Source organism: Prionailurus bengalensis, chromosome A3 (genome assembly GCF_016509475.1).
Source record: "Prionailurus bengalensis isolate Pbe53 chromosome A3, Fcat_Pben_1.1_paternal_pri, whole genome shotgun sequence".
Lineage (NCBI taxonomy): Eukaryota > Metazoa > Chordata > Mammalia > Carnivora > Felidae > Prionailurus > Prionailurus bengalensis.
This window is the reverse complement of record NC_057354.1, coordinates 97,392,121-97,464,209: the sequence shown is the minus strand read 5'-3', so window position 1 is coordinate 97,464,209 and position 72,089 is coordinate 97,392,121.

The following is a 72,089-nucleotide window of genomic DNA, read 5'->3' as shown; positions in this document are numbered from 1 at the left end:
TGGGTGTTGTTTCAAGATTACTAGGCTTTTGCCTCATCAGCCATTAGTGATTAGGCATATTTGACTGGTTATCATTCTCTCTATATTCCCTTTGAAAATATACTGACAGGTGCTATTCAGAGGGTAACCACTTCACTCTTGGTCTTAGGAATTTGTGAATCAACCTAATTAGAAAGCTTGTTAATCTGTGAAATGAGTTTGACAGATATGATCCAAGCAATTGTAAATATTGCCATTTTCTTCACCTGTTTTCTGTATGCTTTTCTCTAGTGGTGGTGGGGTGGACATTAAAATGAACATTAACATTTGACTGAAAGACCCAGAGAGTAAGAGAAGCCAATATTACATTCAACATGATAATTTTCCCAAAGAGAAAACAGAGATTATTCTCCCTGTAAGAACCAGAGAGATTTTCCAAAACCTTAATTATTCAATATGTACTCTCCAGGTCAAAAATTTTTATAAATTCCCACCACAATTAGAAAGAAAATGAAACTCTAATCCTTGGTAGAAACTCCAGTTGATAAGACCCTATACTATATCTGGTCCTTGACTCTTTTTCTGATCTTATTTCCTAACCATTCTTGACCTTTCTTTTGTTTATTTCTTTATTTTTGAGAGAGAGGGAAAGAGGGAGCAGGAGAGGGAGAGGGAGAGACAAAGACAGAGACATAGAGGAGGGGCAGAAAGAAAGGAAGAGAGAGAATCCCAAGCAGGCTCTATGCTGTAGGTGCAGAGCCCTACATGGAGCTCAATCTCATGAATTGTGAGATCATAACCAGAGCTAAAGGGATGATCACTTAACTGACTGAGCCACCCAGATACCCCCATTTGTCACCTTTCTAACTCATTTTTGGCCAAACTGGCTTTCTTGATAATCCTTGAATAAAACAAGCACATTCCAAACTTTGAGGGTTTTGCTTCCACTTTCTAATGTCACATGTTCTTTGCTAGCATGCATCTCTAGGTATTCTCATGGCTGGCTTCCGTATGTATTACTCTGTGGGAGGAATCAATCACCGCTAACAACAACAACAAATAGAGAAATATTTCCTGTCAACAAAACTCTACTGGAAGCGATCCCTGGTTTGAGCCTGCACATCCTCTACTGGACTTCTTATGCCTACCATACCATCTTATATTATATGATTATATTATATTATAAATAAAATTCTAAAATAAAAAAGAAGTCAGTGTTTGTCATTTCAAGGCATTGAGGTTTTGATCCTGTTTGTTAGCAGTAGCTTCCAAGCACATCTTAAATAGGTCAGGGTTAATTTCATTTTTTTTCTTTTTTTAAATATTATTTCTATTAAGAAAATTTTAATGTTTGTTTATTTTTGAGAAAGACAGAGATAGAGCACAAGCAGGGGAGAGGCAGAGAAAGAGGCAGACACAGAATCCAAAGTGGGCTTCAGGATCTGAGCTGTCAGCACAGCACCCAACATGGGACTCGGACCCTCAAACTGAGAGATTATGATCTGAGCCTAAGACAGACCCTTAAACAACAGAGCCATCCAGGTGCTCCTAATTTCATTTTATTGTTTATGGGTGAGTAATGGTCACAGTATAACTTATGAAAATGTTCATCTTTTTCTGTTCTAACAATGCTAGTTCTAAAGTACTAGAACTTTACTCATATCCGTGTGTGGTTGGATTTGTAATCCCCTTTGCTTCTCCTACATACCTAGAAGGTAACAATCTTCCTTACAGTAGATGGCAACACAGAATTTAACACAGATTGAACTTTTACCAAGGTTATCTTGTAAGGGGTAGAACCAAGAATGAAACCAAAACTGAGATTAAGATTCAAACCACTGCTCTTATTTTTACATTATATTCTGGCAAATGTAGATGTCTGCAGGGTTAATAAGGTGCTGTAAAGTGTTATTAGTAAAGTACGCTCTGGTATATTTTAAGATTTTTACTCTCCTCCTCCCATTTCCAACAAGCATGAGGGGATTTTTCTCTGATATTAACTGTGGGAATCTGATCAGGCTCCCAAAAGTAAATCTCACAATACTGTGGGGCTTCCTGATGATTCAGTCCTCCCTAAGTTGGTAACATCTCTGTTTTTCACAGGGAGCCTCTGGCAATTTGTCAATTCTAGTTCAGGATTTCCTACCCTGGCATTGTTTGTCACAGCTATTTCTACTACTGATTCTCTGCTCTGGTAAGCTATTAATCTCTGTATTCACCTGTCTCTCCAGTATCAGGGGTAGCAGTTTGCGCTATGTCTATCCTTCTCTTAGGGATCCAACAAGAGTTGTTGAATTTTCAGTCTGTTCAACTATTTACTTGTTGTTAAATGGAGCGGCAGCTTCCAAGTTCCTTATAGGTAAAACCAAAATCCAGAATTCTGTTCACTTTTTTTTCAGTTTATTTTCTGTTTTCCAGATTGGGTTAATTTTATTTTCTGTCCTTAAATTCACTAATCCTATCCTCTGTCATCTACATTTTATTATTAAACCTGTCCAGAGAGGGTGTTTTTTTCCCTTAAATTATAATCTTTATATCATATTTTTCAGTTCTATAATTTTCAAGTTTCTGTTTATAAATTCTGTTTTATGCTGAGATTTTCTTTATTTAAATCAAAGTTGTATTTAACTGTTGAAGAATTTTTATAACAGTTGCTTTGAAAATCCTTGTCATATAATTCCAGTATCTGGTTCACCTTAGTGTTTCTGTCAGTTGATTATCATTTTGTTCAAGTTGTGATTCTCTTGATTCATGGTATGAAAGGTGACATGAGTGCACCCTGGAGCATAAGAGGTATCCCAAGGCCAGGTGACTTTTGGTAAAGGAAAGGTGTGGCAGGTTCTCCCTACTGGTGGCCTCGGGCTGCCGTCCCTATGGAGGGGAAGATGGTCTCAGCCAGGAGGACTATGAGGCTTGAGGTGGTCTCAACCATAGTAGGACTATGAGGCTTCCCAGATGGGGTCACTTAATGATTTTTATACCATTTTACTGATTCTACACACTGCTTGCTGTGAGTGAATCATTTTTTCTAGTCCTCCCAGCTTGTCCTGATTTCTCTGAGGACAAGAGGAGAATCTTAGATCCATGAGTATGAAGAGCTTTCCTGCACCAGGCCACTTACTAGAGCTGGGTCTCTCCTGGTGCCCAGCCATCTCAGTTCTCAGTTTGTTTGGTAGAAAAGGAGAGTCTCAGGCCTGGCAGAGAATGGGAGTGCTTCCCTATCTGCTTATTTTGGAAAAGGCTCCCAATCTATCTCCCAATGTTTTCAGAGGGATTTCCATTCAATCCAGGGCCAGAATGAATGTGCCTGGGCTATATTCTATTTTTTTTTCCTTGGAAATCAAGAAATAAGAGGGCTGAGGAGCCATCCTCCGTTGGGTGGGGTGGATACAAGACACTGCTACTGCACTATTCCTCCAATGCCAGGTCTCAAACCGATTCTCCTCCTTACCACATGTCAGCTGTCACCATTTTTAGGGTTTATAGTTTTATTTGCTAGGGAGGATTAGGAAAAGGCGGGTGTTCTGCCATCTTGTCTACACTGAAAGCGACCTGTGGAATTCTTCCTGAAATGTAAATATGAAGATTCGTAACAACTGTATCGAGTCACAACCTACAAGCAGAGCTTGCAAATTTAAATATTTAGGAAAATTCTCAGGTGATTCTGATAGGCAATAAATAAACTGCAGATAAATTGCAAATCTGACACACAGAATATCTAAACATGGCATGATTATTCAACCTGAATTGTTTTAACTATTATTTGAATTTTAATAAATATTTGGCTTGCATGTGTAGTTTTCAATACATGTTACAGGTTGTATTTTTGTATTTATTTTTTTTAATTTTTTACTATTTTTTTTTTCTTGAGAGAGAGAGAGAGAGAAAGAGAGCGAGCGAACGGGGGAGGGGCAGAATGAGAGGGAGAGAGAGGATCTGTCAGCACAGAGCCCAACATGGGGCTCGAACCCAGGAACAATGACATCATGAACTGAGCCAAATTCAGATGCTTAACTGACAACCACCCAGATGTCCCTGTCACAGGTTTTAAAGAAAAGATATATGCCAATAGTAATTATGCTATTCCCAGGAATTTATTAATTCTTTAGAGATAAATATTCTAAATACATCTCTATAAATTTCAAAGCAATTAAGGACTGGTGATAAGCCTCCCTCTGAGGCTAGTTTCATTAAATACTGTCTGAAAAGAGAAGAGAATGAATAAAACTTTAGGTTTAAATTACCAAGTTAGCACAAATAGACTTGAGATTTAACTGTGTTCATTATACAACGCTGTGAAGAGATATTCTCTTGATTATGAGAAGTAAATTCACAGACCTATGGTCCTGAGTTCAGTAGAGATAAACAATGAATGTGTAATTTGTCTCCATAAGGAATTTCTATGCTGTGATCTGGTGGGCTTTTACCTAATTTTATGATGCTAAAACTAACATGGAAACATATCTCAACACATTTTGTCCTTGATTAAGAACAATTTTATGTTGCTGTAATTACTCTGAAAGAATTCAGGATTGTGTTCATTATAATTGTGCTTTTATTCTGCATGCCTCTATATTTCATTGGGAATAAAAGGAAAAATCAATTCCCTATTTTCTAACAAAAGGATCTTTTGTAGGAAGTAGCGATGATTGCCCTCTAAAAAAATGAAAGAAAGAAAGAAAGGGGGAAAAAAAAGAAAGGAAAAAAAAGGCTTCAGTCCAAAGGAAGAAATAACAACCTGCTTGCTAATTTTTATTCTATTCCTCAGTGTGGTTTTCTTAATTGGAGAAACACAGAATCACAGCATAAATATTCAGAAGCTAGCACCCCATTTCTCACCTGGGTTGATTTTCTGTTCTTTTCAAAGTTAAGTAATAACAGCTAGAACTTTTACATTAGTAAAATCTACTTCTTATAAAATAATAGATCAATCCGCCTCTTGCTCCCTAAATATTTCAGCTAATATAGATTACAAAGGAAAAATTTTGTTTTAGAAAAAAGAAATATTAACCAAATTCTGGAAAGATGGGTTAAAGTAATTTAAAAGTAAAACAAAGAAGTAAAGCATAATAAAGCAAAGATCAATAGTGTTTAATAAATGAGAGTTTGTAAATAGAAAACAATAAAACTCTTATCCTGAGCTCATATAATATATTGAAACAAAATTCAAACATTGAGCATTGACCTTGATCCAAAAAGCCAAGCTATCTCTTTCCTGATTTAGGTATGGCATCTCACAAATAGTTTTCAAAAATCAGCGTTCCACACAATATATGCTTAGCCAATCAAATTCATATGCACCTCACATGTGACACTTCTCTTCATCTCTACTCTGATTGACACCATCCTGATTGACAATCCATAGCTGTATTGCTTTCATTTGTTTTTTTTTCCATCACACTTGAAACACACACACACACACACACACACACACACACACACATACACACACACACACACACACACACAAGGCACACACCATTTCAATAATCCTTAAGTGGGAAATCATAGAACTGGACAGTATGAGAAAGCCTTGACATGACACTCACTCTCCTCCCCCCTCATCCTAGTTGTACACACAGTACAGCCCCAATTTCATCCCAGGTTGAAAACCACAGATGTGAGCCAAAAGAAAACAAGTCTCCCTCTTGTTCAAAAACATTGATCATTTTTAAAGGGTCTAATTTAGATATGATTCAGACATTACTTTGTAGTTTTGTGTCTCAAAGACAGGACAGCTCATGCTGTTTCTATGTCCTCTAATACCAAACACACATACATAAACAACACACAAACACACACATACACACACAGATGAGAGAGAGAGAAGGGGGCAGTGGGGAGAGAGAAAGAGGGAATCTTTATAAATCCTGGCTTGGATTTGGCTTGTTGGGATTTTAGGATTGGTTAACCTGATTCTGAAGATGAAGAGAAAAAAACTACCCTATAAGAGCTAGTTCTAAACAACTGCATCGGAGATCTGTTTCCTCCATTTTCACAATTCATTCCTTCAATAAATATTTATTGAGAGCTTTATAGACACTAGACATTATTCTCTGTGTTAGCACCCATATAAACAAAGTAGAATTTGATGGTAACTAATTAAGAAGGTGCTAGGAGCTCCATGAAAGCCACAAGTTAGACTGTAGAACAGCTAGTTTACAGAAAGAACAAGGGGAAATACAGCTAAGAAGAGCACTTCTGGTGTCAGAATAAATCTCACATATGAACCTTAAAAATGATCTTCTGAAATTTTAATTGGATCAGACTGTGCAGCAATTTATGCCCCAGGACACTGTCAAAATCAGTAAGCAATCAACCAGCATTTAGCAGAAACTTGGAGCCGGTGTGATAACTAACAGAGTCAAACAGTTTGACACAGAGATCAAGAAAGGGACTCTCAAAAAGTCCTGCTAAAATCACTGTTGTCCCAGGGTGACAGTGAGCATGCTTAAGACTGTACACTCTGTAAGGAGGGACATGAGAGGCTTCACACTGCATAGGAAGTAGACCTCGCTAAAACCATCCAGCCAGGCTGCTAAACAAGAAAAGAACAAACAAAAAACCAATAATGAACCTTGAAGATTAGAGGAAAGTAAACTGGCTATAATATATTGTCTAAAATGTCTAGTTTTCAGCGACAAAAAATAAATGAGAATTTGAAGAACCAGGAAGCATGACTTACACACAGGGGGGAAAAAAAAGTAGGTACTTATAACAAGTCTGTGAGAGAACCTAGATGTTAGACTTAAGGACTTTAACTTATTCATTATCAATATGCTCAGAAAACTAAAAGAACTAAATGATTAAAGAAGTAAAGGAAGGACTGACGAGAATGACTCATCAAAGAGATGATACAGAATATAAATATTGGGACTATTGAAAAAAGGACGGAATGAAAATTCTAGGGATTTTTTAATCCCTAGTATAGTAACTAAAGTGAAAAACTAAAGGGGTCAACAATAGATAGGAACGGCAGAAGAATCAGTGTACTTGAATAAAGATTGATAGAGGTTATACAATCCAATGAAGAGGGGAAAAAATGAAGAATGAAAAGGTCCTGAAGAAAACACAGAACAGCTTTAAGCGTTCAAGCATATGCAGGATGGGCATAAGTAAAAGGAAAAGAGAGAAAAAGAGGCAGAAAAAATTTTCCAAGGAAGAATAGCTGAAAACTTCCCCAATTGAAATAAAAATATTAACCTATGTATCCAAGGAACGCAACAAACTCTAGGAGCATAAACACAAAGAGGTCCATATACAGACACATCTTAGTAGAAACTGTCAAGAAACAAAGAGAAAGTTAAAAGTAGAGAACACACACAAAAAACCCTCCAAAAACTCATCACATAAAAGGAAACTCAATACAATTAGATTCTGATTTTTCACCAGAAACAATGTTGGCTGAAGGGCATACTCAAAGCACTAGAGGACTAAAAGAAAACTGTTGCCCACATTATGCCTGGCAAAAATACTTTTCAAAAATGAAAGTAAAATAAATATTTTTACATGTGAACAAAAACTGAAAGTATTTGTTGCTAGCAGGCCCACCTTGCAAAAAATACTAAAGAAAGTTGAAAGCAAGTGATGTAAGTAATTCAAATCCACAACACAAAACACTGGTAAATTTCTTCTCCATTCTTCTCTTAATTGATTTTAAAGCAATAGGATAAGTCAATATGTGTGTATGCATGTGTATTGTTGGGACTATAATACATAGAAATATATCTGACAATTAAAACACAAAGGAGGTAAACGAGAGCAGAAGTCAGTTGCAATAAGGAATTTACACCAGTTGATAATTCAAATCCACAGAAACAAATGGAAAAAAAAACAGAAATGGTAAACAAGAATGTCAACATAACAAAACATATAAATATATATTGTTCTTTCTCTTCTCATGTTAAAAATATGCTATATTATATACAGTAATAGTTAAAACAATGTACCATTGGTTTTTATCATATATAGATATAATATGCATTACAGTGATAGCACACAAGTGGGGGAGAGGAAACAGAGCTATACAGAAATAACTCTGGGAGGCTGCTGGGCATTGGAGGACCAACACTATAATGTTATTCAGGTTGTTATTTATAACATTATTGTGCTATGAGTATAAAACAAAATCTGGCTCTGACACAAAGACCTCATGTGTACATTCAGGACTGAGTTAACAAAGAAAAATATGAAAAACCTAACATTAGTTGTAGGAGTTCAGAGAACAAGAATCATAGTAAGTGGAGAAATAGAAAACAGGGTTGTACTGTATTCAATTGAACTGTATAGAGGGAAGAAGGCATTAAAGTCCATTAAAGACTATAAACCATTTTGTAAACTTTTTACTTCTTACCAAGAATAATGGGAAAAAAATTTTTAAGTGGCAAAGATTTGTGAGTTTGAGCCCCATGTCGGGCTCTTTGCTGACAGCTCAGAGCCTGGAGCCTGCTTTGGATTCTGTGTCTCCCTCTCTCTCTGCCTCTCCCCTGCTCATGCTCTGTCTCTCTCTGTCTCAAAAATAAATAAAACATTAACTTTTTAAAAAATTATTTAACTGACATAATGAAGATAACCAGGGATGGATACAGGGAGAATGATTAGGAGACTATAATGGGAGTAAAGAAGAAGGAAGAGGAAGAGAAGAAATGCATTCAAATTAATAAAAGTTAAAAACAAAGAAGGTTAACATTCCCAGAACTTTATAATGTATGTGAAATGAGGGTTAAGTATAAGAAGCTTATTCCAGATAACTCCTGGTTTTCTCCTTTGTGTCACTGGACTAAAAATTGTACCAGTCATTAATAAAGAACATCAGAAAAAGATGAACTTTGGAGTCAATGCTTGAAGGTATCTAAGACTAGTCTGCAGCTCAGAGGGGAGGTCTGAATTTGTCATTTATATTTGTATTGTGATGATTTATATTTGTAAACCATCTTTTATTGTTTCAATGTAAAATCTCTCTTGGGATATTTTTATATGCTAAATTTAAGAAAATACTTAAAATGAACTAATTATCCACCAAAGCAATAAAAAAAAATCAACTGGCAAATTGTTAGGACTAGGAAAGACTTCAGCAAATTGTCACATGAAAGATAAAGTTTAAAAATTCAGCAGCATTTACTGAAGCTGACAATAACAAACTAATCATAAAATTAAATATAAGACTCCATTAAGAATAGTAAGAGGGGCACCTAGGTGGCTCAGTCAGGTGAGCTTCCAATTCTTGATTTTGGCTCAGGTCATGATCTCACACTTTGTGAGTTTGAACCCCACATTGGGCTCTACAATGACAGTGCAGAGCTTGCTTGGGATTTTCTGTCTCCTTCTTTCTCTGCCCCTCCCCTGTGCCCTCTCACCCATCCTCTCTCTCTCAGTAATAAACATCAAAAAAAAAAAGTATAGCAAGAACCATAAAGTATATAGTATATTAACTAAGAAAATATAAGACCACTTTGGAGAAAAGTTTAAAATTCTAATTAAGGACATTGAAAATAATCTAAAAAACTGGAACATTCTCTATGGTTTTTCATGGTGACTAACATTGTTGCAAGGTCAATTCTTCTCTGTTTTGTTTGTTAAACTTTAGTATGTATCTGGAAAGTTAAAAAACAGTAAGTACAGTTCTATAACTCAAGTAGGATGGGACAGATTGTTTAATAATGGCATCTCAATGTGATATTGACAGATTGGGAGAAGGTATCTGTAAAATCTAATATGGAATTAATATCTAAGGAGAAACACACAAAAACAGCTATAACCCCCCTAGAAAGCCTATGACCCTAATTGAAAAAATGGGCAATGCAATATCAGAATAATTAGAAGATCTAGATATCCCAAAGGTTAACTAATATATGGAGAAACTGTGAGACTAGTAATTGGATAAATACTCATTAAAACAAGAATGTGATGTCACTTTAGAAACACTGTATTGGCAAATATTTGAAGCTTAGATAATGCCAAAGGTGGGTAGGAATATGTTATAAAAAAAGAAAAAAAGAAAGAAAAACAAAAACAACAACAACAACAACAACAAAAACCGAACAAACAAAACCCCCCACAAAACTTTTCTACACAGGAGCAGAGAATAATGCATCCATTCTGGAGATCAGTTTTGGAACACTTAGTCCAGTTAAGTGTAGGAATACCCTATGACTTGACACTTCTTCTCCCAGTGTATATAAAAAAAGGAAATGCACCCACAGGTACATGGGTGGCCTATGTGAAGATGATCATTGTTGGTCCTATGTAGTTTCCAGGAGACAGAGGCAATCTGGAGCTCATTGTTGGGATAGTCGTTAATGTGAAAAACTAACAAATACACTGGAGGTCAAAGGGTGATGGAGCACCATGATACAGTCAGAGGGAAAGGTCCAGATGTGCATATATAGGGACTGAATACATGCAGACACATCATTTTTACCAAAGGAAAAAAAAATGAGGTCTAAACCCCAATATCATTTGGTTAAAATAAAATACACGGACATATGCCAACACTTTAAAACATACAAACAAAAAAATACACATTAAACACTTCAACGGATGTGTATGAGGAAGGTAGGAAACAGGGGATATGGGATTAAGATGAAGGAAATAAATAAATTGATAAATTGAGAAAAAGGTTCTTCAGGCCATGATAATGATAATGTGCCATGGAAGAGACAGTACGATATAATCTAATCCTCCGCATGTGGAGGGAAGGGAGGAAAAGATAGGTGAACCCAATACTCTGGAAGAATTTTATGTCAAAATTTTTAAGTTCCCTGTCTTACTCTTTTAGAACTTTATCACAGGAATAAATGACTGCTAATATGATAAATTAAAATATTACTACTAAATGTAGCAAAATTACATATTTAAAAATATATAAATCAATGTAAAATTAAAAATATATAAATGCATATATAATAAAATATGCATATTTATAAAATATTTGTAACATATTGCACTTTACATAGCATGTTTTTCATGTGTTGTCTTGCCTGTAATTTTGTCAGTTTTGAGACAAGTTCTCTCCCATCAATGAAAAATGTGGCACTCAGAAAGATTGAGTGACTTCCTTAATAAGGTGCCTCAGCTAGGAGAGGTGGAGCTGAGGCTAAATCTAGGCCTTCTGCCTACATCTTTGAATTATATACCATGGTGGGAATGAGCACTGAGGTTTTAACCTATTATAGCTTCCACTTAACATCAGGCAAGGATCCCTGGGGCTTTACTAAAAGGAAGAAAAGAGTTGGAGAGTGGAGAAGCAATTCTGCTAAGGTTCTGAGATAATACAAAACTTTTTTTTTTATGTCTTAATTTATTTGGTGCCAGAAGGATTTTGGAATAATCAAAGTTGCCTTATTTTTCCTTTTCCTAGAGTTGGTCCTCCTAAAAGTCATCTGCTAAAGCAGGTCTTCACACAAAATCTAGACTAATCAGGTTTCATAACTTGTGTAAGACAAAAGGATGTTTAAAGAGGCAGGACACAATGATCTGGTAATACTTGTTAGAATATAAAATAAATATTGACCAACAGGAAGAATCGTTTGGGAACTGCTTCCCCAAGTCAGTACAAACACAATCAACTGCTGGTCTTTTTCAGTTTCAAAAAGTCACATTGATGTGGCTCTAACACAGTGTTGAAAAAAAGGGAGAAGTGAGCCCCGGGATTTTGCTAGTTACGGTATTCATTTTTGTGGGTACAATGGTGGGCAAAATTAACATGGTTCTTTCCATGATGGGACCTATAGTCTAGAATGAAAAACAAACAAAAGCAATAGGATATGTTAGTTTTTGCTAGGAGTACAAAGTGCTGTGGAGTACGAGAAGGAAATGCTAAATTGATGGATCTTTATAGGTAATATTTTCCATTTCTGATTATGAGGAACCTTGAACATACCTAAAAAGTAGACAGGATAGAATACCCCATCCATACCTCCACCCATTTCTCTTTTCCCTTTATTATTTGAAGCAATTTTTTTTTAATTTCAAAAATTAATGTGTTCCTATATACTTATAAAAATAGGGAATCATTTTTAAATTAACTATCAGTATAAATTTAGGAGGATCCAAAAATTCTGAAAATGTCCAAACTCTCTTGGGTAGCTAGTGGCACATTTTTGCATTAGATAGCTAGACTACCTATTTTTGCCTTGCATTTAATAAACTTGTTAGATTATTCCGTGCATTCAAATATCTATAACTAGATGAAAAAGTCCTAGTTTTCATTGGTGGTTTATTATTTTATTAACTCATTGGTTAGGCATAACTTTCTCCTACTCGAAATATAAATTTAAAAAAAATTCAGTTGAATAAACAGTTACTATAATACTTGCTGGAGGAGAAAAACTTCAGTTGAAAATGGAGGATATATATGCAGAGCCCTATTCAATAAAGAGAATGTAGAGTTGCCTTAGACTATTTGGGCTCTTATAGCAAAAGTATCACAGACTGGGTTATTTAAACAACAAACATTTCTTAATAGTTCTGGATCCTGAGAAATTCAAGATAAGTACACTTGAAGGTTTGGTACCTGGTAGGATCTGTTTCCTGGATCACCAACTGCCATCCTCTTGCTGTGTTCTCTCATAGAAGAAAAGGGCAAGGAAGCTCTCCAGGGCCTCTTTTACAAGGGCACTAGTTCCATTAACTAAAACGCCTCCCAGAGGTCCTACCTCCAAATATCATTATATTGGAGATTAGGTTCAACATATAAATTTGGGAGGGGGGCACAAACAATCTATAGCAAGGGGGTGATGTTACTATGATATATGTATATTATCGAGGATTAGACATTATGACTGCCCCTATCAACTTGTATTTCTTTATTAAAGAGTGTCATTTTTTAATAGTGAAAACTCATACCTAACTTGTATATAGAACTTGTCACTGATCTTCATCCACTTGATGCATGGGTAGTATAAATGGTGTCAACATAGTAGAGGATGCGATGCTCAACTCCATTAGAAATCTTGAAGTCTTACTGTTGATGTAAGTCTATCACAGGCTGCTGAAAATTTGCCAGAAGACAAAAACTACAAAATTAAATTTAGAGTAAATTTATTTTTCCAATATCTCCTGATAATGTTCCTGCTGTTTGTCGTGGCATTACTGGTAAGAGTAGAACATGTAAAAGGATTCTGCAAAATTATTCTGAGGAATGTATTTTGTTGCTTATGTAAGATTTGGTCAAAATGCATCCCTTTGAGTATGTTGAAGGGATCATTAGCCTTATATGGCAGATATAATATTTGGGAAGTCCCCTATGAGCCTATGGCATTTGTATTATATATTTCAGTATAAGACCCAAAGGCTCTTGCTATTGAAGTAGTAGTTCCAGAATTGAGAACAATAGTAACAATAAAATTATAAAGAAGCAAAACAAAAATAACATAACTTGCTCCCATCCTGAGAAATCCAACGTCTCTCACATACCATTTGAGTATTTTTACATAGCAATACAATTTTATTTATAGAACATTATATTCTGTCTTTTGTTACTTTTGGTATTAACAGGAAAACAATGCCACATCGTGTTTTTTTGAAAACTTAGCCACATATTCATTATTTATTGGTTACTACAAACATCTATCCATGGCAAATATTGTGGTTAAACAATAATTATGTTGCTATAACACACTGCATTGTACCTTTCTCACATCATTTCTCTAGTGTTGTCTATCAGGGACTTGCACTATCTGATCTGATCTTACTATTGCTCGCTTTCTTTGTTTTAAACTCCTGACCCAAACCTTCATCCTTTTTATCAAAACTTTCTATGATTCCCTCAACTCACACTGATAACATGATATTCTAAAGTTGTTTTAATATTTATTCTCTTTGATAACTGGATATCACATACTTTTTCAATTTTCATATCTTTTTGTGTTAATATGGTTTACCTTTTTACCTAGACCACAAACTCCTTAAGAGTGAGGTTATAATATAATTATAGAGAATTGATGTTTACCAGAGGAGAGAGGGCTAGGGGAATGGGTGAAATAGGTGGTCGGGAATAAGCAGAGCACTTGTCATGATGAGCACTGGATGATGTATGGAATTGTTGAATCACTATTTTGTACACCTGAAAATAATATAACACTGTATGTTAACTAACTGGAATTAAAAATAAAAAAGAATGAGGTTTATGGATTAGAGTTTTTTGTTGTAGCCTATTATACCTCTGGTACTGAAAATTTCATTCTAGAGCCAGCTAATAAGCATCCCTTAGTACCTTCTTAGAACATGCTATCTCAGGACAGTCCAGAGATCTAATGAGCCAGAATATGCAGGTAACAAAGCCAGGTTATTCATGTGAACATTATAGTCTGAAGCACTGCCCTAACATGTAACAGCCTTCTGAATATGCTAAATGAATGACTGCTTGTTTATTAGTTGTATATTCGTTTCCTAGGACTACCTTAATAAATGACCACAAACTGGGTATCTTAAAACAACAGAAATCTTGTTGTTTTAAGATTCCCTTACAGTATAAGTGGTCAGACACGAAAATAAAGTTGTCTGATGGGTGGTTTCTTTCTGGAAGCTCTGAGCAAGAAGCCATCCCATGCCTCTCTCTTAATGTCTGGTGTTTGTTGGCAATCCATGACAAGCCTAGACTTACAGATGCATCATTCCAAACTTTACCTCCATCTTCACATTGCCTTCTTCTATCTCTATGTTCTCTCTTCTTCTTATAAGAATACCAGTCATTGAATTTAGGTTACACCCTAAATCCTAGGTGATTTTGTCTCAAGATACTGAACAGTTACATCCACACAGACTCTACTTCCAAATAAGGTCACACTCTGAGATTCTAGGTGGACATCAAATTTTGGGAGGGAGTGTAAGAACAGTACTCAACTCGATACAGCCTTGTAAAAGAAAGGTGTAATCCATTACCTTCATCACTATTACGATATTTTTCGTTGTGGATGAGATGATGACACTCTTCTATCCCGGGGATCAGGCATGGCATGAGATCATTGTTGATAGAGATAAACATGTGTTAATGTGCATTGTGGCTACCATTCCCCATTTATAAAATCCAAAGCCTAAAATGAGCATGCTCATGCTCGCTCCTGCTCACTTCCTCTCTCTCCCTTTCTCTCTCTCTCTTGCGCGCACACACACACACACAAGCACACACAGAGGCCTTTCTAACTCTAAAACTTGGTATATGGAATCCCCATATGCCTCTTTTCATATTTATCCTTCCCACTAAATACTATGAAGTCAATAAACTTCCTTATACGCATCTCCTTATAGTCACTTTAAGAAAATGTAATGGTGCCGCTTGCATTCTCTGCACCTACTGTATTCATTTTTCATGGCTATCATAGAAGTAACTGAATATTTATAATGATTTTTTTCTTTCTTAAAGTCCATTTTCCTTACAGCTTAAAGTTAAATGATAAGCCAATGGCATTTACTGTGAGCTGTTTACAGATGTTTCCCCTTAATTTTGTTCAATTAACATCTCTACAACATGCTTTTTCTCTCTTGGAATGTTATTGCATGGTATATGTTAATGAATTCATACTCAGAAGTTTTTAAATTAACAGGAGCAATTGTGTAAAAAAAAAGAAGAAGAACAAGAAGAAGAAGTAGAAGAAATAAACGTATGCAAATAAATAGGCTTTTCTCTATAAGTGATGATCTTGGGATTTTTAAATGTCACTTTTCTTCTCCATTTGCTAAAAATGTCTCATATGTAAACAACTCACAATCATATTGCTGACTCTGTTCAAAATACATTATAGAGTAGTAAGAGAGCTGATTAAACGTTAGGAGGGATTCATTTAATATCTGAGTTGTTCAAAACAATGTTGGGTGTAACAACAAGGTTAGAAACATTTTTGCTTCATCCTCAAAACAGAGCAAAAATTACTTTCAAACATTTTTGTATGTTTGCATTTCTTAAAATACATCTTTTCCATACAAATATTTTTATATTTATTTGACCCCCTGTTAGTCAGCTAAAACCAGGAATGACTTGCTCATTTCAGTATTGTAAAATCAGCAAAATTTGCCTTTAGGCAACTAGCTGGTAGTCTTAATGTCCCCTTGCTGTCAAGAAGTCCTTATCTCGTTATTCTACTTGTAGCTGTTTTATGGACAGCATTGTATATCGTAAAAAGGGAGGGGATAAGTACTCTCCTTAGGTACAAAGTTTAGGGGGTTACAAAACTAAAGTGTGCCAAAAACTGATAATAAAGATGAACAGTATATTGGAGTTGCCCACATAAAACACAAAGTAAGCAGTACAATTTGAATTCTAGATATGCAAATGTTGTTACAGATCATTTTTAAAAAATTTTAAGTATACTTCACATAATAGTTCATCTAATATTCAAATACTGCATGAAGTATACTTCCAGAATTATTTTTCTTATTGTTCTAATATTAAAATTGAAATGTCCAATATATTTATTTGCTAAATCTGGCAATTCTAACTTTAATGCACTATTTTTAAAAAGTCAAAATTAATGTAAAAATTCCATGATGATAACAATATCAATTTTTAAATAGAACCAGTATCAGTCTTACTGATTTTTCCTTTTTTTCTATGGCTCTAATATGGCTCAGTACAGCACAGTGACTGATTCTAAGTTTTCAAAAATCACACTAAAACATAATTTATCTTGGAGCATCTGGGTGGCTCAATCGGTTATGTACTGGACTTCAGCTCAGGTCATGATCTCACAGTTTGTGGGTTCAAGCCCCACGTTGAGCTCTGCACCGATAGCAGGGAGGCTGCTTGGGATTCTCTCTCTCTCTCTCTCTCTCTCTCTTCCTCTCTCTGTGGCCCACCCCCACTCTCTTTCTCTCCCAAAATAAGTAAATAAACTTTAATAAAACAAAACATAATTTATCTTAATTACTGATTAAGGAGTGCCCCCTAATTTTTCCCCCATGGCAAATGTTTCATTTGCTTTTTCACAATCTGAGCACTGCCTGGAATCTTCCTTAGCTCCTTATAATTTGCTCTCACTACAGGCCCTGGTTTTAGTGAGGAACAATGTGGGTAGTGACCAGGTAGTCAGAAAGTTTATAAAGAAAGGATTCCTAAACATTAGCTGATCTGATCATCACATTTGACTGAAGAATAAGTTGAGGTCCTGGAAGGTGATCTGATTTGAATTTTAGTCACAAGGGAAATCATTGGCAAATTTGAAAATAGCAAACAAATCTCCCAACAGTCCAATACTACTGAGCTATTTACACACACAGACACACACACACACACACACAATTTTAGATTAATCTACAAAATGAGGTCATGGGGCACTTGACTGGTTCAGTTAGTAGAGCATGCGACTCTTGACCTCAGGGTTGTAGGTTCACTATACCCCATGGTGAGTATAGTGATCACTTTAAAGTAAAATCTTGAAAAAGTAAAGCACAACAAAATGAGTTCATAACCAGCCTGTTCAGTTCTACCTAAAGTCACAATTACGGGTACTAAGAAAAATAATTGTATCCTTTATTTATTCTTCAAATACATATTGAGCTCCTTGTATGTACTAAGCATTATCCTCAGCATGAAGCATATAGTGATGAAAATGAAATACCAGGTCCCTTTTCTCTTGGACTTTCCATCACAGTGGGGCAAGGATAGTAGTAAACAAATAGAACCAACAAACAATGTAAGACAGATGTTGTAAAGTGCTAGTAACAAAGTAAAGCAGGATTATAATAAATGTGTCCCTCGGTGTGAAGGACTATAGTGGATAGTATGGAAACAAAAGATTTCTTTGAAAAAATGACAATGGAGAAGAGAGATGAATGTTGAAAGAGGCAATCAAGATCTAGATGAAGAACATTCCAGACAAAGGGAACAAAGAGAAAACCTGGAGAAGGGATGCAGTGTGGCCTAAATCAGAGGCAGTAGTCCATAAATTCTGGCATTGTGCAATATCCTTTTGCCTTTAGTTAACAATATATTTTTAAAAGCAGCTGGAAAAACTTTTTCAGGGCTATTTAAATTTTATGCTAGTGTTTGTAGAACCATATATTAGTTCTCAATCTGGAAACTGCAAGTAACAAAAATAAGTGGTAACTAGTCACATATGGCTATTAAAATTTAAGTTAATAAAATTAAATAAAATAAGAAATCCAGTCTCTCAGGGACACTAACCACATTCAAGTGCTCAATTAACCACATATATATATATATATATATATATATATATGTGGTTAATTGAGCACTTGAATGTGCTCAATATATATATAACTTATAGAAGGAATTCAGCCCTTTGTATGCATCCATGTATTCATAATATTGAGTGACTGCCTACTACATGACAGATGACAGGAACTATTATAAGCAATGGATTTAGTAATGAAACCCAGAGGCAAAAATCCCTATACTCATGGAGCTTATATTTTGGTGATGGATAGATAGTGAGTTCATTATTGATAAATGCTGAAGAGGAAAAATAAAGTAGGAAAGAGGAATTGATACACTGGGGGATGTTGTAAGGAGCTGAAATAATAAAACCTCAGTAAGAACATGGTGTGGGGGAAATATGTAAAGGACGTAAAAGGAAGGAGATACCGCTCCTCAGGAAAAAGAGCAGCCAAGTATGGCCAAGAAAAGGAGTTCAGCACAACCAAAGCAAAGTACAGAAAGATTAGCGGAGAAGGAGGAGCTAAGGACAAGGAGTTCTTGGGAACAGACCATTTAAGAACTTGTAGATCAGGGTAAGGAATTTGTATTCTAAGAACTTTTGGACAGGAACTTGTATGTCTATGAAAAAAGCTTAACATTTTCTTTTTGCAAAGTATCAAAAAAAGGAACAAACTATTATTATAGATGCATTATGAAAATTGTTTCAGAGGTACTTGGGTGACTCAGTCAGCACAAACATCTGACTCTTGATTTCAGCTCAGGTCATGATCTCAAAGTTTGTGAGATCAAGGCCCATGATTACAGATCATGGAACCTCTATCCATGGATTCTCTCTTCTTTTCTCTCTCTTCCCCACCCCTGCTCATGCTCTCTCTCTCTCTCAAAATAAATAAATAAACATTTAAAAATAATAAATAGAATATAAATTAAAAAAAAGCATTTCTTGAAATGCTGTATTAATGTAGCATAATGGTAAAACATAAGTCTCTATAAGTGACACCTAGCTTTGAATTGTAGCTTAAAATCTTTCCCAATAACTATATAGAATTGGTCAGGTGACTTCCCCTCTTTAAGAGAGGAAACAGCTGACATGTATGGAATTCAATCATTGTACTGGATATAGGACTTAGGACTTAGAATCATGTCATTTAATCATGACAACAATCCCAAGAGATGGTACTTTATGTATTCTAATCTTACAGATTGAGAAAAGGAATCAGAGTGTGGTTACTTAACACTCCATATAGCTAATATTGACAATCTCATACACTTGATGTGAGATTTAGAGTAATTCACGTAAAGCACTTAGCAAGTATATGTTGCACAATAATTATTATTACTATTATTATTATGCTATAATTATCTGTGTAGCAGGACTATTTCTGAAGCAGACACTGAAACACAAATATTCCGAAGCAAAATCATTGCAGATGGAAGCCTGACATTTACTTCAGTTGAGATCTTTTAAAATGGGCAAAATATAGTACTATTTGACCAGTCATTTCATAGAAATACGTTTTGTTATGTTTCTCATTAATTAATATAGCATTCTATATTCTCAGAAGTATAGAAATACCAATCAAGTGTCAATTCAAGAATTACGTTAACCATCTCCCTCACACTAAGGAAGAGAAAAACCAATGGGAAAATAAAATGATATCCATACCTTATTATCCACAGTTCATGCAACAAACATTTGACTGTTTGAATTTTGAAAAACAAAAATGGACTGCCCACCTTGACACTAATGAAAGGATCCTTTGTCATAGAGTACAGCACCAGATGTAATTTAATCACCATTAGTGTAAAAAAAAAATGCATTCTTATTTTTGTAGCCTCATACTTAGCATAGGGTGTGAGACATAAGAAGTGATCAAGAGTTGTTTTCTTCTCTGAATTAAATTCATGAGCTGCCTGTACCTTATGAAACAATAGGAAACATGTGTACCAGAATGAAACATCTTCATGCATCAAATTAGACTTGTTCCATTTCTTTCACAGAGGTGTAGATAAAATCACAGTGACAGGGTAAGTTTCATTCACATACATAAAATGATAAAAGGTGGAATGTGTCAAATGGAAGCTGAGAGAAACTAACAATAGGTGCTCTAGGACAGTGAGTGACTCTCACATCTCATCACTGAGACATCCACACATATGACACAACAGGAACAGCAATGCTAGACCCAACAGTTGACAGCGGCCTGGGATGAATGCATGATTTTTGATGCCTCTGCTGTAACCTCAATTATTCCCCATTTTGTGCTATTAAAGAAAGAGTTTGGGAAGAAAAGTGACAGGGAGTGACCTGATTACAGTAGCAGGACTAGGGACTATGGTGAGAAAATGAGGCACCCAGGCTACAGAATGTAGGGAAGCACTCATTCCCCTGTGCAGGCACTTGCATGACCGCGAGAGTGAGTGCCCCCCAAGACTTTGTATCCTAGGAGCCTGGCTTGCCTCACATGGTCAATGACCATGTGTTCTGCTTTGCTCAGGGCAGTCTGGGTTTACAATCTATTTTTCTGGCTTAATTAATGTTAGTGCTTCCTTTCACTTTCAAGTTTTCACTGATTTAGATAAATTGTATGTTCATCATACTTATAAGGGTATTTCTAAATCCAGATTAAGGTAAATAATTTGAAAACATTCAATCATGTTTTCCTTTTATAAATGTCTTCTTTACAAATTCAGAACCGATTGAAATATCTATGAAATATCTATGAAATATCTATGCTTTGAAATATCATAGTTGAAAACTGCTCTAGACACATAGCCGAAGGGAAAGACTCACTCTGGGCTAATATAGACCTGAAAACCTTTACAGAAGATATGAGCACTAAATTGATACATGATATAAAATTATATATGATTAAAAAAGTGAATATACTTCCAGGTTGGAAAAATAATTGATAAATACTATGTTGTACAGGAAACCGCTTATGTGTGGGGTTATGTGGGGCAAATATATTCCTATTTTACATTGCTTTCCTTTTTCCCCCCATTTCATAGGACATGTCCATGGGATAATATCCATTTAAGAAATTTGTTACTTAGATTTGGCCTACTTTTAACATACTCCTGACAATAAATAAGAAAATATTTATGTCAATATTTTAACAAAGAGCCTGCCTGATTGTCAGGCAGTTTTTACATTTGACCTCTGACTCCCCCATTTGGTCACAGCATCTTCTTTTGGGAAAACCTTTAAGTTATTTGTGCATAAGCAATTAAATCAATAGATGTTATTGTTAATAGGAGTAAAAAATATTTACTTCTGGGATTTCCCATACATGGATCAATTCTTCAGACACATGGAACGAGGAGTTTGCTCTTGTAACCTTATACTTTGGAGTTAAGGTAAAGAATGGCGGCATAACTGATCTTCCATAGCTCTGTGGGGCTTGCCTTTGTAATTCCTAGAGGCTCAAATAACGGTTGTATCAATCCCCTGGGTGTGCTCCGTTGGATAGCACTGTAATTAGCTGGTACAAGCTGCCTATACTAGCAGTTCTCAGATTAGAAGAAACCAAGCCAAGCACAGTGTCCACAGGTGGTATCTGGGAACAGAATGGGGGTCAGTGTTGACTGATCTCCATGGCATGTTAGGCCCTGTGCACTGACTCCACATCCAATTCTGGCTTTGTAGACCTTCATGGCAATATCTAAACAGAACCCTTGCTATATACTTGTATCCCATACACACACTTATCACTGACTATCAGTTTTGCCTTTTCTTATCTTAATGCCTATGGGGAAACATCTAGAGTCTAGATCAGATGGCAAAATAACAGGTGTGACTGTGTGAACAGGAAAGAGAGAGTAGGACTTTATTATATAAGTTCACATGTACGTTGTCATTGCAGCTATCTGGTGAAAATGGGGAGACACCAAGGCATGCTCTAAGATGTTATTGCTTTTGAAGACAATAATTGGAAATTGTACACAGAAATGTGCTGCTCTTAGGTATATGATTTATAAGGGATCTGAGGTATACTGTATCTGACATGCAATTGAGACATCTATTTTACCTAATGAATACTGCTCACTGGCAGCCAGCCACAGTGCCAGGAATAATTCAATTAACTTTTATAACAGAGTGGATTTTAAACAAGGTAGAAAGCTAAGGCAGCTAGCAGGAATAGAGGAATGTATAGTATAGAGGTTTAGGTTTGTGGAATCAGTTCAGAATTATGACTTTGCCATTCATTCCTTGTATACTATGTTCAGGTCATTTAATACCTTTGAACATGTATCCTCTTATCTGTAAAAAGAGGCAAAAAATGCCTCACTTAAGTTCTTGATTAAATGGGATTAATATCTATAAAGGGCTTAGCCTAGTGCATTGCATAATTTAAATAAATGTTAGCTATTATTATTATTATTAGTTATAGAAAAGTGAAGAGTGAGAGATGTGAGATCCAGATGAAGACTGGCATATGCCTGTATATCATCGTGTGTGGTTAACCAGCTCATCTATCTCAGGGTACTGCCAGTTTTGAGTGAGAAATGGAGAGGGTTCCACATTACTTGGGAATACTGTTACCCTGCAACTTGCTTTGCAGTAAGCCTGTTAAAATCATCCTGAAATGATTTCTGACTTTTAAGCCACTTGGGAATGGACTATATCCAGAATCAGGACCAGAACTCGAAATACTATTCCTGAACTATTTTTGCTACTCCACATTTAAAATATTAATGTAATGGGGCAATTTTCAGCAATTATCAGTAAGAAGCTTTTAGTTCTAAGGCACCAGGTCTCCGACCATCTCCAAGGAATATAAATGAAAGATCTGCATAATTCCCCTTGTCCTTGTACCCTAGGTATGTGAGCTGTTTTACTGAGGACAGTGAAGTAATGTCCACATGAACAATCCTTGGGCTAAATTCTTGGAGGAAACTCTGGCTGTTATACATTTAACAGACTTTTTAAAAATGATTATTTATTTGTTTTTGAGAGAGAGACAGATAGAGAGCAAGCAGGGAAGGGACAGAGAGGGAGGGAGACAGAATCCCAAGCAGGCTCCGTGCCCTCGGCACAGAGCCCAATGTGGGGCTTGAACCCATGAACCATGAGATCATGACCTGAGCTGAAATGAAGAGTTGGATGCTTAACCAACTGAGCCACCTAGGCGCCCCATCTGGGTGTTGTGCATTTTTGCCATACATTGTGTGCTTCCCTAGACTCTAAGAGTAGAGAGTTTTTTTCTTTTTTTAATCTGAAGTATATTTAAACTGACTAAATATTTGTTGTATGTGAATTTCAGACACTTGAGCAACCCCACCATCCCATGTTGCCTCCAGTGCTACAACTATTATGAAGTGAGACACAATTATTTGAAGGCCAACATCTTTAATCAACATTTAGATATTCCTTTATGTGCTGCATTTTATGTGTGGTTATCATAAAATTTTGTATTTTACACTCCTTCCTCATCCAAATTTAAAAAAGAGGGGTGTTGATTGGTTTGCTTGGTTATTTATTATCATATTGTATCACTGTCAGTGAAATCGACCATGAAAATGTGCATTAAATGGTTGATCATAAAATAAAGCATTCTTGGCATGTGGAACAATGACAAAATAATACTGTGTTGAGCTTATTTTAATTAAAATAGCCCCTCTCTGGCTGGTGAACTGAACTGTTCTGAATGCTAGTAAGAAACTAATAAGAACTAAAAAAGTCTGAGTAAGGCGCTCAAGGTATCCAATTAAAAAAAATTTAATGTTTATTTATTTTTGAGAGTGAGAGATCCAGAGCACAAGCAGGGGGAGTGGCAGAAAGGAGAGAGAGACACACAAAACCTGAAGCAGTCTTCAGGCTCCAAGCTGTCAGCACAGAGCCCAATGCAGGGCTCATAATCACGAACTATGAGATCATGACCTGAACTGGTCAACATTCAATTGACTGAGCCACCCAGGTGCCCCAATGATATCCAATTTAATTCATTCCAATTATCTGACCACCTATGTACAAGATCCAGAAGTGAAAATGTTTAGCCTGGCCTTCATAGTGACCAGCATAGAGTAGATTTTGTGACTTTATCTTGGAAAAATTTCTAACAGAAGTGTTTAGATATGGGACACCATGGTTCAGTGCCAATCACTAACCAGCACTGCTACATACTTTCCGTTCTTCCCTTCCCATGGGTCCAAGTAATAGAATTCAAAGTAGAAGTAGTCAGACAGGTAAGGATATTTGTATCTAAATCTATGATTCTAGTGGATGTTGTTTGTGTCCTGTCTTTATCCTCATTACTAGCCAGGTATGTACACCTACCCCAGCTGTCCTGAGTGTGAGATAGTAATTCACAATTGTTCCTTCTCTGAAGAACTGCTTCTGGACAAATGCTACCGAGACTGGTCCTGCCACTACCAAAATGTCTGTAGACATCAGCCAATAGCTGCCTGCAAGAAAGTACAAAAGACCAGTCTCTAAACTCAAGACTAACTCTCTGGAGCACACACACAAAACAACTGTAAACACCCAAGGAAATTTTTGGAGTGATGGATACATTTAATGCCTTGGTTGTGGTATATGCACAAGTCCAAATTCATTAAGGTGTACACATTAAGTCATTATGTTACTTTTTGTATATAAATTGTACCTCAATAAATCTAATTTAAACTAACAAAAAAAATCTCTGACCAGAGGTACCTTGGTGGCTCAGTCAGTTAAGTGTCTGATTCTTGATTTCAGCTCAGGTCATGATCTCATGGTTCATTAGATCGAGTCTTGAATTGGACTTGGAATCCTGCTTGGGATTCTCTCTCTCCCTCTGTCTCTGCCCCTCCCATGCTCTCTCTCTCTCTCTCTCTTTTTTAAATAATATTAAAAAATAAAAATAAAAAATATATATATAACCAGAAAAATAAAAGGACTAACTCTATGGTATAATTTGTGTTTCATAGTTTGTTCAAAGACTCTATGTCTATTTACCTATTTTTTATCTTCTTTATCATGCATATCCTGATTAAAAGAAATCATTTATGTCTTAGGCTATGCTTCCAAAAATTCTTACCTAAATCATAGTAGGCCAGGTAATTTTAAGAGAGGCTGAATCACCCTGAGCATACTATACTATCTTCTTACCTAAGTTTTTCCTGTCCCGCCAAAATATCCTTTATTATTCTATGGAAAAATTTGTATATGTGCATTTGCATGTGTGTGTACCCATCTGTGTATAAGCATATTTAAGTGAAATATCTCAGGATACACAATTCAGAAATTATGGAAATATCTCAATTGCTACTTTCAGCATATTCATAAATATAAAAAACTATCGTAAGTGAGAATAGTTATACCCAAATCTGATAGTATGGGCATTATTCTCTCCTTTATTTACTCAACTTGTTTTATTATTATATTTCCATTAGTTTTTTCTGTTAAAAATAAAAAAAAATTAAATAAGGATGCAACAAATCAATAAAAGAAACATAATAATACAGAGGTGATTCCCTTTATTTTCTTAACATTTTACTAAAGAATTACATCTACATTAAAGGGTGATGATATATATTGACATGGTTGCTTCATAGGCAGGAAGTGAGGGGTGCCTGGGTGGTTCAGTTAAGTATCCAACTCTTGACTTTGGCTTAGGTCACAATCTAACAGTTCATGAGATGGAGCCCCACATCAGGCTCTACACTGATAGCTTGAAGCCTGCTTGGTATTCTCTCTCTCCCTCCCTCTCTCTCTGCCCTGCCCCTGCTTGTGCCCTCTTTCTCTCTCTCTATCTCAAAATAAATAAAGAAACATAAAAAAATATAGGCAGGAAGTACCCCATTAGAATGTAGAACGAAGAAGTAATAGAAATGTGGAAGAACTGTGGTTTTGAGGACGTTGGCTATTTTTTTATTGAGAATAACTTACTTTTTTAAGTAATTAAATCCTGTTCACCAGAGAAACCCCTCATGTATCTTTTTATATAAATGCACACTGTGTTCTCCAGTTTCAATGGGTAACATAGAGAGAGTCACTCTAAGGCGACTGTATGCATAAAACATAATCATTGTACTCCTTCTATGCAGTGAGATTATCACCTCCATCATTGATGTCTTCCAAAGTTACTGTCCATTATGGAGAGTGAAAAGCCTAACATCCAGGCCCATGTAGAATTTTCTTGTCACCACAGGATACTGTTTACTTGCTTACTGGCAATGCCATTTGCCCATATCTGGGATATGATACTAGAATTGTGTGTTGGCAATAAGGCTGCTCTACATTGTAACATACTTTTAAGGACATAAATGGACTGTTTCTGTACTAATCTAAGTTATTAGCCTTTCAAAACTGCACATGGACTTTACGAAGCCTCATATCATCTATACTGATATCACTGACACACCAAAATCATCTCCTATGGTAATATGAAAGAGAGGTAATCAGTGTACATTCTGTCGAATGAGAAAAAAAAAATTAAAGTAAGAGATGCACTTCTTAATGATTTAAAAAATACTTCTGTGACTTGACTGAAACATTTTTAAATATTAAAAGGATAAAGAATAAAGTACAATCAATGTCCATTTTGTGTCATTAATAAGTCCAAAGGAGAAGGCCCAAGGTCTCATCTTTTTTGTATAATAATTCTGATATTCCAATTTTCATCCATGCTGTGATCATAGAATATGTTGAATTTATTTTAATGGCAAAAACTCTGTAGCTTCTACCGTCCCTAGAATGATTGTTTAACACAGTTCATAACACTTTCCTTCCCCAGATACACACATGCACTTATGTCTGGCAGTCACCACCAAGAGGGATCACGTGGGTTCCAGCAACAACCCATGACCAGCAGTCACCAGAGAACACTGTCAGTATTCTTCCTGTCCACCTCAACTTTGGCCACCCTTAATTCCACTTTGGGTCAAGTCTCAGTACTGTCACTGACAGTCATGAGAATTTATTTATAAGGGTATGCCAGAGAAATGCTGGATTCTGTTCAGACTCAGGAAGAATGACCGTCAGCTACACTATCATCTGATCCCAGAATCTGCTGTACTAGATTCACTTGAATTGCAAGCCTCTCAGAAAAAAATGTGACTTTCTGTAAGCCCTCTGGGCAGAAGAATCCTTCCTCACTCTAACAGTCTGAAGCAAGAATAAACACCAAAACACAAATTCCATTCATTGGAAAATCTCAGCAATAACTGTGAGAAGGGGGAATATTTTTACTGGGATCCTGGCATATCAAAATTTAATAAATTCATGAAAATGTAAGCACAGGTCTTATTATCTTGGCATATTTTAGTTGCTCCGCTAATTTAAATTGTGCCCTGTAGCATGCCGCAGTATTTTTTTCCTTATCTTCACTTTCCTCCTCCTCCAGATAGCTCAAATTGGCATCCATTCTATAACCATCTCCCAATATTGTCCCTGGAAAAATTACAAAATTGGTAAGAGTTGGCTTTGGTATTCTCACTCAGTCCCATATTTGCTACCTTCCATTGACCTTTGCTATATCTAGCTTCTACAAAAACTGATCTCATTTGTTGATACATATTTAAATTATTAAAATTAATTAAATAATGTCTAGAATAATTAATTGAAAATGTTTATGGGTGACTCATATCTTCGAATTTTACTAGGCTCAGGAGTAGAAAAATTAGAATGCTATTACCTCTTTTTCAAGGAGTTTATGGCTGCCTGGGGAAAGTGGACAAATACATAAATAAAAAATAGCCAGACAACCTCACATTCATTACTATGCTCGCTATGCTCAGTTTAAGAAATGGATATTATGGATGCAAAATGGAAAGGCATGAAGAAAAACTGTCTATCAATAGGATGGTTTGGAAAATAAGTACAGGTTTTAGAAGAAAAGGGAAGGTACAACTTGATTTTAAGTACAGACAATACTATGTTCAAGGGTGGAGATGTGTAAAACATCACTGGACAGCTATGGCTATCATTCGTTGGGAGGCAGGGGAGAGGGTGGGGTAAGAGAGCAGTTGGCAGGATTTTAGGCGAGAGAAGTAAAAATTTTATGTGCTAACATAAGAGGTTTGATTTTTTTTGAAAGCTACTGAGAACAACAGAAAACTTTTAAGAGTCTATCAACATGATCAGATTTGACAAGATGAGATCTTATCTAAAAACTAAAGCAATAACTTGATAATCAGTTTAAGACTTCCTGGCAATATATGCATTTAACCAAAGACAGGCAATGTCTTTGGTGACATAATCAAAGGCATAATTTTATTGAACAAGTTTTCATATTAGGTCTGCACGATTCAATTTATTAATCCCTACACAAAAATGCTTTTAACAAAGAAAGAAGAAGGTGAATAGTTTTCTAATAAGAGTTCAATACACTCAGTCAACTTTTCAACTACTTCATAGTGTTCCTCCCCTTGAGATTCATCCCCAGGAGATTACGTTGCCTTTCAGCTCCGAAATAAGGAAGAGAGGTGTCAGAGACCACTCTCAGGGGAGAAGGGTGTTGTCAAGATGCTATCTAGATGCACTGTAGAATGAGCATACAGAACAACATGAAAACTCCAGAAGCACACAATTTATTCTCATCCTCTGGGCTACTTAAAACTTCTGATTTTGGTCTAAAATCATATTTGAAAACAAACTTCACCAACGTTAATAAGTTCAATGGCCTAGAGTTCCAAGTTTGTTTGCATTTACACTATCTATAGGCTTTCTCTGATAAGCCTTGTAAATCCCTGTCAACCTACTTTTCTCTAAACATCCATCTCTGTTTCTGTCTCTCTGTCTCTCTGTCTATGTATGTATGTATGTATGTGTGTATTACTCCGATTAGAATCCTTCAATGGCTTCACAGTGGATTGTGGTCTGAAAATCTGACCTCCACACTCTGACTTATCTTATATTTGTAGTTCCCTATCCCATGATTACTTATAAATATTAGGTTAAATTCCAATACAAATTCAAATTACTTTTTTTATGAATGAGTCAGAAGGCAGAAAATGGTACTCATGCACCTAAAAACTGTAAAATTCTGAAAGAATAGAAAATTGCTCAGGCTTGTTCTTTCTTCATTGTTTGTCTATTTTCTCATAGTGAGTTCCCTTAGAATTCTTTAAATAAGTTATACCTCTGTGGTTGACTTTAAATAGAATCAAGTTCCAGAACCTGAGTGCATATTAGAATTATCTAGGGAGATTTTTTAAAAAAAATATTGGTACTTGAGTGCCATCCCCAGAGTCACTGGTCTAGGGTGCAGACTGGCATCAGTATTATTTAACATCCCTGTGGGTGATTCTGTTATAGTCAATGAAGGTAGAAACCCATTGAAGTAGATAGTGGAAGGGTCACTGTAAGTGCATAACTGTGAGTTCTGTGCCCTCTTCCAAAGTTAGTCTTGGTTAGAACCAAAGAGAAGTAACTCAAAAGAGAAAAAGTACCTATTAATTACATCAGAATTGACAATGTGTTCAAAATACCTATAGAGTACTTAATATGTGTGCCTGTCACTAAATATTCACTTAGTATTTAGTTCTAAGACAAGGAATCCACTCTTGGAGAGCATAGAATAAAGATCATGGTTACTAACAATCTGGTATTCTTAGAGATGGAAAGTGAGTACTGTATTTCACTTTATGTAAATTATTCTTCAGTTAAAATTATCAAGTATTGAGAAATAAATCTAATGAAAGTTGTGAAAAATATTTATACATAAATATGTAAAATATTACTAAGTGTGAATTCCATCCCTGGTATGGCAAACAAAGTTGGCAGAAGCTGACTCACCCACACATATAAATTTAAACTCAATACAAATTTAAAAGACACCATGTAAAGGATCTAGAGAATATCTAATTATAGGCATATTTGGAGAAGGGCAGAGTCTTGTAAGAAGGGGCTCATGCAGTTAAATTCTTTGTCCTTATGGTCTGATGGCCTGGAGTTAAGTATGGTGTGGGGTGGCTGAAACTCCAATAGAAACACATGATCTTTCTAGCCTGAGGAAGGTAGGGCATAGGGAAGTCATTGCTGCTAGAAAGTGAGGGGAATTCCAGAAAAAAGAGAGGCCTGGATTCTATGTGAAACCTCTGCCTAAGCCTCTTGCTCTTCCTGAACTATGTCTACCTGGCAGTATTGTGCCCACAACACACAACATCAAAAAGAACCAAACAAACCTAAATAGCTATTTACGCCCAACAAGGGAGAGTTTGCAGGTAGGTTGAGTTAACTGTGGGCTGACAAAACTAAAGGCATTATTTAGAGAAATGTAAGGGGATCCAGAGACCACATAGCATATCATTCACAGGCTCACACATTCTAGAATGAAATCCAAAGATACTCAACATAATAAAAACAGGAAAATATTATCCATTCACATAAAGAAAAAGGAAGTCAACTCTAAGAGGATCCACATGTTGGAATTGTCAGTTCTAAACTTTAAAGCAATGAGCCCAAGTAAATTAGAATAACAAGACAGAAAAATATCAGCGGATAGATTATATATATAATATATACATGTTACCTTAAATAATAGATATAATTTATACAATGATTATATAGGTAATAACAGAGTGGACAAGTGAGGATGAAAAAAATTAAATAAAAATTCTCAAAATAACCTTTCTGGCAAAATAAACACAATAGAGAAAAAAAGTTAATGCATACCAGGAAGGGAGTTTTTTATGTTTCTGCATGGTTCAGGTTTTTGGGGAAACTTTTACTGGGAGGTGCATCAATGGATAAGATTTAAACCTTCAGGGATGATTCAAATGCTAAGGCACTATCCAAAAATTATGAGTTTACATTTCAAAGAGGAATGAGAATAGGAGCCATGGAGATATTCTAAGGGCTGTAAACTTGGGTGGCTTATTTTATCCTCCTCACCTCATCAGATACTTATTTACATTCCATAAGATAAGAAACTAGCATTCTTCCCCTTGCATTTCTGAGGAGAAATGAGGAGATTAAGTTTATCTCTCTCAGAGGGAAAGAAGACTGTGTGTGTGTGTGTGTGTGTGTGTGTGTGTGTGTGTGTATTCTTAGACATAAGGATGATGTCCATCTGGCTTTCCTCACATCTCCTCAGAGGGGAGAGACTGGCTAAGGGGAAGCAATGTAGTTCCTGTTGCATTGCTAGAAGCGACCGATAGCACTAGAAAGAACTAGAGAGAACTGATCGAACTAATACTCAATCTGTACCTGTCCCAGAAACCTCATATCTACTTTTAGGATAGTACAAATATCAATAGATATTAAAAATTTATTCTGAATGTGAAAAAAAGATAAATGCAGATTATCCAAACTGAATAACAAGGAGAAAAAGAGATTTAAAACAATAAAAAAGCATCAAAAACATATGGGAAAGTATTGAGGAATTCTAGAAAGAGGGATGGGGAGAAAGAGAGAGAGGTGGACCAGAAGCAGAAAGAGATGATGAAAACAGAGAAAGTGGGGAAAAAAATGAAGAGATAATGACAAAAAATTTTCAAAATTTCATGAAACACATATATTTGCCAGTGAATTCAGCTCAGCAAACCCCAAGAGGACAAATATGAAGAAAGTAATGCCTTAGCACTTCAAAGTCAAACTATTTAGAAGCAAAGGGAGAGAATATGGTGAATGCCGCCAAAGAAAAATAACGTATCAAAAACAGGGGACTATTACATTAGAAACAATTGAGTCCAGAAGATAAATGAGGTGGCATGTTTCAAGTTATGAAAAAAAAATCAAATCAGAATTCAATATTTGGTAAAAACATTCTTCAAGAATATAGGTAAAGATTTCCGGATAAAAGAAAATGAAAAGAATCATCACCTTTTGACCTGCCACTACAAGAAATACCAAAGGAAGTTTATCATGCTGAAAAAAATCAATAGTACAGAGAAACTTGTACTTTCAAGTAGGAATGTGGAATATTGAAAGTGGCTTATAGATGGGTACATAAGAAATACTGTCCTTTTGATTAATTTATTTAAATATGAATGATTATTAATAATAAAATATATGACATCATCTTGATGGATTTGTATTCTACGTAGATGCAGTGCATCTGATAATTTTAGTAAAAAGGATGGCTGATGGGGACAAAAATGAATCTATACAGCTGCAGATTTATACATTTTCTGTAAAGTGGTACAATACGAACTTTAAACACACTGTAAAAAAGTTGTAAGTTGTAATACTCACCATAAGCACTAAAAAATATATAGATAAAAAAATTAAAAATTGAAATAGAATTGAAAACCATGCAAATAATCCAAAAGAAGGTAAGATAGAAAAGATATACAAAGAGGGGAAAATAAAGGAAATTATAAAACTATATACCTAACTATATCAATAATTGAATTAAATGTTAATGGACTAAACACTCTATTTAAAAGGTACAGATAATCGAATGAACAAAAAAGCACAACTGAAATGGGATGTTGTCTCCAAGAAATGCACTTTTATATATAAAGACACAGACCAAACTGGGCTAAAGTAAACTGGTGGAAAACATATTTCATTTGAACAGTACATATAAAAAGCCCAAAGAGAACTTACTAATATCGGATAAGATAAATTTCAAGACAAAGAATATCACTAGGGATAAACAGGGAAATTTCATAAAGAAAACTGGTATAAGAGATATAACAATCATAAATATGTTATTTGCCTCATAACATAGGTACAAAACACATGAAGAAAAATAGACAGAATTAAAGAGAAGCGTAAATAATTAGAAAGTCACCATAAGAGTTTAACATCATTTCTACAAATGATAAAGTTAGACAGAAACAATGGATGGATGAGAACAATACTATCAAATACTTTGTCCTAACTGATATTAAAAAAGCAACTGGGAGTGAAGTTTCATTTCTTATGAAGACAGCTCACCAAGACGGATTTTAGGCACTGGGGCTCGTTAAATTTAAAACAATTAAAATCATAAAGTGTATGTTTCAAAACATAACAGAAATAAATAAGAAATCTATAACAATAACACATTTAGGTAACCCAAAATATTTGGAAATTAAACAACACACCTCTAAATAATCCACAGATCAAAGATTATTTTTTTAATGGAAGGCATTTTAACTAAAGAAAAACTCAAATACAACCTTTCAAAACCTCAAAACCTATGAGGTATAGCTAAAAGAGTGGTTAAATAAAACATAGATTTTACTGTTTCCCAGAGAGGAAAATGGATTTAATTTCAATGAGCTAAGGTTCTACATTAAGAAGCTGAAAAAAAGAGAAGCATAGTTAAAGCAAGGTAAGTAGAAAAATAATAATGAGCAGTAATTGAGGAAGTACAAAACAAAGAAGACAGGAAAAAAAGTCAAAAGTTTTTTTTTTTTTTTTTTTAATAGATCAAAACAATAAACTCCTACCTAGGATGACAAGGAAGAGAGCAGAGAAAATAATCAATATCAAGAATGAGATACTAATTTCACTATATACCTAAGAATGCCACTTTTCTGCATCGCTTCTCTCTCAAGAAGTGTCCCAGTATCTACTTGGGTGAATATTTTAAGGCTGATACTAACTGTATATCCTAAGTTCTTTGTGCTCTTTAATTCCCTTTTATTTATCTTCATGTTGAATCAAATGTCAAATGATATTGTAAAATCTATCAACATATGTACCATATCATAGTTTCTTTTTTTCTTAGGTAGTCTTTCAAAATCAAAGCACTGTCTCCATTAAGTTAGTCCGGGACCCAATTACCAACAGTAAAATGGCTTTTCTTGTAAGGAGGAATTCAGAGAATTTGGTTTCTGATCAAACAAAGGGAACCAGAAGCGGTCCCATTAGATGGAGGGCCTACTCCACATACAGAAAGAGTTACACAATGGTTCTTCACCAGACTTATGTATAGCTTTGATAGTTTTGCCTCTTTCCAACATATATACTAAATCAGAATTTCTGGAGAATATGGCTAGATACTTGCATATTTAAAAAAGCATTGCAAATAATTTTGCTATTCATCCCTAGCTATTAAATGCTCAAAAATAAGATTAAGAGGATCATGGAAAAGTATATAGACAGAAAAAATTAAGAGCTGAGGAGTAATTATTATTTTCTACAGACAAACTTTTATCCACAAAAAGTTATAGCTATAGTTTTCTCTCACACAGATTAAATATGAATATTTCAGAGGAATATAAAATTAGTATTAAAATAATAAAAGTTATGGGAAATTAATTTCTTATTTGATGATGTTTAACAAGCTATGTATGTGGCTTCTGCATATGTTTATCAGACTCTTTGAAAACTAACAGAAAAGAACCTGCCATGTGAATGCAGAAGACCCAATAGGCACAGGAGGTGTCAGTCTAGAATTATGGAGAGGCAATACAGAGAGGGGAAAGACAACATATTTACTGTCATTTAAATAATGATGTATGTTTTTTTTTTTCAAAATAACACTAGACATTCAAGAATGATAGAAAGGGGTAATATGAAATTTAGATAAAAGTAAACTCACTAAAGAATGTCTAGACTCTTCAAAGACTCAGTGCATGAAGTGGAGTTCTGGGAAATTAGTTGTAAAACATGGAAGTAAGTATTGTACAGATCTTCCTATAGAACCGAGGGACATGACTAAATTATCAAGAGAACCCACAGAACCTATATGTATCCAGTTAATGCATGATTGTTGCATTATACAGTATGTATCATTAATTAACTTCTTAATATAAAAACACAGAAAATGAATTTATAGGATTATTTTGTCAGACATCTCTCCAGTGACAGGAAATCTAAACAAGACATGAAACAAATTACAAATATAAGATGATTAAATTATACACAAACAGTGGGTCTGCTATAATAGTCCTATTATTGTTATTTTCTTTGGCCGTAACCTCTACTACCTGAGGAGAGAGTTCAGGGTTGTACAGATAAGCCAGTGTACTTGTTCATGAAGTCATTTCATGCTTTGTCCTCAATGCTGCTGTACTATCAGAAAAGAATTAGTGACTTGTACAAGGTATCTCTTCCTAATATCATACCAGATTCATAGTTTTCTGCCTAAAACGGGCATGGTCTAAAGGTTTTACATGTTTGTGTCTCTCACAGCCATTGCCATATTATACATGTGGCAAGTCTCAGATGTGATAAACAGATTTAATTATGCATTTGAGCATGTATTACTATATTAGTTAACTAATACCCTCTGTTATGTAGGAATCTGAGGTGTCTTCTGACTACTGGAATTATACCTGCTGTGGCAAGAGATGGTAGAGCAGTTGCTCACATTTAGAAGAGTTACACATTTTCCAATCCCAAAAATAAAATATTTTTTTTGTACATAAGATATCATCAACTTAAAATTGTATTTTATGGCTTAAAAATATTACAGTGAGTGCTCAATAACATATGTGTTATTCTCGTGAATTTTCAGGAGAAATAGAGATTTTTGCCATTTGCCACCAAGTGGATGCCAATTAATGCAAGGCAAAGCCATAAAATCTAGCAGAAAATTATGCAAATGCAATAGCACTTATGGGCAGTTATATTTAAAAAGCACTTTGTTTTCCGATATTTAGTGGATGTTGGCTATTTTTGACCACTTATCATCCATTCCCACTTCTGCTTAATCATAATAATTTACTATTCCTTTGGTGACTTACACTCCCGTCATTATGACTGCATGCCATGACTAACCCATTCTCTGGGAAGGATGCTAATTAACTTCAGGAAACAGCCACTTGATTTTGACCTACCCATTAGTGTAGTCTCTGAAAGGACAAACCCCTTTGCTATTCAGAAAAGACTCTGGGAAAAAAGAAAGCATGTAAAGTTTGTAACTCCCAGAAGGTGATGGCAGATGGCTCTCAAGGTGATCTAGCCAGCCTTCTGATAAAGCAAACACCACATAAGTCAGAGATAAGGACCAGAAAAAAGAGGAAGGGAGGGAGAGAGAAAGACAGAGGGGTGTGTAAAGAGGGAGGGAAAGGGAGGAAGGGAGAGGAGAGAGAGAAAAGGTAACATTTTGAATGTTGCCTCAACTCAGCATCAAATGAGTCCTACAACTGGACTTTTCAGTTACAAAAGCCAGCATTATTGCCTGAACCAGTTTGGAAAAGTTTTCTATTGTTTATATCCAAAGGATTCCTCACTTATGCATCTCTAACTCTGCTAATAGTGTCTTTTGTTTTGTCTTTGCTAAGTATTATTTTAGTAGTTGCAGGACAAATTACAATCGAAGAGAAGTAGATGGTTTGAGAATAGATATTAAGGAAAGAGGTAGAAGGACTTTTCAACAGCAGTCCATAGGCAGTGAAAGTTCCCAAACCACTAGTGTCTACTACGGTCTACACTCACCTGAGACAGCACCAAATAAGACTTCAATTCTCTCCTGCCCAGAATTATGGTCTGAATGCTTGGGCATCAGGCAGGCTCATTAATTTTTATGGCTTTTTCCTTTTACCCTAGTCTCACATAACCACTGGCTTAGGTGATTGCTTTTGGGCAGAGAAAACTGATTTGCAATCCATGATCCCAGCAGGGAAAGAGAAAGTTCACTCTCTGGTTAGTTAAGTTCTTGAAGAACAGGGCAGGTATTTTTATTAAATCATGAGAGGGTCTGAGTAGGATATTCCAGCCCCCACCAAAGCTGAGCTGACAGGATAAAATACACTTTATTAGTTCAGTTAGTGCGTTGCTTATGCAGTGATCTAATGCCCCTACATACTTGCTATAAAGCTTTCTTAGCACCAGTGAGGGATTTTCATTAGACAAACCATAACCTCTTTCCATTTATTTTTTCCCCTTAGGTTTGCCTTTTAAAAATGTATAGATAATTAAGACCTGAGAAGAAATAGCATCAATTCCTAAAGTCTTGTTCTAAGTAAAATATTTGACTTCTCCCTCCTACCATCAAGAAAATAGAAAAGATATAAATGGATGGGTGATGAATACTAAACAAACATGTTCATCGGTTTGGATTCCAACCTGAGGGACTGGGGTTAGGGAGTGCTACCAGAGGATGGTAGAAAAACCATGATTTACAAATAAATGAGGAAGCACAGTGGTTACTGTTGAGGAGTTGCAACTTAGGTAAGAGAGTACGCTTTGGATGAAGTATTGCTGTATAAATGGTGACTGTTATTAGTGTTATTATCACCTATTTACTTAATATCTATTCTCATACTATCTATTTCTCTTTGATTGTAATTTTTTCTGCTTTTCATGATATGTATTCTAAATGGAATCATAGAATCAAAACGTTTGAAACTTTGGTTAGGTCATGCTTAAATTCTTAACTCTTAAGAATGGGAAAATCTGGGAAAAATCTCCTGACATTACTCAGCATGAGAATAGTGATCAAAAGAGGAGACAAATATGCCTTCAATTATCTTCTCTGATTTCCTTTATCTGGACTTTGACAGTGATAAGCAGGGCCATAAACAGCACCATTCACCTATGTCTTCATCCTTTAAATCTTAGTAGAAGGAACAAAGAACTGGACTGGGAAATGGACAATTCAGCAAAATGTGGCAAATACGCACACACATAACATAGTTAAATAAGACTATTAACCTCTATAATTTCTTCAAATATAAAACTACTTTCTTATAGTACTATTTATGCATTCAAATAAAGGATTTAAATGATTTGGGAGCAACCTTTATGTAGAAGTTATGAAGAATAGTAACGATCTAATACATCAAGCTCTGTTACATCACTTTATTAATATTAGAATAAAAACTAAAATAATAAAAAGTAAAAATCAAGAAGTAATCGTTTAAAGAGATCATGATGGTTTCGATGTATCTGACTTTCTTTCTAGGTTAGGGTCAAACTATAATAACTGATTTTAAAATTTCACTTATGAAAAGAAAAGCAAAAATTTTAAGGGTTAATGCTTTTTTTGTAAATTTTTAATTCAATAAAATATTAATTTTAATGTAAATCTTAATTTTTAAAGTTTACAAGATGATGGTATCTTAGATACTTCTAAAGAAGCAATAATGTATATATATTTTAATTTTGTGCATCAATGCTTCACAAGATTCACCAGCCCAAGAGGTGAAAATACTTCCTGGAAATACACTGATGATAAAAAAACGATCTGTCAAAACTGTTTTACAGGTTAGACAGGCAAAGAACCCCAAACACTGGCAATTCAAAAAATATATAATAATCCATAGTTAAGGAGGAAATAGAGACATATATTTTTCATTTCTACTCCTTGGGAACACATGGAAGAGAAGCTGGAGAATGGACACAGGAAAAACAAAAGTGAAAAACAATGATTATGCAAGAAAATATTTTTAAAAGTTCAAGATGATAAAAAATTTTATATATACCCCAAAAATTAAAATATAAAAATAAAAACACAAAAGTCAAATGACTTAAATTAATTAATAATTTCAATGACAAAATATTATCCAGATACTTTCAGTTATTCTTTTAAGAACTGAATAATTAAAAAAAAAGAAACTGCAGAGCGCAAAAGGATTAAAAACTTTGGAGATTTATGTATCTTGATGCTCAACAGCCTTTATCATTTTGTATAATGTCTTTTTGCAAATTGGAAAGGAAAAGGCTCAGAAAGAGAGATAAGAGAGAAGGAATGGTGATGGATGTCATCTCTATGTACTCCTCAGCAGAAAAACATAATCTCACTATTCTTTATATCATTTATCCTTTATATTAGATTCCTTTACCACTCCTCATACACTGTTATATACAGTTCCAGAGAGGGAAGACAATACCAGTTTTCTTCAAAGTGATTGCTCCTGTCCCCCTACTTAATTCCTTACTCCATGACCCAAAAGAAACTATCAATAGTGGCAGTCCTCAACCTCTAAAAGGCATAAAAAATGACATTTAAATGGCCTTTGACATTTTACTACTCTAATTAGGCTGCCTTAATCAGTGTGTTCCTGACAACATGGTATGCTAGGAGAATTCCAGCAAAAAGGTTGGAAAGAGCCAGAGCCAGATAGGATTAAGGCTGGAGGAAACTAATTCTGCAGCCCAAAATTTTGGTACCAACTGCCAGGAGCCTTAGTAACTGAGCCTGCTTGGAGTAGTTACCCAAGGGTTATGACTGAAACACTCATAAATACTTTCTACATGTAAAATGCATTTTCAAGTTCATTTCCTCCCCTATTGGTGTTTAATCCACTCTTCATTTTCTACCTGAGAAAGTATATTACCATACACGTAAATTAATGAGAATGGAGTTATTACAGAAAAGATCTTAAATATATGCTAAATTTACCAAAAAAAAAAGTGCGCTTTATTACTCAGTGTCCCATTGCTGAGAATTGTGTGATTAAGGTCATCTCTTACCCCTCTGTCATTGCCATGAAAAAACATGTCTCAGCTACCCAGCCATGACTAGAGGTATGTGCTTCATCCAGAGAAAAGCTGCTAAGCTAAGCCCAGTTCAAATCAGCAGACCCCCAACTTACCCACAGACATATGAAAAATAAATGTTATCATTTAATGTCACTGAGAAGCTTTCATTGTTTGTTATATATCCTTATTTCACCACTAGTTGGTTGAAAGCCATAGGGTATTAGGTACTGACATGATTATTTGAAGGGTTAAAGAGCTAACTCTAGACCAAACTTCTAGGAATGACTTCAAAACCAATTAGCTAGCCTACACAGACAATGTCCCTTCTGATATAATTGCTGAGTTGCTATAGGAACCACTAATTCAAATATCACTTGAATTGTCCTACATAGCACGTATGGGAGCAGTTGGCTAATATAATACCTATCCGTGGTTGGGGAAAAAGCAGTAATATACTAGCAAGCCTTACTTACCACATGCGTATTAATTGGCCTTTTTCTCATTCATCTTTTCCCACCCCTCCAGGACCTTTAATGTAGCAACAGCAGAGCAGAGAAACAAAAACAAACACAGCCCACCCCCCCAAAAAAAAGCTGGGGGAAAAAGTACCTATGGAGAATGAATACAGCTTTTATGCCCATGGAAGAGTGGGAAGTTACATCTCAAAGTTTAAAATAGACATGAAAAACTGCTTTCAATGTCTTAACCCTTCTAACATAATTTAGTAATATCAGTGGCACCCAAACTCAGTAGGGACTGAATCCATATGCTGGATTCATGGGTACTGACTTCTGGATGGGTAAACAGTGATCTATACTGTTTACTTGATCTAACAGAATTTCATGGGAGAACTGAAGAATCACCACACTCCTATGCATTTCATTGCCACAGTCCTATAGAGACATCATTATTATAAAATATGAATCTCTTTAAGTCATTTGCAGGTTGATTTAATATAATTTTACAATGTTCATAGAAATATACCATGATAACCCATAACCTCAGTCTAATTATGAGAAAAACACCAGACAAATTTCATTAATCTGATGGGTACAAGTACCTGCAATTCTCTACAAATATCCATAATTCTCAAAAATTTTAATGCCATCAAAAACAAGCAACGTCTAAGAAACTGTCATGGCCAAGAGTAGCCTAAGGGGAAAGGAAATAAATGTAATTTGGTAACCTGAATGGGATCCTAGAATAGAAAAAGTGTTTTTTGGTATCAAAAACTAGAGAAATCTAAATAAATTATAGGATTTGGTTAGTAATACCGTATCAATATTAATTCATTAATTGTGATAAATATACCATACCAGTGTCAGATGTGAACAGAGAAAACTCGGTGTGGTATATATACACTCTGTTTTATCTTCACAATTTTTTTCATAAATTTAAAAACATCCTAAACTGTAAAAGTTTATTAGAAAAACAAAATAACAAAAAAGAATTCTGTCAGGAAGTCAAGCAGTAAAATACAAATGCCTTTCAGTACAAAGGAAATTTCCTACATAAAAATGCTACATGCATTACAAACTTCCATTTTGAAGAAAGGGCTTGAAAGTCACATGATCCAAATATAATATTCAAGGATCTCAAGTTAAGCTCACCTATGACAGGGAAAAATTGAAAGTGTTCTTTCTCCTGGAGGCAGGAACTGCATATTAAGCATAAATTCTAGTAACAAAATAGTTTTAAAGAACTGCTGTCACCTTTATTCTTAATAAGGCTTAGAGGGAAAAAAGTCGAAGAGCTGTAAAGTTTCTATATGAAGAGCAACAGGTGAAAACTAGAAGAGCTAGCATAGCAAATATTGTGAAAATCTGAACATAATTACATCTTAAGTTTTTTGTTTTTGTTTTTGTTTTGCCACTGGATTCCTATACCTTTAATTTTTTCCCTGAGATATGACTTTGTTTACAGGTAGAAAGAAATTAAAATAAAACATTTAAACGTGCCTTTTGAGAGTTCTGAATGTAATATAAAGAATGACTTTCGTTGTAGTGGGTGGGAAAGAAAGAGAACATGAATAGTCAGACTGAAGAATTTTGTTTTTTTTTTTTTTGCTTATTTTGACATTCTTTAAAAATGCATAGTTATTAGAATTAAGATCTTGCTTTTTAAGTGTGGCTCAAGGACAGACAAAGAGCTTGCTAGAAACGTGAAATCTCACATCTCATTCCAGAACTAGGGAACAAATTACTCATTTTAACAAAACCCCTAAGTGATCTGCATGCTCATTAAAATTTTCAAAATACTAAATTAATCTACTTAATAAGTACCTCATGGCAACTACCTAACACACACACATATACACACAAACATACGCACATTCTTATACATTCATTTATATAACCAAGCAGAAATTGATGAATTCTCACATATGTATCTTCAAAAAGCTACAAGATTAATGAAGTCAGGACTAGAGAAAAGAGATGGAATGATGCCATATCTGTCATTTATCTGTGTCGCACTGGGATGCTGATTCATTTTCTGATCCTCATTTACTTCATCTGTAAACTGGGAAAGCACCATGAGTTTTGACTGCTTCACAGGAATTTGTATGAGAATAACAACTGGTAATTCATGTGTCCACTTTGCAGTTCAAGGTACTATAACCATATGAATTTTGCCAGGATGATTACTATTAGCATCATTTGATGAAGAGAAAGATCACAGTTGTAAATATTTCTAAGACTACAAGCCAATAATAGACAAATTCATAGCTAGGTTCATTTGTTGCTATGGTTATACATAACAACTAGATGAACTGGATATAGAATTTTCATCAGCAGACTTCCTCTTGCCAAGGATACTTTGCATAATGTACACCTCATCATGGGATTCTATCTACAATAAAGGTTTTAATTTTCAATATAGCAAAATCTGTCAAGAAAAAAAGGTTAATAGTAACACTATTAGATATCCAGTTAAATATTCCCTGTACTAAATTTTACACAAACATCAATATGATTAATTTTTATCATTAATTTATAGTTAATACATAAAAATACCATTAATTAATATCAAGGTTCACTGTTAGTCCTACATATGTATAACTTATCTTTCTATCCTCACTTTTCTTTCTGAATTAAAAGTTAATTTTACTGTGACATATTCTAAAAAGTAAATTTGATACCCTCACTGATAACCTTCTCCATCAATATTATCGCTTATTCCCTTACACATAAACTCTCCCACAGATATATCATAAATAGCTATTCAAACCCTTATACATCAAACATTGAGGTTGTTTCCTATTTCTACATGTTAGAAATAAACACTGAATAAATACTCATACATAAGATATGTCTTGCAGATTAGGTTAAAATTCTTAAGTCAGAATTACTGGCTCAAAATCTTCATATATAAATTTGCATTCTTCCCTGAAAGCTTGTACCAACAGAGTCTCCCAAACAGAAGATGACAATGGCCATTGCTAACTTTCATTCCAACATTGATGATTACCTTTAATAACTGACCAAGTTAAACTGCCATTTTTTTTAAACTACCATTTTTTTAAATGTGTAGTCATCAAGCTTACTGGCAAAGATAAAATTTTATTTTATAAGTAAAAAGTCATCTGCCTTCTTTTCTTCCTTCCATTTTCCTTTCCTAAATTCCCAGCCCTTTTCCAAAAAAAAAGTTGAAATTGTTTCTTTATATTGTTCCTATACTGACATGCTCTTTTGACAAAGTTTACCATAAATGCACACAAAAATAAACCTGCCTTTTATTATTAAAAATAATTGGTTGTCAAATGCGTGGCAAACATATTTTTAATCATTTTGTTTTAATCATATTTTTGATTAAATATTTGAATTTTGCTATTTTTGATGTAAGATATTTACATTTTTATGTTGTATTAATCCTACCCTTTATTTTCATTTGTTATTTTCTTATCAATTTATAGTGGTCTACTTTTATACTTGCTTCTTATATTTTACTCTAATTTTTTAATTCCTTAATTTACTTCAAATTAATGTTATTCCATATTGTGATACCAAAATTTACATTTTGGTATATCTAAATAACTAACTCTGCCTTCATACCATGTGAGATATTTAGGCTTTTACCTGCTGTTTTTAAATGTTACCATTATACTGCTCATTGTAATGTATACCAGATTGTCTTTCTGTTTTAACCTGTTCCAATAATGTGTTTATTCCTGTACCAGCAAGAGAGTGTTTTCATAAATACTACAGCTTCTAAAACATTTTACTATCTGGTACAGCATTTCCCCTCACGATTCTTCTTTTTTCATTTTTCATAGGTGTATATTTGTTTTTCCTAAAAGTTAACTCACTACCATATCTGAAAGTTCCCATTAAGATTTTTATTGACATATTATTGAAATATTACCTTATATGGAAGTCAGATATCTATGCAATTCACCCAAGAGTATGATATATCCTTTAAAAAAAATCTGTTCTTTTTTGCCCTTCTAGAACAAATTTCTCCTTAAGAATATTCTATTACCAATGGTAGTGTAAATATCTGTGTGTAGTTGTTTTTAAGAAGGAAATTGAAACACACAGCCTATCCTACTCTGAGTTCAATTATACAGAATTTGGAATTGGCACGTTTAGAAACTCCCATTATTTAGGACTGCTCTAAAAAAAATAAATCCTTTTCTATAAAGAGAAGAAAAGAAAGTGGTCCCACATGTTAAAGCTCTCCACTGGGCATGCAGTTTGCCCATCTGTCTTCATATATTCTGTACCACTTTAGCTTATGCCTAAATGAAACCTTCCATACAATGAATAAAAAACCCATCCATAAAAATCTACGTGAATAGTGGTTTAATTTTTATAACACTATTTTATGTAAATTATTTTATTTAATTGCAAAGTCAGAATCAGATGAGAAATTTGATGAGAAGCTTGAGGCACAACAAGGTGAAATGAAATAATTTAGGTTGCACTGCCAATAAGGAACAAAGATGGGATTGGATACCAGGAATTGCAGAGCACTGTTGCCTTTCAAACACACACACACACACACACACACACACACACACACAGTCTCATCTAACACAAGCCCCAGGATATTTTTAAAGTACTATATGCTTTACACTATCTCATAATTAATCATATGGAGAACTGTCATCTATTAAGATTAGCCACCGTTATACACATATTTTTAAGTAGTTGTTTTTAGTTTCTTATGTCATGCATAAGATTTAGATTACATGTAATTTAGATTACATTTTAATATTTATTCAGAGCTGCACATACATTAGGTGGCTTCACTGACAGGAGAGTTCCAATCAACCTAAAAATAAGCTCCTTCCATAAACAATTGCTCACCACTTTCAAGACCAAAGTTAATCTGAAAAGGAAAAGATTTCTTGGCTTTTACAACTGGATTTGGAAAAGGAATATTTCTTTTTTTTAAGTTTTTATTTAAATTCTAGTTAGTTAAGATATAGTGCATATCGGTTTCAGGAGTAGAATTTAGTGATTCCTCACTTCCATACACACCCACTGCTTATCACCACATGTACTTCTTAAACATTTTTTTGGACTGCAGTCTCATGACAATTAAGTTAAAACAAAGAAAATAAAAGTTTTTCTAAAATGCTTAGTCCACATATAGACAGACATATAAAAATGGAATTTGGCACATCTACTTCAAGGCAATCAATAATCAAATGCTCTCTTTGATAGTTCAAAAGGCACCACAGTTTCTAAGAGGCAGAGGTAAGATTTGAACTCAAAATCCTTCTGTACTCCTCGCTATGTTCTCCTCTATATACAAGAGTGAAACACAAAACAAAGTCATTCAAAATATATAGGAATATATATATATATATATATATATATATATATATATATACATACTGACTAACTTGAAAACAACTACAAAATGAAACAAGAGGAATATGTAAGACTTCCATTTTGTATAAAAGGTACTGATAAAGGTTTCATTTGGGCAATGAGAATTAATACTGTCACATTCCTGAATTCTTAAATTCAAACTTTCTAGTCTCTAACCACAACCAGTATCCTTTGAATTTTGTCACTTGATCACTCCCACTAAAACTTCCCTCTGACTACATCAGGGTTTTACTTAGTCCATGTTTGGACTTGTCTTATTTTGTCCTTTAGAAGATGTCATCCAAGATTCACAAGGGGAAGCACCATCCTTCTATCAGTGTTTAGGGCCATGTAAGGAACCTCCTTAAAACACCTGTCTTGAATAAATACTAAATGTGATTTGTATTTATTACATTAAATTATAAACTCTCTTGGGGCGCCTGGGTGGCTCAGTCGGTTAAGCAGCTGACTTCGGCTCAGGTCATGATCTCATGGTCCATGAGTTCAAGTCCCACATCAGGCTCTGTGCTGACAGCTCAGAGCCTGGAGCCTGTTTCAGATTCTGTGTCTCCCTCTCTCTGACCCTCCCCCATTCATGCTCTGTCTCTCTCTGTCTCAAAAATAAATAAACGTTAAAAAAAATTATAAACTCTCTTGGTGTAGAATAATCATTTTTCCTAATTTTTCTTATACAGCTATATACATAGTATTTCAGTAACTGCCTTAATTGTAACACAGCTTCCATTTTTCATCCACTTTGTACACATTCTAGTTTGTCACTGTTATTCTTAGCATATGACACATAGATGGTCCCAGTGCATACTATATAAATATTCTATTCATATTTATTAAATTAAAATTAAACAAGCCATTGAGTTGGCATTGACAATGCAAATGCATAGTATATTTTTTGTTTGAATTTGCAGTACATAACAGAAGACTTTAATTTCTGTTCCTAATGCATCTTTCCTACTTCTCTTTTCTTTTCTTTTTTTTTTAACGTTTATTCATTTTTGAGACAGAGAGAGACAGAGCATGAATGGGGGAAGGTCAGAGAGAGAGGGAGACACAGAATCTGAAACAGGGTCCAGGCTCTGAGCTGTCAGCACAGAGCCCGATGCGGGGCTCGAACTCAAGGACCGCGAGATCATGACCTGAGCCGAAGTCAGACGCCCAACAGACTGAGCCACCCAGGCGCCCCTCCTACTTCTCTAATAAACATTCTCATTTCAAAAGTGTTAAAGAGCAACCCCCAAGACTTCAACAAATGGTAAGATAAAGAGTATTTCATAATCACATATCAGAATGAATAATGGTAACATTTTGAATTTTTCTTCAACTTCTACTAACTAAATGAATGGTACTTAAGAAAAGTAATGCAGACTTCTGGAGGAAATGAGGAAAGATATCATATAATTAATTATATCATAGTTTTTTTTTTTTTCTAAAAACAGGGTACCATCTCAAAAGTAACTTAGAAAATTGAAATAGGAATTCAGTCTTATAACTTCTGCATTTATTTTTTTTATTTAAAAAAATTTTTTTTTCAACGTTTATTTATTTTTGGGACAGAGAGACAGAGTATGAACTGGGGAGGGGCAGAGAGAGAGGGAGACACAGAATCAGAAACAGGCTCCAGGCTCTGAGCCATCAGCCCAGAGCCTGACACGGGGCTCGAATTCCCAGACCGCGAGATCGTGACCTGGCTGAAGTCGGACGCTTAACCGACTACGCCACCCAGGCGCCCCTATAACTTCTGCTTTAAACGAACCAGGGTCATTTACAGATAGTGAGAGTCATCTAACAATATTTAAATCAAAAATGACTGGGCACCTGGGTGGCTCAGTTGGTTGGGCATCAGGTTTCAGTTCAGGTCATGATCTCACAGCTTGTGAGTTTGAGCCCCGCATTGAGCTCTGTGCTGACAGCCCAGAGCCTGGAGCCTGCTTTGGATTCTGTGTCTCCCTCTCTCTCTCTGCCCCTCCCCTGCTCACGCTCTGTCTCTCTCTCCTTCAAAAATAAACATTAAAAATTTTGAAAAATCAAAAATTATATTTTTCTGCCCTTACAGAATTCTTATTTCAAAATTTTCTGAGTTAGAATTTAGAAAAGAAGACATAATGTAGTACTTTTTTGGCCTCCCCTCAGGGCAATAGATATATACTTCAATTACATTATCCCAAAAAAGTGTAAGTTTCATATTCATCTTCGTGTTCTCTCTTGCTTGCTTCTAAAACTTTTGGCTGCATTTACTCTATTTTTATAAATTTGGTAACTTGGGGAGTTCCTGATACTCCACTTTAGGGGCTCAGTGCAAAGAAAGATAATGCTGTGTTTTTAGGGTGGGATTTAGGCTTCAAGGGAAAGAATGAGGAGAAAGGGCCTTAGGACAGTTGTATTATTTGAACTTCACCAGATTAAAAAAGCTGGCAGGAATTCAGTGGAAGGCCTGGAGTCAAGGCAGTATGTTAATGTGGGTAGTTCCTAATCATCCTTATTGTTAGTATTGTTATTATTCACTTTCCTGTTTTATTAAAGAATAATTATCCAAAAAGGCAAAGTCATGAGACTTACACACATATTAAACAAATATGTGTTAAAAGTGCTATTTAACTTACTATTAAAGAAGATACCAGTAAGGTGTTACAACCAGTTAAAAGAACAATCCAAACAAAGTCACATTTTTAGATCATAAATATTTAAATGAATGTAGAAAAAGAAGCATGGGTGTTGTATGCAAGTGATAAGTCACTAAATTAGACACCTGAAACTAGTATTACACTGTATATTAACTAGCTGGAATTTAAAGAAAAACTGGGGGGAAAAAGAAAAGAAGCAAAACTGGATTCTTCTATTTTAGAGGAGGGAACTCAACAGAACCTCCACTGGAAATAACTCATTTGCATGTCTGTACAATAATTTTTAATTTCTATCGGTTATTTATAATTTGATAAGTAGTAAAACAGCTCAAAAACAATGAAATACCAAAATTAAAGAACCTAGAAAAGGATGATACACAGTCCAGTTTTCCACTGATGGCATCCAGGAATTTCTTTGCTTAGTTTCGTGCAACTTGCTTTATCCCTCAGGATAAAAATTTAACCATTTTGGGATCTCCACAATTTGCATAAAATAACTCAAGTCAAGTACTATCCCAAGCAGTCCATGACTTTTCCTTCTTTTCTGTAGTACTAAAACCACTGAGTGTCTCATCTATACATACTGCCAACATTAAGTTCACACCAAATTATACCTTAGTTCTTTAGAGAATTCTCTCAATAGGGTAAGACAAAATAATTTGTTTCTATAAAGAAACTCTTCTGATAAAATACACATAACACAAAATTTACTATATTAACCATATTTAAGTATACGGTTCAATAGTATTAAGTACATTCATGATGTGGTGCAACTATTACCACTATCCATCTCCAGATCTCTTTTCATCTGTAAGATTGAAACTATATCCTTTAAACAATAACTCTCATTTCACCTTACCTCTCAGCCCCTGGTAACCACAACTCTATTTTCTGTCTATATGATTTTGACTACTCTAAGTACCTCATTTAAGTGGAATCATACAGTATTTTTCTTTTAGTGATTGGCTTATTTCACTTAACCTAATGTCCTCAACGTTTATCTATGTTGTAGCATATGTCAGAATTTCCTTTCTTTTAAAGGTTAAATGATAATCCACTCTATGTATGTATCACATTTTGCTTATCTATTCATCCATAAATGGACACCTGGGTTGCTTCCACATTTTAGCTATTACGAAGAATGCTACTATAAACAAGGCTGTACAAATATCTCTTCAGTTCTTCTGGATTATAACTTCTGGATCATATGGTAATTTTATTTTTTTTCCAGGAACCCCTATACTCTTTTTCACAATGGTTATACCAGTTTACATTCCCATGAAAAGTTCACAAATAGTTTAATTTCTTCATATCCTTGCCAATATTTGTGAAATAACTTGTTTTTTTTTAATTTTTTTAAGTTTATTTATTTATTTTAAGAGACACAGAAATAGCACAAGAGGGGGGAGGGGCAGAGAGAGGGAGACAGAAAATCCCAAGCAGGCTCCACACTGTCAGCTTGGGGCCTAATGGAGGGCTCGAACTCACGAAACCGTGAGATCATGACCTGAGCTGAAACCAAGAGTCGGATTAGCTACCCAGGTGCCCCAAGAAATAACTTGTTTCTTGAACCTGTCCCCAACATCTGAGCTTTCTATTGACATCTGTTTATTTCTACTATATTTGAAGTGCTTGCTACTGGTTTCTGTGCATCATATATCATTAGTTCTATTTATTGATGTTAATCATACTTGCCTCTTTTGTCCCTGATCCCTCAGCATCCCTCAAATATCTAGTTACAACTCAAATAAATTGTTTTTTTTTTATTTATCCTGCATTATTCTTGAACCAAATGCTTGGTCTTAAAATCTAACCACTACTAATAACTAATAGCTGCACGTATTTGTACAGATCCTTCTATGTGACAAACCCCCTCAATTTTTTTTAGAATATCCTTTAAATGAGATATACTACAAAATTCAAGAACATCATATAGACACTCATTCTAGAGTTCTATCTTGAAAATACTGTCATTCAATTCCATGCAAAAGTACAGTAAAATAACTGATGTTAGAGAGGCAATCACTAAGGGATTACTAATATTCCACTTACAAATGTGTTTACAGTTTATAATCGTGAAAATAGATTGTGCAATACAGATTCTGGATAGCTATAGCTGAGGTTTCATTCCAAAGTGACTTTAATTAATTTAATGTATGCTCTAGAGAATCAAGAGCAATTCTGTATATAATACAGATATCATGTAAATAAGTAAAGCAATGTTAACTGATGATACTATTGACAATAATAGAAGTCATTTGTTGTACTTGCATGATACAGAAACACTGAACTAAATTAAAGGTTCTATAAATATTCTGATTAACATTATGCAACAAAAACTAGAAGTACGTTTTATATTTTGTAAATGTAAACAAAGAATGAAGCTGTTTCCTGATCTGGCCAATTCAAAATGCTAAGAATGACAGGGCTAGGGAATCGATGCTGGGTCTATAACACCTCAACCACTACTAGTGTAGTTATTAGCCAATACCCTATATTTTAACCTTACAAAGAGAAATTGGCAAAAAAACCAAATGAGAGTGTCTCATACCAATTCCATTTTGATAGATCATATAAAAACAAACAAAAACAAAAAGGTCACAGAGCATCCAAATAATAGGTAAGGATATACTGCTGTGACATGTTTTTTGTTTGGGTAGCATGTCTCTGGTTAATGGTATCAGGGACTCCTTTCCTACTGGGGAAGTAAATCTAGGTTCATGACCTTATGTATCTGTTTGAGGGATAACTGGTCACTATTGTCTCATGGGCTGACTACAGATGTTTGTTTCATATTTCCCATTTGCCTAAATTCAAGTCCTGGAGTTCTTAAACTGTTCTATGAATGACTAATTCTCAATTATACATTACCTTGGCCCTGGTGACCAAAGACATATAATTTACTAATTTAAGACAGAGGTCTTTATTATAGGGTTTTAATAGTAATATGCATAGAATTATTTAGTGGTCCACTCTTTCTCTTCATCATTGCCAACATGAAGTTTCTCAACCTCCATATGATATTTTTCTGAACTTCTGACTAGTATGCCTGGTTATCATGTCTGGTTTTCAGGGTAGGTGAGTACAGATTTGAACCACACAGAATCACAGCTGTTTAATTATCTCTAACGCCTCTTCTGCTGTGACTCATATTTATTAGCTTTTGCTTTAACTCTTATAATTTGGCAGTTCTTTTTCAAATTACTACCATGTAATAAAAAGTTTCAAAAATTAATTATTCTTATCTTCTGTCGGTAACTGTCAAATAGTTTTCTTAAGGGAAAAAACGTGGTATTTATCTGAATAAAAGTAACAATAAATACCTTAGCACTTGCTTTTACAAAGCAATATCAGAATTCCAGAAAAATTCTGTGTTTCCATTACTTCTGGATCAAGACCCAGTGATGTACCCAGATGGGTTATAAAGTCCAGAGCCAATACTGAAACTCAAAGAAATAGATTTACTTAGGAAAGAGGAATGAAAACCTAAACTCTCTACAAAGACACTATAGATGGTTTTATTCAGAGAATACTGAAATATTTCAACTCTAAGAGAAACTCAGAGTTTATATAATTATATCATGGAAAGTTTATCAGTTTGGGTCCAAAGAGGAGAAGGAAACCACAGAAGAATTTGAACAGAAGAAATTTAATATAAGGAAGTATTAATTACAACAAGATGTTGGAGTAATGAAGGACTGGCTAATAAGGGAAGAGAACTTTAAAATATTCAAGAATATCAGATATAAGGATCAACTATTACCCTGAGGTCTGGGATTCAGACCTTGTTGAGAAAGCCCAGAAGTAGCCTACAAAATGGTAGAGAAATCTCTGAGTGCTACACCAGTGGAATTTGCTGGAAATCATCTCCCTAGGATGCTGAGAAAGTTCATGGAGTAATGTCTTACTGGAAGTGTTACACTACAAGTCTGCCCAAAGGACATTTTTGGGAGAAGCCACTGACCACAGGGTAGTGGTGAACACCATACACAACAAAGGTTGGGTGCTGAGGAAGCTCACAAGCAGTGCAGGAACATGGTAAGGGAGCACCAAAACCAGGAAGCAAAACTTTTGCTCCTGTAACATTAACCCATTAACATCTACTAACAAAACTTAATATCATGCCATTTGGCAAAGGAAAAAATATTTAAAGGGCCCAGATCCATTTTTCCAAAGCAGAAAAAAAAAGTATGAATTAGGAGCACTGAGACAATAAATCAAAAGCCAGAAGAGAGATATATAATTTGTGTTAATAAATTTATTGTTTGCTAACTGAAATACCATGATTTCTTGTTGCACTTATTAGGTTTTCCTTAACTGAAGTAAGTTTGCCTAAAACTCAAGGACACTTTATTTTTTTTTAACTTCAATTTTAGTCGAAGTATTTCTGTCTTAATTAAGCCATTATAATAGGAAAGAACATTTGTTTTAACTTACTGCATAGTTAACAAAACGTTTTATTGAACTTCATGCCTATTTCAAATACTAATGAAGTTTTCTAATGACGGTAAAAATTTTGTTAGAATATATTTTGGAGGAAAGAGGGAAATACTCAAAGACAGATATAAAGTGATCATAACTGTATATAGAAAAACTTAGATGAGTAATGCCACACAGGGAGAGATGAAGGTTTTCTATTTATGAATGCACCCATCGATTTTTCCAATATTTTCTCTCTCCCAAACAAATCTAAACTGTAAAAGAAAAATCTTCATACATACCTCTGCTTATGGCTAGAAAGCATTAATATTCTTTGGATGCATTTATAATCCACTAAAATGAGCCTCAGGAACATGATTGCTGAAGCTTTAAACCTCTCCACTGAATTTGGATTAAAACCATTTTACTACAGTGGGGCAGGGGGCAATTGAGACAATTCTGAATTATTTCAGAATTATTTGTGGGTCTAAAGGTATTTGTACACTATGAAATCATAGTTATTTTCTCTCTAGAATTAGCAAAAGTACACATAGCATAAAGATGAGCTCCAGCCAAGGAAAAGGTTAATATCAATGCTAATGGTCCAAGCAATTAAGCATGTGAGAGACTGCTGAATTTTGCAGTCTTTAAGTAGGTTATAAACAAAGCACAGAGAAAAATAGGACATAACATAGAAATGGGTTTTACTGTGAGGATGACTTCCCAATTTCCACTTGAAATCAAACCTATGTGTTTGTTTTGTTTTATTTAAATTACTTCCACTTCCATTTCCCTCCTCTACTTAGCATGTCTTCTTTTCCTAACCATATACTTGTAGGAAGATAACTGCTAGAGATGAGTCTGTTTCCTTGAAGCCACCCTCACCTTCCCTATATTGATGTTTCCTTATGCTGCTTTCATACTCATTGCATTATGGCTATTGTTCTAACACTTCCTTAAAACTTTTCATTCCAAGGTCACACTTCTCTCTTCTATTTCCCTTGACTTCTTATGAAATACTCAAACCTATTTGAAATACTCTCTTCCCACAGATTTGTAACACCATGGTAGCTTTTTTTTCCAACTTCTCTAGCTCCATTATGAGCCCATCAAAACCTAACCAATATCTTTTTTTTTAATTTTTTTAACGTTTATTTATTTTTGAAGGAAAGAGACAGAGCGTGACTGGGGGAGGGGCAGAGAGAGAGGGAGACACAGAATCTGAAGCAGGCTCCAGGCTCTGAGCTGTCAGCACAGAGACCAATGTGGGGCTTGAACTCACGGACTGTGAGATCATGACCTGAGCCGAAGTTGGACGCTCAACCGACTGAGCCACCCAGGCGCCCCTTTAACCAATATCTTGAAGGCAAGCATTCTCCATTCAAATTTCCATCCTTAATCTTCTAGGTTTGCTCTATATTCTGTATGGGGTATTTTATCTACTCCCAGTTATACTATCTTTTATGGCTGGTGACTTCCACATTTATATATTCAACCCAGATCTCTCCCCTAATCTTTGGATAGATACATCCATTTGCTTACTCATGCATTCTTCCTTGGGGCCATTATTATATAACAGAGAAAAAGGATCAAAGTAGATAAGACTTCTAATAAGATTAACTTAATACACCATTTTCTACCATGCTACAGGAAATCTTAAAGCAGGAAAGTTGCACGGGTTTTAACATAGGGCTGAACAGAAAACAAGAAATCTGAATACTATTACCATTCTGTGGGATGCAGAAATATTTGAATCAGTTCTTGAAACAGGAGATCACTGGGTCAAAATCAGTGGTTCCCTGTAAGCTTTGGCAAAAACTAAATTCCATGAAGGGACTTGAACCTTAGAGTTACTTTTTTACTGTAACTTGTTCCCAGTGTTTGTCTTATATGTCTTTATTCCCTACTGGTCTAACATGTCATGTATCCTCGCAAAAGTATTTTTGCACCCTTGAGATTCTGTTACTAGATATACTGTGCTAATTAATTTATCACCTACACAATTATATTACCTTACACTTAAAATAAATGTGATGACTAAATATATCTTTATAACCATCAGTAAATTTACTAATCAACTCACAATTATAGGTATTACTTACTAACCAGTGATTTGGGGCCTAATTTCTTAACACCCATTCTAGTAAGTATAGTCATCAGTTACTATTATAATGACAACAACCAATTTTAGTTTTCAGATTTGCAAAAAGCCTTCTTAACCTATTAGTGTCTGCAGATAATTTCAGAAGTACTCAATGTAAATTCAAGTCTAGGTAAAAACACTGCATTTATCCAAAGGTTTACATAGGCTTTATTCCTAGGAAAGAGACATAAACATATGTACAAAACAGGTAAGTTCATATCACTATTGTTTCCTTCATCCCATTTCTTTATAATGATTTGCTTAGACTACTATTATTTTTACTGTTTGTAAACTTCCTAAAGTCAAAACTTTTGCCTTATTCATATTTTTATTTTCAAATCTTCAATGATCTGGAGATAAATTAATCAATGCACAGAATAATCAAGTATTGAATGAATATGCAAAAAGCATATAAAGTATTCTGGAAGATCACCAAAGGAGACAGGATTTTTAGCAATTAAAAAGAAGGTTGCTGGGGCACCTAGGTGCCTTAGTTGGTTAAGCGTCCAACTTCAGCTCAAGTCATAATCTGTCTGTGAGTTTGAGTCCCATGTCAGTCTCTGTGCTAACAGCTCAGAGCCTGGAGCCTGCTTTGGATTCTGTGTCTACCTCTCTTTCTACCCCTCCCCCACTTGCACTCTCTTTCTCACTCTCTCTCTCTTTCTCAAAAATAAATAAACATTAAGAAAAAAAAAAAAAGAAGAAGAAGGAGGTTGCTAAGTCCAAAAAGGGATTTGAAGGAAAGATAGGATTTAAAAAGAAAAGGTAAGTAGAGCCATTTCAGAGAGAATTCCCTGTATAATAAATGGACTGAGAAAGGGACAAGCGATGCATAATTGAAGTATCACCTGTGAACAATGAGACACTTGCTCTGAGGTTCTAGGAATTTTATGTATTATCAGTGGGAAGAAATCATGGGTAAAATATTTCTATTCACAGTAGAAATATTCCTTAATATTAAAATAATTTTTTTTTCAAATTACAAATTCATTAGAAGAGATAACATTACTTAAATCTTTTTGTAAAGTAAATAATGCTATTTAGTTGAATTCAACAAGATTATTGGGCAACTAGATATTGGAGCTATAGATATAAAGATGCAAAGATTGCCATCCTCAGTAACCATAACACAAGTAACAAAATGGCAATAGGTATACATATCAGTAATCACCTTGAATGTTAATGGTCTAAATGTTACAACCAAAAGGGTGATGGAACAGATAAAAAAAGCAAGACTAATCTATATGCTGCCTATAAGAAACTCATGTCAAACCTAAAGACACATTCAGATTGAAAATGAAAGCACAGAAAAGAATTTATCATGCAAATGGATGTGAAAAGAAAGCTGGAGTAGCAATACTTAATATCAGACAAACTAGAACTTAAAATGAAGACTGTAATAAGAGACAAAGAAGGATACTATATAGTCATAAAGTGAACAATCCAACAAGAATATGTAACAATTGTAAAAATGTATGTACTCAACATGGGAAAACCAAAATATATAAAGCAACTAATAACAAACATAAAGGAATTAACTGATAGAAATACAATAACAATAGGGGACTTTAACAACCCAAGTACATCAATAGATAGGCCATCCATACAGAAAAATCAACAAGGAAACAGTGGATTTGAATGACAAATTGGACCAGATAAATCTAAAAGGTATATTCGGAACATTCCATCCTAAAATTGCAGAATACACACTCTTTAGAAGTGTGCATGGAACCTACTAGGCCACAAAAACAGTCTCAACAAATTCAAAAGATTGAAAGCTATTCAGTTGAACGTGTCTTTTCCAACTACAACATTATGAAACTAAAGTAAACCAAAAGAAAAAAAATCTGTAAAGAACGCAAATACATGGAGGATTAATAACATTCCACTAAACAAGGAATGGGTCAACCAAGATCAAAGAAGAAAAAAAAATATATGGTGACTAACAAAAATGAAAATGTCACGGTCCAAAATCTTTGGGATGAACCAAAAGCTGTTCTAGGAGAAAGTATACAGCAATATAGGTCTTCCTAAAGAAGCAAAAATAAATCAATACAAAAAGAAAGAAAGAAAGAAAGAAAGAAAGAAAGAAAGAAAGAAAGAAAGAAAGAAAGAAAGAAAGAAACTAACTGACTCAAATAAACAACCTAGCCTTACTTCTAAAGAAGTGAGGGGGGGGGGAGAACAAACAAAACCCCAAACCAGTAGAAGGAAGGAAATAATAAAAATTGGAGCAGAAAGAAACAAAAAAGAAACCAAAAAAAAAAAGAAAAAAGACCACTGAAACCAGGAGTTAGTTTTTTGAAAAGATCAATCAAATTGATAAACCTTTAGACTCATTGAAAAGAGAGACAGAGACAGAGAAGACTCAAAAGCAGAAATGAAAGAGTAGAAGTAACAACAACCACCACATAAATACAAAGGACTATAAGAGAATATTATGAAAAATTATGTGCCAACAAACTGAACTGAGAAGAAATAGATAAATTCCTGGAACTATGATCTACCAAAACCAAATCAGGAAGAAATAGAAAATTTGAACACACTGATTACAAACAATGAAATTAAATCCATAATCAAAAATCTAACAAACAAAAGTCCAGGACCAGTTGTTTCTGCAGGTGATTTCTATGAAATATTTAAAGAAGTGCTAATAACTATTCTTCTCAAGCTATTATGGAGAAGAAGGAGAAGAAGGAGAAGAAGGAGAAGAAGGAGAAGAAGGAGAAGAAGAAGAAGAAGAAGAAGAAGAAGAAGAAGAAGAAGAAGGACGGCGGCGACAAGGAGGAGGAGGGAAGGAGGAGAGGAGGAGGACAAGGAGGGGGAGGAAAGAAAGCTTCCAAATTCATTCTATGAGGCTGGCATTTCCCTGATACCAAAACCAAATAAAGACATAACTAAAAAAATGAACTACATGACAATATCTCTGATGAACACAGATGCAAAAATCCTCAACAAAATATTAGCAAACTGAATCCAGCAATACATTAAAAAAATCATTCACCACAATTACTCCTGGGATGCAAGTGTGAGTCAGCATACACAAATCTATCAATATGATATATCACATCAACAAGATAAAGGATTGAAACCTTTATGACCATTTCAATAGATGCACAAAAAGCATTTGACAAAGTACAACATAATTTTATTATTAAAACCTTCAACAAAGTAGGTTTAGAGAGAACATACCTCAACATAATAAAGGCTATATATGAAAACCCCACATCTAACCTCATACTTGATGGTGAAAAAATGAGAGCATTTCCCCTAAGATCAGGAATAAGACAACGATGTCCACTCTCACCACTTTTATTCATCATAATACTGGAAATTCTAGCCACAGAAATCAGACAAAAAAATAAATAAAAGGCATCCAAATTGGTAAGGAAGAACTAAAATTTTCACTATTTGCAGATGACATGATACTCTATATAGAAAACTCAAAAACTCCACATAAAAATTATCAGAACTGACAAATGAATTCAGTAAGGTCTCAGGATACAAAATCAATATACATAAATCTGCTGCATTTCTACACACTAATAATGAAGTAGCAGAAAGAAAAATTAACAGAACAATCCCATTTATAATCGCACCAAAAATAATAAAGTAACCAGAAATAAACTTAACCAAGGAGTAATCTGTCCTCTGAAAATTATAAACATTGATGTAACAAATTGAAGTCAATATAAGCAAATGAAAAGATATTCCATGCTTAGCAGTTGGAAGAACAAATATTGTTAGAATGTCCATATTATCTGAAGTAATCTACATATTTAATGCAATTCTTATCAAAATACTAATAGCATTTTTATAGAACTAGAGAAAATAATCCTAAAATTTATATGAGAGGACAAATGACCCCTAATAGTCAAAGCAATCTTGGAAAAGAAGAACAAAAACTAGAAGTATCATAATCCCAGACCTCAAGATATACTACACAGCTATACTAATTAAAAAAAAAGTATGGTATGGGCACAAAAATAAACACATAGATCAGTAGAACAGAAAAAAGAGCACAAAAATAAGCTCATAATTATATGATCAGGTAATCTTTGAAAAAGGAGGCAAGAATTTACAATGGGAAAAAGCCTCTTCAACAAATGGTGTTGGGCAAACTAGACAGTTGTATGCAAAGACTAAAACTGTATGCCACTTTCTTACACTATACACCCCCCCCCCAAAAAAAAAAACACGTCAAAATAGATTAAGGACTTAAATGTAAGACCTGAAACCATAAAAATCCTAGAAGAGAGCACAGACATTAATTTATCTGACATTGGCCATACCAACACTCTTCTAGCTATGTCTCCAGACATAAGGGAAACAAAAGCAAAAATAAACTATTGGGACTACATCAAAATAAAAAGCTTCTGAACAGCAAAGGAAATAATAAAACTAAAAGATAACGTAGTAGAAGATATTTGCAAATGACATATCAGATATAGGGTTAGGATCCAAAATATATAAAGAACTTACACAACTCAACACCAAAAATCCCCAAGTAATCCAAATAAAAATGGGCAGAAGACATAAGCAGACATTTCTCCAAAGAAGACCTACCGACAGCCTCCAAGATACATGAAAAGATGCTCAATATCACTCATCACCAGAAAAATGCAACTCAAAACCACAGTGAGATAACAACTCACACCTGTCAGAACAGCTAAAATCAAAAGTACAAGAAACAAGTGTTGGTAAGGATATGGAGAGAAAGGAACCCTAATAAACAAATTGGTGCTGCCACTGTGGAAAACACTATGAAGGTTTTGCAAAAAAAAATTCAGAATAGAACTACCATATGATCCAGTAATTCCACTACTGGATATTTACATTAAAACATGAAAACACTTATTTGAAAAGATGTATGTACCCCTGGGTTTATCACAGCATTAATTATAAAAGTCAAAATATGGAAGTGGCTCAAGTGTCCATCGATAGATGAATGGATAAAGATGTGTTGTATATAAATAGAAAATGGAATATGACTCAGAAATAGAAAAGAATGAAATTTTGCCATCTGCAGCAACATGGAAGGATCTAGAGACTATAATGCTAAGTAAAATAAGCCAGTCAGAGAAAGACAAATACCGTATGATTTCACTCATATGTAGAATTTAAGAAACAAATAAAAGAACAAAGGAAAAAAAAGAGATAAAACAAAAAAACAGGCTCTTAACTATAGAGAACTGACAGTTACCAGAGGGGATGTGGGTGGAGGGATGGGTGAAAAAGGTGAAAGATAGTAACGGCACACTCATCATGATGAGCACTGAGTAATGTACAGAACTGTTGAATCATTATTTTGTACACCTGAAACTAATATAACACTGTATGCTATATGGGAATTAAAAAAAAAGTTGCCATACTCATCTGCAATAAGCAGGAAAACATTTGCTTTCTACAGATAAATTTTATGTATTTTTATAGAGATCGCCTGATTTTGTTCTCTTGACTGTATATTATAGGATCATCCTCCCACAAGTGTCAGGTGGTAAGTAGTGATTGTGGTAAGGGAATGGTATGAGAGAAGGGAAAACAGGGAGAAAAGGGTAAAACAATACTTTGCTTTCATACAGATTTGCAGACTAGAAGATAAAGGACTCCATTAAATAACAACAGAGATGAAATGGGAGTTTAGAGATTTGCTCAGTAAACCCCACATGGTGGAAACCAGATGTCTCCATTTGAAAAGTGGTGAGTCGGGTGGCTCAGTCGGTTAAGTGTCCAATTCTTGGTTTCGGCTCAGGTCATGATCTCATAGTTTGTGAGTCTGAGCCCCACATCAGTCTCTGTGCTAACAGCATAGAGCCGGCTAGGGATTCTGCATCTCCCTCTTTCTCTGTCCCTCCCCACCTCACGCTCACATGTTTCTCTCTTTCTCTCAAAATAAACAAACTTGAAAAGTGGTGATAATCAAAGATGGAGAGTTTAGCACAAATAAAAGTCTAATTTCTTACACTAGATAGTAAACTTTTAGTACTTATTTCCTTGAGACAGCATACAAATAAGATAGGCAAATGCCATTTCAAGAGGAAGTGAGATCATGTTTTGTGACACAAATATTTACACTTATTTATTTTCTAACAATCTGCTAACATGCAGTTTATATCCTATTTTCCTCAGGATCCAGTCCTTCAATCTTTTAATTAAAACTATATTCTCTTCATAATGTAACTAGAAGAATGATCTCTCCGTAAGAGTAATCTCACATATTGCCATTTTTATTTTTGTTGCTACTGTACATAGAACACCTACTGGATTCAGTCTTGAATCAGATTTAGTAATAGGTAAAAGTTTGGGGTCTCCACTAGACTGAAAGCCCTGATGGGTCCTTGAGTCATGACTGTATCTTCGACAGTGCGCAGTATAGAGCAAGCATTCCATAAATGCTGATCAAACTACACAAAGGTCCACAGAAGGTAACTAACATGAGAAAAGCTTGAGGAACAGCCAGAGTTTTATAGTTGAAATATTAAACATGATCTCTCATGGTCATTTTCACAAATACATTCAGATGTTGGAAGTAGAATTTTTATGGTTAAAAAATATATTTGTTTTCCAGTGTTCTATGTTTCCAGTCTCATATTACTGAAAAGGTAGAAGAGTCACCAGTAGTTCACAAGTTCTATTATAAATTGAAGTGTAGTGTTTCCGTCTTTAAAGCACATTCCATCTGGAGATACATGATTTTTTTTCTGGTATAACATGCTTATAATGTATGAAGATGAAATCAAGTATATCTAAGACCAGTGGAAAATCAAAGAACATTGATATGGCCCAAAATTATTATAACACTAGCAGCCAGAATAGGAAAAAAAAAAAACCATGAAGTTTTCTTGTTTCTATGACAATCACATATGGAAATTTCTCATTTCTAAACAGGAAAACAAGAGAACAATGGATTTCATAAAATGAAGTTCAGCTCTATTTAATTATAGATTTTTACTTTCAAAAATATTTGTTGCTCAAACCTATAAATATTTATATTTATTTTTACCTAATCACATGAGGGACAAATCATCCTGGGCATTTTCAAGTTCCTACAGAAATTCTAAGAGGGACTATATTTTTGCTTCTTTTACCTCCTCTGATGAGAGGCCATTGTATATCGCAGTAAGGTGTCAAAAAAACTTAAGTGAAGAACAGCCTCCATCACTTATGCTCATATAAATTCCAGGAGCTTGTGGGTTGGTAGCAATCAGATACATCCTGAACACAATGCGTTGATTTATATCCCAATGCTTTAGATATATGTAAGTACATGTGAGGGTGTCATGCACAGATAGAATAAATTTCTAATCAAAACCTTCTCTGCTCCTTATTATGAATTTACATCATCCATTCCTACCAACTCTTTCTTCCCATACCTGTCATGATGGATTTTTTCAGCCCCATGCAATGACAATTTCTGTAATGCCAAGACCTGCTTACAATACTCTGAAGTACACCAATTTCCTACTATAGGAATATTTCTAGAGCATTTAGTAGTTGTCAAGATTTTTTATCCATTTGTGTGTTTAATTAATAAAGCTTCAAAATTATTTTGTATTCATTTGTGTTAGATGGACCCAAGCAAACTTGGTTTGTCTAAGGACATATTATATAAAGTACCTATTACAGGTAGACATCCAAGGATCTGCCTAGCAAGCAACATGGATACATCAGAAACATGAAACAGAAACAATATAACTCCACCAATGTTGGAGATAATTATTCTTCATATAATCAAGATGGAGAGAAGACAAAGGAGGTATCCGTACCCCCTTTTCCCCCAATCATTAATTTAACCATATAGAAATGTTCCAAAGTGTTTATTCTATAAAAATTATAATTTCATGTGATCTGATGTAATATTATCCTTGGGTTATACTCTAAATGCTCAGAACATACTACTATGATGCTTCATGAATGTTCATCCTATTTTCTAGTGCTTTCCTTTTTCCTACCTTTTTCACAAACTTACTGTTCCTTCCTTCTCTTTCTCTGATAGAATGCTATCTCACCAAATTTCTCATGGTCAATAAAACACTATCCTGATTTCACCTCTGTGTGGCCCAGCTCTCACCCTCGGGTGAATCAGACTCAATTCACAGCTGTAAATATCTATTTCAAAATCTCATTTTTAAAATGCTCCAGTGCAAACAGCCTGAGCTTTTGTAAGTGAAGTTTAGTGACTATGCCTTTATAGTTGAGAGGCTTTTTATTTCACAAATGCCTAGCTCTATATGAAGGTCTTTTAACTGTGGAATAACAACTTAACTCACACCTCAGTTTTTGGCCTTCAGAAGGAGCCTTCTATGTGCCTTGTTATAGAAGTTGGTAGCAGCTTTCCTGCCTCCCAGTCAATATAATATTAGAAAGAAAAGTGTCAGACTATATCATAGTTCAAGTCTTAGACTGGCGTTGATAATGTCCTAGTCTAGGATGTATCCCCAATAAGCTTTGTGAGTGTGAAAACTGTTAAGAGGCTTGTGTTTTCCAGAAGACCTCCTTATACCTATTCTAGATGGCAATTTATAATCTGATTATCTCCTGGAAATCTCTGATCTTTATTCCATAATATGTTTAAGTTGCCAACACTAATTACATTCATTAAAAATTTCCAAATCCATAGCTACTCATAGGTTCAAAATGCCAGGAAATCCGTGTTACTTAAACAGAAAAGAAACTGCATATGCAGTAACTGTGCCACATTTGATCTGGTGCCAGAGGCCATATGTCTTCACAATACATATTTCACATTGCAGAGCTCGTGACCAAGGCACTCTGCCATAATATAGATTTTGAGGTTGGTTGCTTTGATCTATGGGGCATTAGTAAGTGTGATACAAGCTGTGACTGAAAAAGGACCTATTCATTTAAGGCTTGCCCTCTTTCTCTGTACTTAGAATCATGAAACCAAATACAAATCAGTCTGAACTATCCCGATAAACCACTTTGAGTAGAATTGAAGCTTCCCAGTCAACAGCCTGCAAAGTGACACACATATGAATGAGGCCATCTGTTTTGGTCACTTCAGCTGCATTGAAAACAAAACAAAACAAAACAAAAACCAAAGTGGCTTAAAACCAGATACACTTTTCTCCGAAACATAGTATTTGGGTGTTGCTTAGCAAGGTAGCTCAGCTGGAGTAGCTTAAAGGTTGCAAGCTAAAGTCATCTGAAGACATACTCTGGTAATTGATGCTGACTGATTGGGTATGTCCAGGTCCTTTCTGTGGGAGACTTTTAGTGTGGTCTCTCTGTATGGGCCATTTTGGACTTCTTGTCAGCACATTTGGTTGGTTGACGAATGGGTATCTCAAGAAACAAAACTGGATAGAAACTGTAAAAACTCAGAACATAGCCTCAGAAATCACACATCTTGGATGGAACCACTCAGATCCAAGGGGAGGAAATATGGACACCAGCTTTCAATGAAATGTCAATATCACAAGTTAAGAATAGCGTAAGAAATGGGATATACGTTGGTGTGGCGATTTTTGGAAAATACCACCCACCTGATTATCCTAGACCATCTAAACCCTACTGATCTGCTAGCAAACCTCAAAGTCATGAATAAGCCCAGAAAAGACCTGTGTAAGAATCACCCAAGTTCCAACCCAGTATACTGTGAGATAGTAAATAATGGTTGTTTTAATCCTCTATGTTTTGGAATGTTTGGCTATGCACCAAATAATGATACCTAGAGACACAGTGCTTCTGTCACAAAATAAAAATAGGTGATACTGGCTTGGTACCAGTCTATGGGCAGATGATGGGAAGAAAAAAAAACAAAAACAAAACACACACACACACACACACACACACACACACACACACACAATGGGAAAGCTGTTAGAGATAACTAGAAAGCTAGAAAAGTAGCAAAGAAATTGTTAATATGGCTGGAAAACTGATGAGCAAACTCAGAAGAGACTGGAAAAGAGAGAAACTTTCCTTCAGGCCCTCCACAGAAACAACAACAGCTATCACCTTAACACGTTGCTAGAATTAGCATTGTTTCCATATTTTTAGCATCTCAACTATTACTTTTACCCTGACCTTAGTAACTGTCTTAATGGAGCGTATCTTCTAGGGCCCTGAAAATTCTATCTTCCAAAAGATAACCTTAAAGTTGTAGCTACTTTGGTCTGGAAACTCTACAATGCTCTTTCACCTCTGCTGCGGTGTAGCTGTTTTGTAATGTACTCCCATGAGCTGACACTGTAGTAGCTTCTAGTCTAGGGAGCCAAGGGTTTCCTCTTGTGCCCAAATCCCCAGAATTATTTTATGAAATGTATGTGCTTGAATTCTAAAATCCACATACTATTTCATCTAGGGTGTTCAAGAGATGAAAAATGGTTACTGAGGTGAGGGTCCTCATAATTCCACAAAATATGCGGCACTTCTTAGAATCTGCCTGTTTTACAGCATGCATACATCTAAGTACATGATACAAAAATGCATTCAAAACTAGTTTATGAAATGGCACATATGACTGACAGAATTCTGATAGGTATGTTTCCAGACAGCATTCCCTCTGGCTTTTATGATTTTGTTCCTCTATCTTAGCTCTACTTCTATTTGTGCACTGGCATCAAAATTCTCTCACTACCTACCTAGTCCTTCTTAGTTTAGTATACTTCTTGAATATTAACACCATAAAAAAAAGAGGGTCAACTCTCCTGCTAGAAGGACGGGACTCTCTTTGGATCTGTTAGGACGACATGCCCATCCTTATACCACTCACTATCGCCAAGAGAGTTAAATACTCGGAAAGTATTCTCAATCACTTTCTTTTTATGCCTGTAGTGAGAAGGATCAGATTTGTCAGAGCATTCTAACTTGTGAATAAGGGAGACTTGGCTATTCAAAGAAATGCTAAACAGATATGCAATCCAATGTCTACCATAGCTTCATTTTTTTTTTTCTGTGTGCCTTTGTTGATATCCCAATTTGGTCTGGTAGCTATATAACTAGGTTTGCCTTCTCTTTTCACTATTTTCAAATTGACAATTCATTTAAGGCACTTCATGTCCCTGAGACTACAGCTCATATCAGCCTTCAGTGCCCCAAATACAGTTAAACTACTGTGCCTAATAGGCTTTAAGGATGGTGAATCTTGGGGCGCCTGGGTGGCGCAGTCGGTTAAGCGTCCGACTTCAGCCAGGTCACGATCTCGTGGTCCGTGAGTTCGAGCCCCGCGTCAGGCTCTGGGCTGATGGCTCGGAGCCTGGAGCCTGTTTCTGATTCTGTGTCTCCCTCTCTCTCTGCCCCTCCCCCGTTCATGCTCTGTCTCTCTCTGTCCCAGAAATAAATAAAAACGTTGAGAAAAAAAAAACATTTAAAAAAAAAGGATGGTGAATCTTGGCCTGGCCCCTTAGCCCTCTCTTTCTGTGCAAAGGTTTGAGAGATTATGGTTCTACAATCTCAAAAGTAAGGGAAACAAAGAAGAGGTTGTAGAGGTGGTGATGTTGAAATAAACAAAATATGTTTATTGATTTTCAACAATTCTAATTCTAATCTACTCTCATGAACTTCACTTTGAACATGCATTTGGATTTATTCATAAAAATGCCTTTATTAAGAATTTGTCCTCTGTAATGCTATGCAAAAACTTGCTTCCCAGGTCAATCCACATGAGTCTTATTCATGTGCTTGGGGAAGGATTGACGGACTGCAACATACATTAAATACATAACAAAAGCTATGATACAAAATCTGTTGTCTTTTGAAGTGATTGTTCATGATTTCAGAGTTTTAGAACAGGTGTAGCTGAATAGGTTTAAAAAATATTTTCATAGACTTTCCTTCTCAAGCAAAAATATTATTCTGAATCTCTGAAACCTAACTAGGACTTGGGCAATTTAAGTCGGGTAATGGATATACGTGTGTGTGTGTGTGTGTGTGTGTGTGTGTGTGTGTGTGCTTGCGTGTGTGTGTGTATGTGTGTCCTGAGTTGGAAAGAGAGGTAATATGAGAGAGAAAGAGAATCTCAATTTATTTTATAATCTTTATATATGAAAGTAATTTCTTTAAGTGGACAAGATAAAGTTGTATGAAGAAAAATATGATCTTGTTCAAACATATTAGCTAATTAATGTGCACTACTATTGATTATTCAGACACTAAAAGGGTCAGAGCAAGCCAGCTACAAATATTAACATGGCTTAATTAAAATTGATCATTAATTTTTAAAGAAATATCAAGAGAGATGCACAAAGATTTGTTTTATGTGCTTTCTACTAAAGCCTAAGAAAAAGGAGATTCAAGAGGTAAAAGGTAATTAAAAGGATAATACCTGCTTTGTCCATCCTTTATGCTTGATTTCTTACAGTCATGATTTAGATTTTTATCAGGCTTTTTTTCCAAATCTATCAATGTACAAACACTTTTTGATGAATATGCCCTTGATGTTTCATTTGCATTACTATTCCTGATAACACTAATAGGAAACAATTGCTACATATCCCAAACACAAGTATAATATAAAATTCTCTTTTCTTCTTATGCCAAATTCCATTACTCGGAGAAAGCAGTATATATATAAAGACAACTTTCAAGCTTTGGAACTCATTTTAATTTTCTTGCAATGACTTCAACAGTGCTTGCAAAATAAAATTCAATCTCCCTGCAAGATATAAACTCATAGACTGTTTCAAGTACCTCTCCCATCCATCTCCAAGCCCTATATACAATGGGTTCTGAAAACTAGAAAGGGGTCTTGCTTTCATCTTCCAAACTATTGTACTGAAAGCAAAAATTTTGGAGTCATAAGTTGCCCAGTATATTTTTATAGGTTTACAGAAAGTTTATTGATGAAAAATCAAATGGTTGTCCAAGTCCATCACAGATAATGAAGAGAACGTGCTAAAAATAAAGTGTTCTTCCATCTGGTTAAGTTGTATTTAGGATAACAGCATGCCAAAGTGCTTCCTTTCTACTAGTGTTTTCAAGTAAATAAAAACAGTCAGAAAAGTTTAAAAATTTTGAAATTTCAGAAATATTTTAAATCCAAGAAAGCTAGTGTGCACTGCCTCTTGTCTTCTCATTCAGTATCTTTTGCTAGACAGAATGCTTCTCTTTTTCTTTCCCATTAAGAATCCTATGGCCAACATAAGACTTGCCTGCCCAGTTTTTTTTTTCCATCAAAACTTATTTATTTAAATAAACACATATTGAATACCTTATGTTCCAAAGACTGTTACTAGGCATAAGAGATAAAAATCTGACCTAATAATATCTGCCATCTACTAGTAAACATATACCATTATTAAGGTATAATACTTGTTGGTCAATTTAATTTGTTTTACATCCCATATTTTATTTGTGCACCTTCAAAAACAAATCATTCCCTGCTATTGTGACTGATATTTGTTTTTGTAGAAACAGATGGAATCAGATATGGTTCTTAAAATACTTTTTTTTTCTCTAAGATAACACTGGATTAAGTAAGTTTGAGAGGTCCTACTTAGAACAGACTCTGAAAGAGATTAAAATGCATACATCATTTTCCTATCCCTTGCTTAATGTCACAAGCTTTCATGTGGTATGGAATAAGTACCAACAAGAGATTCTGCACCAGAATTCCTCAGCCTGGAATGCCTTGAGCATGTTTTTATCTATCTTTTCCCTTAGGACTATAGTAATGTTAAAAATTCCACATTACTTAAATTAACAACTTTATAAGGAGTTAAAATTGGCATCTATAATCAATGTCATCAGTCAGTGGATGAAAATAATGTAAAATAAGAGCATTTTCTTGTTCAAAATATTTTTTACTGGGAAGTTTCAGAGTAAAAATATGAATTTTAAGTGTGCATTTTTTTCACTCATTATTATGAGACAAGTGATTTATTTGAACTATATACAGAAGAGTAGAAATAGTACTTGAGATCAGAGGTAAAATTTGTTCCAATTTACAGAATATTTCTGGTCATTTGGATTAAAATAGAACAAAATCCAATGCTTCATTTGAAATTTAATTATTCTGATCAATAATTCAAGTAATTTAGGGATACCTATGATGTTTGTTTATAAAGTGAAATATTTTGCTTAAATCATTTGGCAAATTGGTTTTCATTTCATTATGTCAGAATGTGTCCCATTTAAAATTTTCCCACTGGATATTTATGAAGGATACCAAATTTACTCTGTAATTGTCAGGTTTTCCAAAGTGAATTTGGTACAAAATTATAGATTGACATTTATGAGCCCTATATAGAGGATTCTCAGTGTAGGTATTTATATTATTTTTAACGTATATTTTTGTCTCTCCTCCATGTAAGACTCATAGTTTTGGTCACTGCTCTATATCCAATGTCTAGAGAATTGGTTGCTATGAGTAAACATTCATGGTCTTTTATGAAAGAAACACAAGAAAGAGAAAGAGAGAGAGAGATGGAGAGATAGAGAGGGAGAGAGGGACAGCAGGACAGGGAGAGAAGGAGAGGGAGAAAGTGAGAGGGAGAGGAAGAAAAGAATAAATGGACAGATGAAATCTCTTTTCAGAGATCTGGGACTGAGAGAAGGCTTTTGTGTTTATTCAACACCCACACAGAGTACTCCACCAGTTCCATATTCTTCAATCTAAAAAATGTAGGGATGGCAATAAGGAAATGACCCTCAGAACTGGGAATTCTCTGCAAAGGAGTCATGACTTATATAGCATTATTTTTTCCTATTCTTTAGGGGTATTCAAGTATGGAAAATTAATTGAGACTTTTCTCCAAAAAGACCCCTATGAGCATATCATTCACAACTCTTGCTCTTGAGCTCACTTACCAAACATATATTCATAAAGTGCTTGTTATATACCCAGGAAGATAAATCTTAGAAGCAAATATTCCAAAAAATTCAGAATTTGTAGCAAATTTTGAGGTCCATCCACCAATCAAAAACTTCAATGACTTCTAGCACATGTTTCATACTTCTACTACTTAAGGCAACCTGTTCTATTTTAGAGAAAATAAGTCATTGACAATACTTTTCTTATAATAGGAAACAAGTTAAAAAAAAAGGCATCCTCATAACTTCCACTGAGTTGGCTTACTAGAATGATACTATAAAAATAGCATCTACAGCTAAAGCTGGCTTTGCTATTTACAGCTTTCCACCTGATACTATGTGGAAAATTGCAAGAAGTAATTAAAACTTTGCCTTTTGTTATAAAAGAAAAATAAGAAAACAAGTTGCTTCAACCAGTAAGGCAATTAAAATAAAGAGGAAGTAAAGACATCCAAAGCAATTTTTTTTTAATGGTGCAAAAAGATACTTTCATTATAGCATGGGGACAGGACCTGCAGCTAGAAAGAGCAGGACTGTGACACATTTTTAAATTGGAAGGGTAGGGTAGAGATCATGGATTTCTAAAGGGATTTCTGTATATTAAAGAAGACTTACAGGATCCTGGAGGTTTGTCTATTGTCTATTGCCTATTGTTTTAGTCTCTAGCAAACATTAGCATTAAGGCAGCCAGGTGTTCTTGAGGAATGTCACACTCTGCATGTCTCAGGTATTTATCACTAGGCTGCAAGTTGTAAGGAAATTCAATTTTATCTACATTCCTCTCGCCTTTGTTTTCCTCATCATTTCCCGCTCTTAACAATTTTGACCCTGAAATCTTTAAGGTTGCTGAGGGTGGAAGGTCTTATCTTCTCTAGCTTCTTCCTGCTGAATAGGGTGTAGAGATATTCCTACCTATGGGTCAACATTGGTTAGTTGGGGGATTTATACATGGCAGTTACAAAAGGCAGAGGCAGCAGAGTCCAAGGTAGAGAACATACATGAAGAAATAGAAAGGATCATCTATTGGCTCGAAGTTATGGCAGTGAAGGAGTCTCTGCACCAGGTGGAGAGACACCAGAAAAGACAACAAAAAGGGGTTAATATTATGAGAAAAAGAAGCCCAATAAAAAGACCTAATAGTTGTCCAAAATCCTCCTCCAGCCCAGGATTTTAACCAATTACTAATGGAAAGAGATTGTTTAAAGTGCTAAATTGAGCTTTGGTATCTTTTAGCCATCCTGTTACATTTTTGTGATAATCTGGAACACATACACAACCTTCTTTTTTAATAATGACACATATACCACCTCATGCAGCTGTTCAACCATTTAAGGCCATTTGATTGTGTAGAACTGCTTTACACATTTGAGTTATTTCAGTGTTTAATAATATAACACTGTTTTAAGAGTCATGTAAGGCTTTATTTGTGTAGCAGGTAGTGTTAGCCATCAAATAGACTCTGTTTTGTTTAGCAAGCAAGCAGGTAGTTAATAAGAGCTATTTTTATGGAAAAAAAGAAAAAACAAGTTAATGATTGGAGCAAATTATAAACCCAGGGTCTGAGTCTCGAGGCCTGCCAATGAGATTTTTAGCTGTCAGGTTTGAAGCAACCTCAGATGGAGTGGGAACAGGCAGCTAGAATCAGATTTTTTTTTTTTTTTTGGTTTGTAATTCAAATGTCTTGGGGATCCTTTGAATCACAGAGCAACAAGCACAAGGAAAAGATTGTCTATGCATGAGTTTTGGGGCAATTTCTCTGATGCTGACCTCAAGTTGTCCAGCATCAGTTTTCAGAACTTTAGGAAAAAGGGCAGTTTTAGTTTTTAATGACTGTAAGTTAAGAGAATGGAAGAAGATTGGAAACCTTCATTTGGAGAGCCATCACCAAATCTTTGAGGAAACCAGATGAATTCAGGGTCTAGTTTAGTTTATAATAAATAGTATTAAAATTTAAGATTTACAAAGATGTGATATTGAAACATATTTTCTCTGTATAGCCACCCTGATTTTTATTAAAGATAGCGAAATCAAGACTGATTTGTTTGTGAAAACAAGTACAGTTTTAACAAACACCACTTAATTATTTATATTAGCTCAGCAAGAATAGTGATTGGCCTCATGGATCTTTTAAAATATGCTTTGCTGGAACTTTTTATAAGGAATCTCTAGATTGAGTTTTTAATAGCCTCGTTAGTCCAGAAACCAAGCCAAATACTTGTCATCAGACAGGCTTGCAATACCTGTATGTTTCAACGAATTCCTTTTCTAACCTGCAATTTCCATGAAATAAGAATATTCACTGAGTGTTTCTGAATTCTCGAGGGTTGAGGTAGAGGGAAAAGTTATATGCTTCAATTTGTTCAGAAAGGAATATTCATATTTCTGTATTTCATGGATATCTTAAGAGAAAGTTTCCTTAATCTGGAAGAGCAAACATTAGAGAACCAACAATGTTTCAAACAAGAGTCACAGAAACTATAATCATCTTCCTCAGTTCATTTAGTCCCATATTACTAATTCTTGTTCAGTCTGAATTCAGCTTTTTCTACTAGTTCTGAAAATTCTTATCCACTTGAGTTTCATGATTCTAAAGGTATAAAAATGCTGTATTTGTCTTTTTCATGAATCTCCTTGAAGATGAATTTTGCAAGAGAGTAAGAACAATAACTATGCACGATAAAAGACTCAAAAAAGGAAATGGTTAAAGATCTGAGAGTTCATCATAATAGAGCTGACAAGGAAATCTGGTTATTTCTGTGACATACCACATTTTAATAGTTAGAATGTCAAGTGACAACCTTATACCAGAACATACTAAAACTTCAGGGATTTCATGTATTTCTAAAACAGTTATAGCATTTACCCAAACAACATAACCTAAGGCTTACCATTATATGTTTTGACAGTGCTTCCCAAGTAATTTAACATACCAAATAAACAAACCTAATTGGTCAAAAAGACTTCA